This window comes from Dendrobium catenatum, unplaced genomic scaffold (assembly GCF_001605985.2).
Source record: "Dendrobium catenatum unplaced genomic scaffold, ASM160598v2 fragScaff_scaffold_1684, whole genome shotgun sequence".
Lineage (NCBI taxonomy): Eukaryota > Viridiplantae > Streptophyta > Magnoliopsida > Asparagales > Orchidaceae > Dendrobium > Dendrobium catenatum.
The window spans coordinates 615,200-686,909 of NW_021320146.1; the positions used below are offsets into that span (position 1 = coordinate 615,200).

The 71,710-nt window shown below is 36.1% G+C and overlaps 6 protein-coding genes across 18 annotated transcripts in view; 3 read left to right on the plus strand and 3 right to left on the minus strand.

The window, feature by feature from the left end:
• LOC110103133 (elongator complex protein 2) overlaps positions 1-1,115 on the plus strand; it is a 20,288-nt gene extending 19,173 nt beyond the window's left edge. The window contains exon 10 of the mRNA XM_020831714.2: positions 327-1,115. Coding sequence (XP_020687373.1) covers positions 327-808 — 482 coding nt within the window. The 3' untranslated portion in view covers positions 809-1,115. The remainder of the gene's footprint in view (positions 1-326) is intronic.
• Positions 1,116-3,383: 2,268 nt separating this feature from the next.
• On the plus strand, positions 3,384-19,786 carry LOC110103123 (putative pentatricopeptide repeat-containing protein At4g17915). Of its 10 annotated transcripts, none has more exons than XR_003703305.1 (5): positions 3,384-3,601; positions 11,976-13,386; positions 13,492-13,869; positions 19,436-19,520; positions 19,649-19,786. XR_003703305.1 is itself a non-coding variant. In XM_020831701.2 (3 exons), the coding sequence occupies exons 2-3, from the start codon at positions 12,011-12,013 to the stop codon at positions 13,517-13,519; spliced, it is 1,404 nt and encodes a 467-aa protein (XP_020687360.1). In that variant the 5' UTR covers positions 3,384-3,601; positions 11,976-12,010; the 3' UTR covers positions 13,520-13,882. The 10 variants fall into 10 exon arrangements, 1 of the variants encoding a protein (XP_020687360.1); XR_003703306.1 differs by having other exon boundaries at positions 13,492-13,677; positions 13,807-13,869; positions 19,436-19,786; XR_003703307.1 differs by having other exon boundaries at positions 13,492-13,677; positions 13,807-13,869; positions 19,472-19,786.
• A 2,764-nt stretch (positions 19,787-22,550) lies between these two features.
• LOC110103136 (uncharacterized protein At4g18490) lies at positions 22,551-34,715 on the minus strand. Of its 4 annotated transcripts, none has more exons than XM_020831723.2 (15): positions 34,550-34,715; positions 31,125-31,201; positions 30,711-30,834; positions 30,348-30,533; positions 30,109-30,212; positions 29,370-29,973; positions 28,904-29,089; positions 27,418-27,563; positions 27,215-27,335; positions 26,953-27,130; positions 23,733-23,800; positions 23,596-23,635; positions 23,334-23,504; positions 23,091-23,201; positions 22,551-23,006 (listed from the first exon to the last, which is right to left on the minus strand). In XM_020831723.2, exons 2-15 carry the CDS (start codon positions 31,171-31,173, stop codon positions 22,956-22,958), a joined length of 2,139 nt encoding a protein of 712 aa, XP_020687382.1. In that variant the 5' UTR covers positions 31,174-31,201; positions 34,550-34,715; the 3' UTR covers positions 22,551-22,955. The 4 variants fall into 4 exon arrangements, with proteins under 4 accessions (XP_020687382.1, XP_020687381.1, XP_028557201.1 ...); XM_020831722.2 differs by lacking the exon at positions 34,550-34,715 and adding an exon at positions 34,445-34,463; XM_028701368.1 differs by lacking the exons at positions 28,904-29,089; positions 34,550-34,715 and having other exon boundaries at positions 31,125-31,315.
• A 1,252-nt stretch (positions 34,716-35,967) lies between these two features.
• On the minus strand, positions 35,968-40,012 carry LOC110103103 (nudix hydrolase 15, mitochondrial-like). Its single transcript, XM_020831672.2, has 4 exons — positions 39,496-40,012; positions 39,243-39,385; positions 36,448-36,567; positions 35,968-36,197 (listed from the first exon to the last, which is right to left on the minus strand). Exons 1-4 carry the CDS (start codon positions 39,830-39,832, stop codon positions 35,973-35,975), a joined length of 825 nt encoding a protein of 274 aa, XP_020687331.1. The 5' UTR covers positions 39,833-40,012; the 3' UTR covers positions 35,968-35,972.
• Positions 40,013-59,975: 19,963 nt separating this feature from the next.
• Positions 59,976-63,628, plus strand: LOC110103109 (basic leucine zipper 6). Its single transcript, XM_020831678.2, has 4 exons — positions 59,976-60,872; positions 61,633-61,723; positions 61,841-61,967; positions 63,343-63,628. The coding sequence occupies exons 1-4, from the start codon at positions 60,313-60,315 to the stop codon at positions 63,522-63,524; spliced, it is 960 nt and encodes a 319-aa protein (XP_020687337.1). The 5' UTR covers positions 59,976-60,312; the 3' UTR covers positions 63,525-63,628.
• A 6,176-nt stretch (positions 63,629-69,804) lies between these two features.
• The window catches only part of LOC110103131 (calcyclin-binding protein), a 17,824-nt gene continuing 15,918 nt past the window's right edge, over positions 69,805-71,710 (minus strand). The window contains exons 3-5 of the mRNA XM_020831712.2: positions 71,105-71,344; positions 70,169-70,234; positions 69,805-70,076 (exon numbers count right to left, since the gene is read on the minus strand). Of these exons, the coding sequence (XP_020687371.1) occupies positions 69,969-70,076; positions 70,169-70,234; positions 71,105-71,344 (414 nt within the window). The 3' untranslated portion in view covers positions 69,805-69,968. The remainder of the gene's footprint in view (positions 70,077-70,168; positions 70,235-71,104; positions 71,345-71,710) is intronic.

Consider the following 71,710-nt stretch of genomic DNA (forward strand, 5'->3'; position numbering starts at 1 on the left):
GGTCATTCAATCTTAAATTCTAATATGCTTATTCACGCAGATTACAATTCTTATTTTGGATAGTTGATTCGTACTATATACAATCACAAACAATCCAGTGCCTTCTTTTTGTTTGGTTGCAAATTGTTTTTGCTATAATCCGAACTTTATTAACTAGGCATCTCTGTTCTAAACAATCATAATTTTTAGTAATCGAACAAGAGCACAATCTGCACTATTCGAGGTGATCAGTCACATGGTAATACCTGATCCCCTTTTTTCAGATTATTATTACTTTTCATGAAATACTCGTTGAAATCACTTAGCTTTGAAATTTCTTGCTATAGGAGATGAAATAAGCCATCGACTGATTACAAAACAAGAAGCACACAAAAGAATAATATGGGCTTGTTCATGGAACCCTTTCTGCCACCAATTTGCAACTGGGTCAAGGGACAAAACTGTCAAGATCTGGGGAGTTAACAACTCTACCTCTTCTTCTGTCAAGCAGATTACAAGCTTGCCAAACTTCAAGGAAAGTGTTACAGTCTTATCTTGGCTTGGTCGAGATCGGTCCTCAAATACTGGAATCCTTGCTGTCGGCATGGACGATGGTCTGATCGAGCTCTGGAATGTTTCTGGTGGGGTAAATCCATGGCTACCATTCAATACTGTTGTCGCATTGCGGTTCGATCCTTACCTATGCCACGTATCGACGGTCCACCGTTTGGCTTGGAGTTCTGATGATGCTGGGGATTCAAAAACCATGCAGCTTGCTTCTTGTGGTGGAGATCACTGTGTTAGGGTGTTTGAAGTAAGATTAAACTAATAAACAAGAGATTTCTTGGCTGGAGAAAGTAAGGCTTCGTTTGGGACTGATGTCTTACTGCTTCTCAAAATTTTTTTTATTAAAAAGCTATTTTAAGAATCATTAAGAAAGCTGTTTCAAAAAAAAGCTTTAAGTTTTTCTGTAGCTTTTGTGCTATTTTCATATCTTTGTAGTAGTAGAGCATGGTGTACTGTTTTGTATAGATTATTTGAGATTTAGTTTATATTTTTGTTACTGTTGTTGTAATATATACCCATAAGTTTATTGATTTATATGAAAGAGTTATGCCTAAGATTCTTTAAGGCTCCTACTTCTTTATGCCTGCATTGTAGCATCTACATCTGATCTTTTTGCAAGGGAAAAAATTAGTTCAGAATATTTTGATTAATTTTTTATTATGATAATTTTTTTTAAGTATAGAATACAAATTTTAATTGATTATTCATGTATTATATTTATTGTAAATTATGATTTCATTTGAGATGGCTTTCTTACCGCCTCTTAAAATAAGTTTTTAATAAAAAATTAAAATTTTGATCACTATTCACAATTTGTCTATATAAATCATAATTATACGAATCAGTGATTAAGGTTCTTAATTATGACCGTTTAAAAACAAAGCAAAATCAGACCCGACTGAAGCATAGCTGATGATTAAGGAAACAATTAAGTGTTAACAAATTGATTAAATTATAGTTATCCAATGTAGCTTAGTTAAGTGTGGTTTTGATTCGCTTATCTGTTTCTAATCAAATAGAAACGGAGAAGAGCTCTTTATGAAAATAAAGTTAAACTTTTAAGTAATTGATACTTTTGGCTTTATACTCACGCTTCAATTGAAAATGACGGTCGGTCTGATCTTTTTTGAATGGAATGTCTTCATTAAACATGCAAAGTTGAATATGATATAACCATAATGCAGATCTAATTATTGATTTTTAAACAAAGAAAGTTAAGAGTTTTTAGTGTGTGCTTTTGCTTCCTGGCAGCAATGAGTGAATCTACAGGCAAATATGGATGTGGTGCAAGTCCATTCCTGGAGTGAAGATTAATGTTTCGTTTGGGACGACTTTTTTATTGCTTTCTAAAACGGAGTTTAAGTACAAATTTTTTTATTTTTGTACTAAAACTCCGTTTTAAAAAGCGTCAAAAAAGTCATCCCAAACGAAGCCTAAGGCATCATTTGAGACTACTTTATTACTCTTTGTTTTTAAATAGATTTTGTTTGTACACAATTTTTTAGTTCAGGAAGTTTTTTTTTTCTTAAAAAGTTGTTTTAGAAAGCAGTAAAAAAACTGTCCCAAACTAAACCTAACCCTTCTAAAACTGTTTTATGTTTTTAAATAACCATTTAATGAACATAAATCAAATTTGTTCATTGGTTTGCTCAGCTCACTAACCGCCCTACAAGTTTAGCTCATCGAGAGTTATGATGGTTTAAATAAGTGACATATTATACTGTCATATGACTCATTTAATTGGACTCATTATTTGATAGAAGAGTTATGATTCTTTTTTTTTTTTCCAGACATTTAGGTCAATTAAAGCAAACTTACACACACATCGGATATGCAAGGCCAAAATTCAAGACAATTTGATTATAATAACAAAATGTCATGCCTAAAACTTGGGACTAGAGGTTTGGCTAAACCTCTTAGACGTGCATATTTTGTGAAGGCCAAAGAGTCCTTCAAAACCATTTTGAGATGTCTTCACACGAAATTGGAAGGTTATGAAAGACTTTGAAAGGTTTTAGAAGATTCTAGAAAGTTATAAGAGAATCTAGAATGCTATAGAAGATTCTAGGAGATCCTAGAAGATTTTGAAAGGTTGCATATATGCAAGGAGTTTGTTTTAGAAGATTATAGAATGCTCTATTATGTTCTAGAATGGTATGAATGCTTGGATGGTATTCTGAAAAAATTCCATGACTCTCCAGAATATAATAGAATTATGTAATTGTATATGAAAGAATGTGAAGTCTTCTAAAGGACTCCACACATGTGTATAATGGATGAAATTCTAGAATGTTCTTAGGCATGAGCGGAGGGTTATAAATAGAACCCCTCCCCCTCATTTGTAACCATCTCCTCAAACCCCCTCCAATTATCCTCTTGTATAAATTTCCTTATAATAGTAAAAGCTTTCTTATTCTAGCCGAACATTGTATGGTTTTAAGGCTGCTTAGCACTATGGAGTAGTGCTAAGGCCGCACAGAAAACTTAAGCAGATCTCTCCGTAACATAAAGCTCCCAACCAACATACTAATTTGAGTTGCTAAAAAGAGTTATGATTATATGCATATTCAAATTATTCTATTGTTAACTACTTTTTTATGTAAAAATTATGTAATTAGCGTTATTAATTTTCAGTTAATCAAATCAATCATTTAATCATACTTTCAAAATCTATATCTAATGCTATTATAAAGTATAAGTTCTAATTATTTTCAAACTAAATCGTAACCATTTAAATTACACTTATATATTTTTTAATAAAATCTTAATCGTACAGCTGGCGGCCCTTCGTATTCTCGCTCCCAATACAACCCCTTTGGTATTCCCATTCGCACCAGTCCAACCCAGGAACCCAGACGCTCCCGCTCCCAACCCTCCTCCCTGTCGCGTTCCAACCAAGCTCGTCCCCGGCTTGCCCTCCTCGCTTCCCTCGCTTCGCGTGAAAAAGAGTTTTGAAAGAATCGCTGCAGCAGCATCTTCGCCTGATGCTTGCCACAACTTCGCCCAACCGTCCTCCCTGTCGCGTTCGAACCAAGCTCGGGAGCTTGCCGTGAAAGTAACGATTTTTTCTCCTTGATCTTAGGCTGTTTATTGATGTTGGCCAAGATTTATGCATAAGAATGGAAGCATCTGAATTAAGTTCTGATTAATTTGAAAGATCCTCGCTCTGCAAGTTATTGCTCTCTTTTATGCTTTGTGGTAATTGAAGAAATGCAGGCTTTGCTCTACTACAGACCTGAAATCAATATCAAAGCAGAGAAATAATAGTGACGGTAAATAGCAGATAACCTCTTCATCATTCCATAGTAAATGCATTGTTTACAACAGTGCTCATATATAGGCTATGTGATTACACGTGTAGGGCTGGTATACTATTTGGTTTGCTATAAATGGACGGTGAATAGGTGAGGTATTTGTTGTTGTCAGAGTGTGTGGGTGTGATAGTGGAGAGGTGTGCTAATAGTTCCTCGCAAAGTGATGGGTCAGGTTGAACCGTCAATTTGGAGCGCAACTATTGAAACCTTTTGGTGGAGAGAGGCTTGGTGAAGATTTCCGCAAGTTGGTCCACGATACTGATTGGACTGAGTCTGATATGCTTAGCTTGAATGTGAGCCTGGATGAAATGGTGATCAATTTCAATGTATTTTGTCCTAGCATGAAGCATCAGATTGTTTGCAATGGCTATAGTTGACATGTTATCGCAGTAGAGTGTGGTTGGTGTAGCCGTGGGAATGTTGAAGTCATTTAATAATCTGTGAAGCTAGATAATATCCGCAGTAGCAGCTACAATAGCTCGGTACTCAGCATTCGTCGATGATCGAGCTATCGTATGCTGTTTCTTGACATTCCAGGAAATAAGTGTGGATCCTAGGAACGAACAATAACTAGATATAGACCTTCTGGTGATTGGATCACTTGCCCAATCCGCATCAGACATAGACATAAGGTGGAGTGTGCTGGTGCATATGGGAAAACTAAAATGAGAGGTTCCTTGAATATAACATAACAACTATTTTAGGTGGTGGAAATGCACCTGTTGTGGAGCATGCATATGTTGGCATAGAACATTAACCGAGTAGGCTATGTCGGGTCTAGTGATGGTGAGGTATTGAAGGGATCCGGTAAGTTGTTTGTAGATGAGAGTATTGTTGAGAATGGGATTAGAGAAGGTATCAATGGTGGGTTTGGTAGAGTTGGGATTGGAAATCAGTTTGCAGGAAGTGAGTCCAACTTGTTGAAGAATTGTCTTGACATAGTTAGTTTGAGAAAGAAAGTAGGAGCTGGTGGTAGTTTGGATTTGAATACCTTGGAAGTTATGGGTTGTTCCTAGGTATTTCATAGTAAATTGTTGAATGAGTTTATGTATAAGAGTTGAGGAAGCTTTCGGGTTACTACTTGATGGTAGAATGTCATCAACGTAGATTAGAAGACAAATTTGGATGCCGGTTTTAGAGAAGGGAAAGAGAGATTGATCTGATTAACTATGGTTGAAACCTTGAGAGAGGAGATTGTGGAGAGTTTATGGAACCATTGTCGTGGAGCTTGCTTGAGGCCATAAATGACCTTTTTTAGGAGACAAACATGAGTGGGATGGAGTTTGTCCTCAAAACCTCTAGGCTGAGTCATGTAGACTGTTTCATGTAAGTCTCCGTGGAGAAATGCATTAGCGACATCCATTTGATGTATTGGACATTTTTTATGGAGAGCTATAAGAAGAAAGACTCGAATAGTCGGCATTTTGGCTACCGGACTAAAGGTGTCATGATAGTCAAGGGCATGTTCTTGACGATGACCTTGGGCCACAATACGTGCTTTGTGACGAGCAATGTTTCCATTCGAGTGATATTTGGTGTGATATGTCCAACAACATCCAAGAACATTGGCCTTGGGAGGAGAATGTACAAGTGTCCATGTCCCTTGTTGTTGTAGAGCTAGAAACTCAAGGGCCATGGCTTCACGCCAGCTTGGAGCTTTAATAGCTTCTGAATAGGTACTTGGATCGAAATGAGTGGCTTGAGGAGGGAGCTGTAACTTATGGAGAAGGTTAAGTAGCGTATGGGGTTTGAGAGAGTCTGTTTTGAGACGGGTAATCATGGGGTGAGGTATTGGGGCATTGGAAGTGGTGGGAAGGTTTGTAGTAGTAGGAGAAGAGGAAGGTTGTGTGACAACCTAGGCATCCATAGTGAAAGGATTCGTCGACAGTCTTGATCAACCATCACTTCCTGCTCCCTTGTTCTGACTTAAAATTCTTAACCACGTATAATGAGCTTCAAAAAGCCTAGCAGGTCACCTAAAACCTACAACGGAAATCAAAGCACGGTACGGAAACAGTATGCATGTCAATCAGTCAAATCATAGCAGTCAGTTACACATGATCATTGAATCAATGCAGATACGAAAATCAGTACAGAAACAGTATCGATGCAGATAACAAAAATCAATGTATGAACAGTAATCAGTACAATAACGATAGTCAATGCGTAAATAGTATCAATAAGAAACGGTAAAATCCTCAATCGACAGTAGAAGAATCAGTAAACAATTTAAAGGTCCGTAAAGCTCAATAAATCAGTACTTGCATCAAATCTCTATAGAAATTATCAAATCTATATCATTAAAGAAATCCTCATATCATTAATAAATATCAAATCAGTCAAATCAGTCAATAAATCATAATAACATTTAAAACAATTGAAATCAGTCAATGCTGTAGAATCGTCATTTGCAATTCAGTTATCCAATTTCACGTGCTCAGTGCATCACATGCAATCCAATAATCTATATCATGTGCATAATGTCAGTACAGTGAATCAGTAATATCAGTGCCAGTATTAGTAACAGTCCAGTGACATGAACAGTAAGGCTATAACAGTGAAATCATGCATTAACAGTAAATCCGTACAGTGACGATAAATCCGCACAATAACAATAAATCCGTCAATAGCAGTAACAATACTGCTAAACATGTAATTCAGTACAATAATCATACAGAGCAAGTAGAAGTACTGGCTATTAAGGTGTTTTTCAGTCTTGTATCAATATCTTGCATCTTGTATCTTATATCCGTTGGCTCAGTAAAAAAAGTCGTCACTCTTTGTCCGTCGGCACAGTATTCATCTCCTTATGACTCCCTTCAGTAATCATGTGATCAGTAGAGGATAACACCAAACCATTATTTAAAGGAAAGCCCGTTGGCCCACCATCCTGTACAGGTATCATGTCTCCAACCAACGGTTCAACCAGTTTTTACTTGTCTTTCACACACACAGTAGTATCACAGTAATATAACAGTGCTTTCAATCATATAATCACATTCATCAGCATCTCATCAATACATTGCAACAGTAAAACATGATTTAGCTCAACCTAGAAAATTCCTTAAATATCGTATAGTAGACAGAAGTCGTAAAATGCACAGTTTCAGAAAATTACCAAATTACTAGAAATTGTGTAAAATAATGTTTCAAAACTTTACTTGTACTAAAGCAATAATTTTCAACAGCCAGATTATTTTATATTCGATTCAAATCACACAGAACTCAAAATATCCGGTGAAAACTTTTCAGAAAATACTCAAAATATGCAGAATCACCATCTCAAAAACATACCAAAAGTTACGCGGTAAAAGTTTCGTCCACACAAAGTCATGCGAGTTTTTCGGTAACGGAAACATAAAACTGAGCAGAAAAATACCAAAACTCAAAATCTTCGAAATCAGAAATAGGATTCGGATTCCTTACTGCGAGACGAACAATTCTTCCAACTGCGGCGTCGGACGAAAAGCACTCCGCGGCCTCCAAAAATAAGTTTTTCCTTCCTTTTCCTTCTCTTTCTCTCTCTTCAAATGATTCAAAATATCTCAATCCGATATATATCCATTCAGATCGTCCCGGACGAAGGGCCATGGCTTCACGCCAGTGTGGAGCTTTAACAACTTCTGAATAGGTACTTGGATCGAAATGAGTGGCTTGAGAATGGAGCTGTACTTATGGAGAAGGTTAAGTAGTGTACGCGGTTTGAGAGAGTCTGTTTTGAGACGGGTAATCATGGGGTGTGGTATCGGGGCATTGGAAGTGGTGGGAAGGTTTGTAGTAGTAGGAGAAGAGGAAGGTTGTGGCTGGGAAGAGGTAGAGTTTGTAGAGCTGGATGTAGAAAACGTTTGGACATTTGGGTTTATAGTGGGAGGTTGGTGTGGTAGAGTGGATTTTGGGATGAGAAGAGATGGGTTGGCTGTGGAGAAAGGCGATGTGGACTGAGGGGGTAAGGAGTGTGATGGTGTAGAGAGAGGGAATGATTCTTCATCAAAAATAACATGCCTTGATATAATAATTTTGTTGGTGGATAAATTGAGGCATTTGTAGCCTTTGTAGGATTCATAATAGCCTAGGAAAAGGCACTGTGGAGCTCGGGGGGCAAGCTTGTGGCGCTGAGAAGGTGGTAGCCAGGGATAGCAAGCACACCCACATGATTTGAGGTGTGAGTAGGTTGGATTTTGGTTGTATAGGAGCTGAGATGGTGATTTGTTTTGTAGAGTTACTGAAGGCATTCTATTGATGAGATGGCAGCCAAGAGGGCTGCATCAGGCTAGAAATGATATGGAAGATGTGCTGTATGTAATAATGTTCTGGTTATTTCAATAATATGTCTGTTTTTACGTTATGCTGTCCCATTTTGCTCTGGGGTATAGGGACATGATATTTGTTGGTGTATGCCACTATGTTGGAGAAATGACCAGAGTTTAGAATTTAAGAATTTGGATCCTTCATCGGTTTGTATGCATTTGATTTTGTGAGAGAGTTGATTTTCAATGAACTTTTTGAATTGAATTATTATTTGAGTGACTTAGTTGTTGATACTTGTGTTTATTCTTAATCATTATTCCATCAAAAATTTTCTTCTACTTTGGTCTGTAGTCACATCATCCTTTTACAAAATGTTTTTTTGCCTAGAATTTTGTGTAGAAATTTTAATTTTGGTCGCTCTTTCTGCAATACAGCTAAGAGTTTGGAATTATGGATAAAGGCATTTTTTGGGTTTGTTGTAAAAGCCCTTTTGATACTGATGATTTATTCTGAGTCCCTGGGAGTGGCTAGAAACTTTTGTTGTTTGGTTTGGTTGTCTTGGTCGATTGCATGTACACTGTACTTCTCCTATTCAATTTCAAGGCAATAGCTGAACAGCTGTAGAATAGTGCAGCTTTTGTTTCTATTGTTGCATAAAAATGAGATTATTTTGATGCAATTGTGAAGCATTGCATGAGATAATTAAATCTTTCATCGAAAAAGAAGTCTAACCACCTTATTCCAGTGGATAACCAAAGTGAAAAAGTCATTTCACCAACCAAATTTCTTCATGTAAATAGAATGCCATGCATTTTTTTTAAATGTATGCAACCAAACAAACTCTAATCTCTCTTATGTTAGAAAATTGTTGGAAAGCCTGAACTCGACCAATCACGAGCCTTGAAGTGTTGTAGCTCTTCATCTTCTTTTTCAATAGGCATCAACCTCACCTTATCAGAGCGGGCAATTGATCTCAGATTCGGTCAGCTCATCTCGCTGGAAATTGTACATAACCTCTCTGCTACCCCTCCAGCAGTGATCCCACCTCAGTAGGAACCATCCCTCATCTATGTAATCCCTCTCTGTCATGTTACATGTGGACTTTAAGCAGTGTTCCTTCATCTTACTTGGAACCATTGCTCACTACCAACATGATTTGTAGATGGAACAGTTTATTATTATTATTATTATTATTTTAAAATCATTTTTGTTCAAAATTCCCCTTTCTTCTAGATAACCAGGGATAGAAATTTCAGAGCAATACCTCAGCTTTTTATTAAGTGGAAGAGCACTCAATCTTCTAATTCCTTTTTATTTGGTGATGTTAGAGATTCACGTGGATGAAGTTGTTAATCCGGCTTTTTGATAGCCAAAATTGATGATTTGATGGAGTTGAACCTTCACTCTAGTCAATTGAGTTTGAGCTGTTGAGTTGAACTCAGGCCGTGGAGGTCAAGCTTGAGCTTGGTCGAGCTTGTGCTAAAAGCTCCTCGACCAGTATTTGTGTTGATTTGAGCACGGTGTCTATTTTGTGAGACAAGCTAGAACACATCTGCTTTTGATAACCCTTACATAAACTTATATACCCCATCAATCTGACTAGGAATTCACTTGCTCATGTTGGAGCAATGCATTGGCATTGCTTATTTCAAAAGCTTATTATAGGGATATCAGCTCATGAAAAGTATATCAGAGATGTGGCCGATGATCTACGGTCACGATCGCGCCGATCTATTTTTGATTCATCATATATATATTTGTTTTATTTGTTTGCATTATGTATTTGTTTTATTTTCTTTTTCCATTTTACCCTTACTTAAGGGTTTGGTCATATGTAAGCCCTTTGGGCAAGGTTGTCTTTTAGTTCCCTTTCATTGTATGAGGCTATTTATAAGCCCTTTATGTTTTTTTTGAAGTCAATGAAGAATTATAATAAAAATTTCTGCAGCTTTGTGTTTCTTGAGAGCTTTGGAGAGAAATCCTTAGGAGAGGGTAAACGGATCACCCACCAATCTTGGAAGTGTCTGGGTTTGTGGCTCTTTTCTACCTTGATCTTTTCCTCTTCCTCCCTTCCCCTCCCTCCCACCGTACGACCAAGCCCTTCCTCCCAAAACAGCCAGCCACCTCCAATCCTTCCCACCGCCGGCCGACCCTAATTCCCATCCCACCTCTCGGCCAAGCTCCACACCACACACCCCTTCCTACTCGGCCACACCCCATCCTCCCCATCTCCAAGCCACCCAAATTCCCACCCCAACCCTAGCCTAGCCTCCGGCCTACTCCCTCCCCCTTTTGCCTCCAAAATTCAAAACTCCTCATCATTACTTTCCTTTCCTACATAACCTCTTTTTGGGAAAGTCTTGATTTCAATTATTCAATCTATTTTGAATTTTGAAATATTTCCTAAAATAGAATCCTATTTCACGAAAGTTCTTCATATCAAATCCCAATCAATTTTGAATTGGATTGGATTTAAATCCTCCTTAATTTGGGATTCCCACTTAAGGAAGTATTAAATCCCTTTCCTAAACCTTCCATCCCCATCACCATGCTGCCGGCCCCCCTTCTCCCAATCTCTCTCCACATTAATTCCCTTCCCTCTATTTACTTCAATCAAGCCTTTCATTAGGGATTGATTTTCCCTCCCTTATCTTTACTTGAATTCGAACTTTTAAAACCCTATTTCCCCTAGCCTCCCCCTTTAAAATCGAACCTGAACTTCCCCAAGCCTCCTACCTTGGTCGGCCACCTTCCCATCCCTTCTTTTACTTGGATTCCTTGGAGAAACTTCTTTCTCCCAAGGAGAATCCTCAAGGACAGCAAAAGAACGTCTTCCACAATACTTCAGCGCCACGTTTCTTGTGCATGGCCGATCTTGAACTCGACTCCGGCTTCGTCGACATCCTCCAATCCCCCTTCTTCGACATCAATCCGGAGGTAGATAATTCCGTCGAGGAATACTTGGAGCGCATCATATTCACTCTTTCGGAAGCCATCGAGGAACAACTTTCCACCGTTCATGGCAAATTACCACCACGCCAAGACAAGGGTGAACTCTTTTCCCCTCCTCAATTTCCTTCCTATTCTCCTTCGATTGTGGTTGGGTATCACGCATAAAGAATCTTGCAAAGCTCTTCACCAAAGCTTAGTAAACGTAGGGAATGAGTGATGGACTTCTATATTTTTAATCTCGTTGTTAATCTAGGGATGTTATTGAAAATCCTCTATATTTGCTTATATTGAATTTCTAATTGATTTGTGATTCTAACTATTATTGTGTGGCTTGGCCTTAAACTAAGACGCCCCTTTCTTGTTTTACATTTTCGTTAAGTGACTAATGTTTTAATTCTTATTGCTCTTACTTGAAAGCATGCAAATTCTTACATCAATCATATAAAGCACTCATAGTTCTTCATTTATATTAAAAAAAAAAAATACTCATAGTTCTTCATCACTTATTCATTGGAGTGCTTTTACCAACTGTTTTAGCAAAGCTTCTGGTATTGAAAGTTAGTCTATGAACTGCTTTTAAATAGTTTGAATTCAATTTTGGGGAAACCACTTTTTCGTGTACTAGTTGTGATTCTTCAATTAAATTTATAGCAATTTGACAATCATCTGAGTAATTATTTTCTTTTGTCCAATGTGCATAATTAAAAATGCTATACTTAAGCTTTTGTTCATGCACAACAGAGAAGGCAGTTCTGAAATCATTAATCACATACGGCTATCTGTCCATGTTTCACTTGTAAATAATACTCCTACAGCTTTTTCGTTCATGAACTTTTGAAAATCAGTGGCACTATTTAGTATTCTATGCATTTTGAGTTTAGACACCATACTTATACGTGTTATATTCTTCTGTAGGTAATGGAATTGTTCAGGCCATGATATTATGAGGAATGCGTGGGAGATTTTCAACTCAGTTGTTGAACATTTGCATTGCTTCACTATGTAAGGCTAGGAAATTGGATAAGGCTGAGGCTGTTGTTGTTGATGGAATAAGGCTAGGTTGCCTTCCTGATGTTGTGACATATAATACTCTTATCGCTGCATATTGTCGCTTTGTGGGCTTAGATCAAGCATATTTGATTGTTAGAAGAATGCGAGAAGCAGGGGTAAAACCTGATGTGATTACATACAATTCCCTTATGGCTGGGGCAAGTAGATATAATCTGCCCTCTTATTGCCGTCATCTGTTCGATGAAATGTCAAAAGATGGAATAACACCTGATGAATGGAGCTGCAATACTTTGATGCACTGTTTGTTTAACTGTGGGTGTCCAGAGGAAGCCTTTCAGATATTTTCTGATATGAGTTCAAAAAATATCTCCCCATCTATTGTTACATATAACACATTGATTAATGGCTATTTCAAGTACGGAAGATCAGTTAGCGCTATCAAGACATTTAGGAGGTTGCAGAAATTTGGTTTCTCTCCTGAGCTAGTTACATATAATACAATGCTTGATGGGCTCTTTAAATCTGGTAAACTAGGTCAGGTAAGAAGCATTTTTAAGGAGATTAGAGAATCAGGTATTATTCCTAATGCTATAACCTATACTACTGTTATGAAATGCTGGTTTAAGTCTCGAAAGTTTGAGCAAGGCTTAGATTTATTCTCCGAGATGATGAGCAAAGAATATACATCTGATGTGTTCGCTTATTGCACTGTTATTAGTGCCCTAGTCAAGAGGGGTAAGACTGAAGATGCTCATCTATGCATCCAGCAGATGCTTAAAAATGGTATTGGGATTGATCTGGCTTGTTATAATGTTATAATTAACGTGTATTGCAAGGAAAAAAATATGAATAATGCATTGCAGCTGGTGAATGAGATCGAAGAAGCTGGTCTGCAAAGTGATGAGTACACATACTCTACGTTGGTAGATGGGTTCTGCAAATTAGGCGATGTTAATTCTGCTAGGAATCATTTGCGTGTTATGGAAATAAGTGGCTTAAGTATGAACTTGGTAGCTTACAATTGCCTTATTGATGGGTTATGCAAAGCTGGACAGGTGGATCATGCCATTAGTGTATTCAAGATGATGAAGATACGAGATTCTTTCACATACACGGCTCTGTTGCATGGTCTATGTAAAGTGGGCAGGTTCCGTGTTGCATCTAAATTCCTATGGACTTGCTTGAGGAAGGGAGTTGAGGTGCTCAAGTCTGCTCAACTTGCAGTCCTTCGTGGTCTCCGGTGCTCAGGATTTGGAAAGGATGCAAAGATACTCAAGGCAGCTATATGGAGGGCTCGATTCTTGCATGACATAAAGTAGGGGTTCCATTTGTCATGATTGTCACTTGCTCTCTGGTTCCGTTCTGAGTTACTCATGGTTTATTACTGCTGCAAAACAATTCCGTGTTTCCATGGTTGCAGATGTCTTGGGCTAGATGCTCACTATTAGGAACAAATTCAAGATGTATGGCAACATAATGTTGAGTTTCTTTTCTTACAATTACGTGCTATTGTGAAGACAAAGGGAATTTGGGAACTAGCAGTTTGCTGTGGCCTCGCAAGCTTGATTTTGGTTCAAAGATGTCTCACTTCCAGAAAACTTGTTTGGTTAGATCTCTCTGTTTAATTCTAACTTTATTTTATACTTTCAATATCTTTGTTGCAGCCATTAAGTAAGAATAAGACAGCTGTAGAAAAAAGTTTGAAGAGAATTAATGCTTGGCCTAAAAATGGCAGATTTATCTGTCAATCTGGTTGAGAAGCCAACAGAGCACGATGCCAATGAAAAGATTACTGAAGGTGCCATTAACTTCATTTTAGATTGGTTTTTGAATTGTTTTTTATCTGTTAATCATGCGCCATTTGTTTTATGAAATGGCTTCTACTATGATGCTGTAGGTCAAGGCGTATTTAGTAACTGATTAATTCTATGACGTTGGTTCAGAAACAAAATAGTTTTACAAAATTTGTCAATTTTTGTGGGTGGTCACAACATGTATATTCAAGATGTTGGGTCGTGATTTAGGGTCGTAATAGCATAAAGCACATTGTAGCTGAATATTTCATTCAAAGCAATCTTTCTAACTTCTGTCCCCTTAGATACACAGCTATTGTATTGAAGTGAATGTAGCCTCATAATGCTATCTTGCCTTTAACATGCTCTGTAAAGTCAAACGAGTTGTGGCAAATCTTGTTAATGTAGGCCTCTACATTTCTTTTTTTTTCAAAATTATGAGAGTCAAAATTCAAGAATGATTATATATAAGTTTGCTTATTTTTTGTTTTATTCAGTACATTCTTATGTTGTGGCATTTCCCTAAGTTTTTTAAGGATCAAGTCTATGTACTGTGTAGCATATGGTGTCAAATATAAATGCTTTCTTTTCTACATAAGTTTTGCATGTGCTGCCTGCAAGCACTGACATTATCTATCATCACATGAACCAACAAGTGCTCCACAATTTTATCAACAACACCATAAGTACTCCAAAAAAAAAAAAAAACATTCTTTACTTGATCATATGCCTCAAAAGACTTAAAGAATGCAATGTCGTAAGGGTTATTGATCAGTACATTTATTAGACATATGTTCTTTATGTTTGACCATCAATTAGACATGATAATTATCCCTATCTAGCTCTAGGACCTCTTTATTTTCTTAATGTATTTTTCAATATTTGCCAACTCCTTCAAAATCCATGTCCTCAAATATGGACAGATGCTTCAACCCTTGCCCTACACTCCAATATAATGGATCATGTTTAAGTTAGCAGTGGAGGTTGCAACGTTAAAAGGAATAACACTCTCATAAAAATATTTGCTTATATTTGTGCATATTGTCTATGTGTCTCCCTAGCAATTTCCATGGACAGCTTTTGTGATGCAGAAGCCTATCTGCCTCTCTATCCTCCTTGAGGTTTGTCATGTAGTGATCCACCCCTTAGACCTCTATAGGGCATGGGTTGCAATGAGAATGATGAATTTGGACCACTATGTTCGCTCTCGTAGTATAAGCCAATTTTGTCATCGAATTGTTCCTACTTCAATGTTGTTTACTTATTCATTTATTTCTTGATTTCCTCTTTCACCATATTAGGCATTTTCACATATGGTGCCACATTCTTATGGGATTCAGATAGTTGCTCCTTCATCCTAATTACGCCACCCTTTACCACCTTCCCATAATAATTATATTTTAAGTAAACATGTCTTGTCGCTACCTTCCACATCAACTTGAATGTATGTTTCTACATTGGGTCCTTCCTATGACCTGATGTGGTCTTATCTTTATCTGTAACCCTCTTCTATGAATCCTACCATAGCAAATTGAGAATAATAAATCATTTAAACAAAAAAATTGGGGTTAAAAAAAAAAGAGTTAAAAAAAGATTTTAAACATAGAAAAATGAAATAAAAAGTAAATTAAATATAGTTATTCATACAAAACAAAATTAGGGTTTCAAAAATTTTAAGAAAAAAAATGGAAGAGGTTGAAGAATACCTGGGGAAGGAAAAAATTGTGTAATAGGAAGAGTAGATAGAGGCGGCAGGTTGGCGGCAAGGAGCTCGTTGTGGGATGAGAAGTCGAGGATGGATGCCTCAGCTTCGGGTGTGTTTAGTGCATGAATGTGCGGCTGTTTAGATTAGGTTAAAAAATTTTCAATTTAGATTTTTTAAAAATTAAAAAACATTAAGTACTTTGAGGAGTATGCCTCAAGCCAGTGAAGCAAGGCGTGCCTTATGTTGTATGCCTCAAAGGAAATGCTTGAGGCGTGTGCCCCATGTTGCACAATTTTAAGCATTGCTTCATGCCTTAAGAGTGTACCCGAACAATTGATCATTTTATGTTTTCTCGGACAAATTATTGCCTTAATTAGCTTGAAATTGAGCAGTGTTGGATTTCTCAAATGTCTTGTCAAGATGCACGTTTGATGATAAATACATAATATTTGCTTCACAATATTTGTTTCATGAAGTTTCTAACTATACTTTTGACTGCTTAGTTTAGGCCTTTTTTTGTTTGAATTTAGGCGTTTTGGTATTCTGTTCAGGTGATCTCATGATTAATTCTTGTAATTTTTGACCTAAATAGTTAGGTTTTCAAAATTCATATTTTATGAAGTAAATCTTATGACGACATATTAATGTTCAAACAAGCTCATCCAATCTTGTTTGAGCTTTATGCTCAGAACATGAATAACAATCATGCGAGAAATTTCACTGCTCTTTGGAAGCTTTAGTAGAAACCACTTGCACAGTTTGATCTTCGAACAATAGACTATCCTTTCAATAGATAGTTGATCAAAGGATAAAATAAAGAAAAATTGCAATCACTGGAATAAATTTTGCAAAAGAACAATTGTGTTGATTATGCTTACCAGCTCATGCAAGGGCACTTAACAAATGTGACGTAAATGATTTATATATTGCTCGAGTTAGGGCTATTTACATCTTGAATTATGTTTTAGAGCATCCAACCTTGTCGATACTATGGTGTAGCATTGTATGTTGATTAGACAAACGTTCTATTGAGAAACAAAATTTATAAAGTTGATCCCAATAGAGGTGGGATGAGACCATGACGATATGATGCCAATTTGGGCACTTGGATGTATCGTGGGCTTAAAAACTTAATGATTTCAAATATTCTTTTTATTCTATTCTATCTTTATTTTTTAAAATGTTATGTCAATAGTTGGGTATTAGCAAGCCAACAATTGTAACTATTAGAATTGACTCGTCATAAATAATTATCTTGATCGGACATGAATCTCGGTGTATATTTAAATAGAAAACTTTTGAAATTGAATTCACGAACATCCAAACTCCAATTTTAACAAACTTATAGTTGAACTAAACATTTCGACAAGAAGCACTCAATGACACCAAAGTGACTCAATCGGAGCCAAATGAGCCCAAATCAAGGGCCTGAAGTGTAATGGAAAACTTCATGACATTAATTCAAATGACCAGATGGTCTCCAAATTTACATACTTATAGTAAAATCGAGTGTCTCGAAGAGTTGAATCTAACGAGCACAAGATCGCTTAATTCTTACATCATTAATGCACTTAAATGTTGAATGAACGCTTTGTGATCAAGGGGATCAATATGGATCGTTCGATGGAGTTTTCTGGAATTTAATCATATTTATATGGCATGCCACTCTAAAAAATCTATAAATAAGCTCACACTATCTCCATAAGGGTAGAAAAAGCTTGGATTATGTTAGTTTGATATTCAAGAGAGCATTGATGCTCTAAAAATCCTCATGCACTACCGTCGGGCCACTGTCTGACCGTCGTCGTTTGACAATTGCTCAATCGATGCCATCAGACAATTGCCCGACACTGTCATCTAACAATCACCCATCCTACTGTCTGGCCATCACTTTAACAACTCTGTCGAACCACTGCTTGACCATTGCCGTCAATACGCGTCCAATCGTCACTATCAAACTACCGCTTGATGCCACCATTAGGCCACCGTCGAGCCATAGCTTTGTACTAATATCTCTTAACCGCCATCGTTGCATCACAGTCATTCGACTGCAATCCTCCGACCTCCGTCATCCTTCAACTGCGAACCTTGGAGCATGGTCATCCTACTACGGTCCTTACGATCACCGTCGACCAACTACGATCCACCAACCAATTTTGCTCAACTACAGTCCTCTTGACCACGCCGACTGACTATGGTCCTTCGACCATCGTCAACCAACTATGCCCCTTCGACCACCATCCGCCGATTACAGTCTTCCAACCAATATCAACCAACTACGATTCTTGGATCTCAGTCATCCTCCGATCACCATTGTCCGCTGACTACGATCCTCTGACCAGCGTCACCCAACCGTGGTCTTCTGACCCTCATTTCCTGACCACAATCTTTTGACATCCGTCAACTGTGGATTACGGTTTGCCGACCACCATCGCCCTATAACAATCCTATGACCCTCTTTGCTCAAATACAATCCTTTGTCCCTTGTCGCCCAACTAGGATCCTCTCGTCCTTTGGCACCTGTTGGTCAACTATGATCCTTCGACCCTCGTCGCTCAACTACAGCCTTCCAACCCCATTGTTCAACTTGAGTTATTTGGATCACTATCGCCCAATTACGGTCCTTCAGACTACTGTTGCCCAACTACGATCCCTTGACCTGTAATCTCCTGACTAGTGTTGTTTGGTGACTTCATCACCTATTATTACCAATAATGCCAATGCAAACCATCACTTATAAGATTTGTGCACCCCATCCACATCAACTTTGATTCCAAACTACCGCACTAGAATTTATGTTGGATTTCGGCTTCATGGATCTTCAACTTCAACCAAGCAATATGTTCTTTACATTGCATCCATGCTTTGCCTCGAGGAATGACATTATTTATAATCGATAACAAACAATAGTGGAATCATTTTAATTGGGCAAGACACGGGTTTTTCATGTAAAATTTTTTATGTCTCTTATAATTCTCGTGCTCCTCTCACATCTGTATGTATACTGGATCTTTGTAGAAAACTAGAATGCTGAACTCCCTATATGTCCACGGCCGTGAGTATTCCTAGACACAACAAGATGATAATAGATTTGACTGTTGGATACAAAATCATAAGAACAAATTCTAATTAGGTGATGCGCCTATTTATTTTTGTGTTATATATGATAAACAGCCTCTCCTACGATATCCTAATATGCTTCCTATCTTAACGACAATGTAAAAAGTCCCTGATACTATTAAATTAACGTGGTAATAACTCTTTTGATAAATCTTCTTATACAGGCATAATTTTTGTTCTTCCAAATGCCATGAATTTTGAGAGTTCATACATGCATTTGGGCTTGAGGGTGGGAGCAGTGGTTGAACTAGGAGTGACTGAGTGTGGCTCGTCCCTTTGAAGTACAAGTCCACTATAGCTATGGTCAATATAAAAATTCACCTATCTTATCCACTAATTACGTACAAATATGCATTGCCGTGCACACATGCATGTCTGTAAATGTTAATTTTCCCTCAGCTTATTCCAGGGATTGGCTCCATGACTTGTTTCCTCTAATAAGCTTGCCTATTGTGCTTGAGTTGGTGTTTATTATTTAGTTATTATTTAGATGCCCAAATTGAAATTTTGGTTTCGTTTGGGATGGCTTTCTTAAAGTGGCTTTCTAGTATTAAATGTTTAATTTTTGAACAAGAAAGCCGCTTTAAGAAGTAAAGAAGTCGTCACAGGCTTCATTTGGGACAACTTTTTTATTGCTTCTTAAAACAACTTTTTAGTTTAAAAATTAAAAATTTTATACTAGAAAGCTGCTTTAAGAAGCAATAAGAAAGCCGTCCCAAACGAAACCTTAATTTTTCATGCTTCAGGTTATCAAGGTTGATCATGATGCCCATGGTGTGCAGAAACTCCTGAAGATTTTTGGTAAGGTAGAAGCACATCTCGTGAACAAAGGTAAACATTTGTGAAATGATTTCCCAATCCAAGCGTTCTCTAATGTTGGTGAAGCCTCTATATCGAGCAATTTTGTTATTACCTGCTGTTGTTCTGAGACGAATTTGGTCATGGTTTTGACATCTTAGCACTGGTTTATGCTCATTGCTTGTCATTGAAGGCCCAATTGTTAATGAAACCTGCACTGAATTGTGCATGGCCCCTGGAAACAGAACATCCAGTTGGATTGTATACTATTCAGGTGGCCTAACATAGTAACTTCAATCTCCTCTTAGTTTAAGGCTTCGTTTGGGACGACTCTTCTATTGTTTTTAAAAGCAGAATTTTAGTAAAAAATGTTAATTTTTTACTAAAATTCTGTTTTAAGAAACAATAAAAAAAGTCTCAAATAAAGTCTAAATATTCTATTATTTATAGTTGTAACTGTAATTTTGATTATTAGGTCACTTTCCAGGGAATTTCAGTGGAATCATATGAACATTCATGAATGCAGGAGGCATTACACAGCACGCATTGTTGAATTCAAATTATTTTCATGATAAGTTTACATTCATAAATTCTGACTAACCAACCGATATTGGATGGCCTGGACTATTTTCTTCTAAAAATCGGAGTGATTTTTGGAGAAAAACAAGTAGAATCAATCTTAATTGTTTAAAATAGTTGGAATGATTGGGATTGAAACTTGATAGTTAATACAACATTGTGGTTTTCGTTTGCTACTTGCAAGTAGAATGCAGTTGAGGAATCAAATCAATTATATTTTGTCATTTATGTAATTGTTGCTCAAGCATGTAAGTTTTAAGAATTATTGAGCTTGTTAGATTGTTGGTTCCACATTTTTTTATGATTTAGGTTTCATTTGAAATAATTTTCTTATTAGTTTCAAAAGTAATTTTTTAATAAACAGAATTTTAAATTAAAAAATATCAATAAGAAAATTATTCTAAATGAAGCTCTCATTTGGGATAACTTTTATATTACTTTTTAAAATAGTTTATTTAGTATAATTATTTTTAATTTAAGATACTTTTGTACTAAAAAGTTGCTATAGAAAATGATAAAAAAGTTGTCCTAAATAAAGCCTAAGGGTTCGTTTGTCTTGAATATAGCTTTCTTTAAAGGCGGTTGTAAATTATTGTGGAGAATAATTTTTTTAAAAAAACTACCATAAAAATAGTTTTCTAGCATACATTTTTTTTAAGATAGTGGTCAAATTGGAATTGTGGTTACAATCTAAAAAATAAAGTAGTAAAAATATTGATTCAACTTCATTTGTGTTAGTTTTTTTATTTGCTTTTTAAAATAAATTTTTAGTCAAAATTTTTTTTAATTGAAAATTTTGTATTAAAAAATTATTTTAGAAAACAATAAGTTGTCTCAAACGAAGTCTTAGGTTTTGTTTAGGATAATATTCTTGTTATTTTCTTAAAAAAAAATTAATTAGAAATTTTGTATTAAAAAATTGTTTTAAATGTTATTAAGAAAGTTGACTAAAATAAAATCGTAGATTTTTTTGGGATAATTTTCTTACTATTTAGTCGAATAATATTTTGATATAAACATTTTTTGAAATATAAATTTTTTTATTAAAAAATTGCTTTAGAAAATTATATGAAAACGGTCTCAAACAGAATCTTGATATTAGCTTAGCTGTTGTAGCTTGGTCAATGGTAGATTTGTAATTTGCATATGGACTTGTTTGTTGGAGACCGAAAAAAAAGGTTTTTTTTTTTTTAATATAGTAATACACTAATAATTGGTTAGTTCCATCATTTTATTGGATGAGTAAGAATTCAATGTCAATTGTTAAGTTCTGGAAATCTGCTGGAAGCCTCGCCGAATGTAAAATTTGGTTCACATTTTTTTTTTAAATTTATTTATTTTTTTCATTTTTTTTTTGTTCACATATTAAATGAGATCGTCAATTTTTGAAATAACTTTCTATGTACAAGCAATCAAATAGGCTAATAGTAACTTGGTTATTCAGGCTTTATTTGGAGCAGTTTAAACTTTTATTCTTTTAACTTTTAAAATTTTCATTTTTTATCCTAATTTAAAATGTTTTTCTCAAAAAAACTTATCATCCTCGCGGTTATTGGATGCTGAATAAAATGGTTTTAAAATCAATTTCTTTTTCTAGGATGCTTAGGAAAATAACTTAATAATGAGCACAAATGACAAGATAACTTATCAAGGATTTAAGTAGGCTCAGACCCAACCCAAGGCCCAAATTAATTGGCCATAAAAAATAAGCCAATCAAGACAAGTCCTAGCTAAGCCGGTGGGGAAGTTCATAGCAGTAGTTAGTAACAACAGCCGACCATACGCCCATACAGTTAGGGATGTCAATTCGGGTCAAAGGGTCAGGTTCAGGTCGAACCTAGAATTGACCCGACATTATTCGGGTCAACCGAAACCCAACCCGTTTTTAAAAAACGGGTCAGGTTTCCGGACCCGAACCCGACCTGACACGAATGACCCGAAGTTGACCTAAAATTGCTAGTTTTGGGTAAAAAATCGGATCAATCTTTGATTTTTGGGTAAAAAACAGGCCAATCTCAAGTTTCTAGGTCAAATATGAGTTTTCGTGTCAATTTCAGGTCATTTTCAGGTTGCTGGGTCAACCCGAACCCGACCCGATTTTTAAAACGTGTTGATTTGTTGAACCCGAACCCGACCCGTTTCGGGTCTGGGTTGACCCTAACCCGGATTTTTTCGGGTTCGGCTCAGATCGTGTTTCAGGTCGTATCAAAATTGACACCCTACATGCAGTGTTTCGGAGCAAATAAAATGAAATAAAATATGGCCATAAGCCCAGACTTGACCCAAATAAGTTGGTCGGCTGTAAAATAGGGCAAATTATTCTGTGCGGATCCCGAACACCGTCTAGAGACCAATCAAAATACGCCACATCACCTCCTCTTGATGCTGCGCTCGGTACCGCTCGGTACTACTGAAGTGACGTTCCGGATGATGAACTGCATTCGGCATCCGCACAGAATAATTTCTCGTAAAATAGACCAATCTGAGAAAGCCTGACCTAGTCAGTGCATAGCTCAATAGTAGCGGTCAGACGCAACCGGTCAAACTCCCAAGTAATGTTTAAGAGGACTAAAAAGGAAAAGAAAATAAGATTTACACACCTGGATGTACTTATTTACGGGTCTCAATCATGGCTTAAGAGAAAGCGTCCTAAACAAATTTGAAGAGAAATCAGTAAGTTCATTTGTCCCTTACTAATGCTCCGACTGATTGCCTTATTGGCTTCGGCCAGTCACGTTTATCTCAGTGTAGGTGATGTTACTAATATCATCAGGAAAAGTAAAAAAAGGAAGTATGATGATAGCAGCAGAAGCATGACGGCTTCTGTTCTGTACACAATCATGAACTGCAGGAAGCTTTAACAAACAAAAGCAGGAATGTGTTCACTCTTCAGATTTGCTTAAGAAGCAGGCTAGAGGAAAATTTCTGAAGCGACTGAATGTTTTGAGTGTAAAGGAACACAATTTGGAGGATCAGATGAAACAAGGATAACAAAAATGGCTATTGTACTGATGAAAAGGATATCTTTTCCTCTAGCATGGGATAGTTGAGCAAGAGCAATGCATTATTGTTTATTATTGAGCGGACCTGAAGCTCCTTGGCTTCTTCGTGCTTCTTTCTCACCAAGTTGCATATCTGCAAGGTTATTCAGTAAGAATCCCAGCCTTTCTCAAAGGTAAAAGCAATATAAAGCAGAATGCAATTGCAATATCTTCTTTTCTATTTACATGATCGATGAACACTGTGCATAATACCAAAAAAACTTACATTTTCAAGCTCCTTTGTAAGAGTTTCAGCCTTTCTGAGATTGTCATCTTCCATAAAAAATGGTGAAACTCCAGCTACAAGATTTTCCATCTCAGGGACAGAAGTTAAAGAAGTTTGGTTTGTAAGAGGAATGAGATCCTTGCAAGTTTCTACGACTTTGATTTCTGGAAACTAAAAAATTAGAGGAAGAGGAAAAAAAATGAATTTCACCAATTAATATGATTAGGAGTAATAGATGTCCGTGCGATTGATTCATGCCCACCATTTTAACTTTGGCGTTTGGAGATGCTTCCAATGAAATCCTGGGAAAGAAGAATTTAATAAGTGAGAACTGAGAAGTCGTATGATAGATTCAAATATAGTCGGCATAATGTCAAATATTCAGAATGGATAAATAACCTTAGGTTAGCATTGGACCCTTCGACACATTCCAAGGGACTTGCGGTCTCCAGATTTGCAGCTGATTGCTAAAAGAGCAAATATGGAACGCTGAACAGGCTTTCCTTCAAACATATTAATTGCACCACATACAGGAATCTACCATACCATTACGGGCGGACACAAGCATGGATTCGCACCAGGTTAAATAAATACAGAATTTAAACATGCTGAAAACTTCAATAACCATAAACTGTCAAAACCTCATAGAGTTATATGAATACTTGTTCGACATAGGAAACAAAGTTAATATCAAGCACCTGGAGAAAGTTTTTTCAATCCCTTCAGCTTATAGTTAAATTTATTTATATACGGAGAAAACACATGTTTCAACCCCTGCATTAGGCAATTGCCCGCAAATGTGGTACTTTATGTCGGTTCAGCATAGTATATTGCCTCATCCTCTACATACCATATAAAATGGAGATATTTCCTTCGATATATGTTATTATTATAACTATTCAAATTTAACAATTTATAGGTAAGTTATCAAGGTAGGAACAAGGGATTTATGTAACCTATGACACCTTCTACAATGGTTAAGCAAAGCTTAAAAGTGGGTGACTCTCATGGGGCCTCTATATGGTTGAGTGTCTTTTTAATACATGATACATAATGAGCTTGCATTTGAGGGGGAGTGATAACTTATGTGAAGAATTGTCATAGGAGAGAGAAATTGATGTGAAACGTTCAAGAATTGCACATGAAATTATTTCAGAATTACAAAGTTTACCGCTTATAAGATTAGATTATCTAAAGTTGAGATTCAAGAAATTATCCGTTATCAAAATGTTATGATAAGCAATCACAAGCTAGTTGTTTGAGCCCAATTATGGATAGATCTTAAAAGTTTCACAATAATCGAATGCGGAAAATAATACAGAATCCAACGGTTAATATCAAGAACTTTCACTACGAGTACCTTGCTCACTTACACTCAATGTATACTCAAGGATGCCACGAAGATGGTTGCGATGCCAAGAGTCTTGAGCCACGGAGGGGTCGACGATGACGAGGAGGGCGTGAATGCTGGACTCTCGAGACTCCAAGTGTGCTTTGCAAATCTCCGGTCGTAGATGCTTGCAAGGATTGGCACGACTCTGTCCACGTATTCCTCCACGGTAGTTTCGTCTTCAAAACCTACGTCGAAGCAAGGTGACCGTAGGATGTCGACGCTTCCGTCGGCTTGGAAGACAATACCCCACTCAAACTCCGGATCCGCCATTCGACATCGAGATGGAGGGGAAGTGACGCCTTCTTCTGTCGTGGGCTTCTCAATTCACAAGAGAAGGGGGATGGGGGGCGGCGGGAGCAGGAAGCAGAGGGGGAGGCCGGTGGGGGCAAGGAAGGAGGGGAAGGTTTTGGGGAAGAAATTAGGTTAGAAGGAGATATGAAGGGGAATTACACAAATCTGAGATTTGCTTTCAGTTTTGTGTAATTTAGGAGGGATTTGCCTAAGATTTGAATTCCCAATCAATTAGATTTAATGCCTTGATTAGGGGAATTAATGGGGGAGGCAAGGAGAGAGGAGGCCGGCGGTTACAAGAGGGGGAAGGGAGGAGTTTTAGCAATAAATCCTGAAATCAATTTCAGGATTTGAAATTTGGGAGGGAATTTTGTTTTGGAATTAAAATATTAACTCCAAATTGAAGAGGGATTAATGGAGCAATTAATGATGGGAATAAACCCATGGGGCCGGCGGCATGGTGAGAGGGGAGGGGTGATGTGGTGAGTTATCAAGTTTCCAAATTAGAGAAATCCAATTTAGGATGAAAATAAAGTGATCCAATCTAATTTAAAATTAGATTGAATGACATTTCATACTTTCCTAATATGGCGTTTTGACAAATTTGGAAAGTTTAGGAACTCAAATAATTTTGAAATTCAAAATTTGAGCATGGGGGGAAATGTTGAAAGTGGCCGGTGGTGGTGGGTGGTCGGGTGGATGAAGGTGGTGGCGCCGGCAAGATGGCCGGCCGGAAATTTGGGGAAGGCCGGCGGTGGATTCCTCACAGGGGGCGGCGGCAATATGAGAAGGGGAATTCTTGTGGGAGAGAGGGGGAAGGAAGTGGATGGGAACACGATCAAGAAGATAAAATAAAAACTAACCACGAATCGAGGACTCTTCCGACGATTGGTGGGCCTTGCGAAATGCTCCCCTTGCGCTCTCTTCCCTCTCAAGCACTCATGCTAAGAAAGTGGAAACAAAGATAACTTTTCATTCAATAATTCATTAAGCCCAAATACAACATGACATGGCCTATATATAGGTCCCAAAAAAAAAGAAAATACAATGACTCTCTTGCCCTCAGGGCTACACTCATGACTCAACTTAGACCAAGGGTACAATAGGAAGTAAAAGAACAATGCATAAAAGAAATACATAAATAGCTAGAAATATAAACTCTGAATCTCGGCCGTCGATCTGCGCTGTCTACGGCGATACACATGTCTGAACCTCTGGTCGATGTCCACATCAGAAATTGTTTAGGCATATGATAGTATTAATCTAATGGGTAATTGAAAAATATGTTGGTGCTCCTTAACACACCAAACCACATTTAAATTAAAAAATAAAAATAAAAATTAATACTCCAATGGGAAAAAAATAGAGGATTAGGAATGAAGATATTTATATGAACATTTTTGTTTGAAGAATAAGACCTATGAGACTTTTTGATGAAAGGGAGCTTGCAGTTTCATTGAATTTAAAGGGTCCGTTTCAGGAAAGGACATGCATTTTAAGACTATTAAGATACCTTTACAACTTTTGTTAAACAATTCTAGTTCATTCTTGAGGTAAAGCAAACTCGCCCAGTTTTCAGCAAGAATGGTTTACACCCACCGCCAGCCACCATCGCCGCCACCCGTCGTCGGCCGCTACCCTTCGTCGCCGCAGCCACCCGTCTGCCGATCACCATTATCTTTAAACTTTATACTACATTTATTTTACTTCAATAAAAAAATAATTCACTTGAATTTACTTTACACTCGTCCAAACAACAAAATATTCATTTTACAATGCATTCTTTTTTTAGATACTCAAACAGCTCCTTAATATAGTTGCCTTTAGTTGCATGGCATGAGAAAAAAGATGAAAATTATTATCAAATGATTATGATAAGCATCTATTCCAAAAAATCCGAAGTGTATTAAATAATTAAAAATGGCAATGAAAAACCTCATCAATCTTCCGCTTCAAAGATGCATGCAAAGAAGCTTTCATCTCAATATTGGCCGAGTTGGTTGTTTTAGATGCGGCATTTAAAGGGCATTCCATCCTTTTCTCCAAAAACGGCACTGATTTTGCTTCTCTTGGTTTTGCAGAATTTGGTTTGTTTTGATTCACATCTATCATTCTGAATTCCAAAGAATAGTATAATTTTCAAAAAAATTGAATATGAAGTAATGACCACAACAGTAAGATCGTCATATCATCATACTTCGAAATAGCAGAGCCAATAATACCACGATGACTGTTATCACCCGAAGTGGCACCCTTATTAGTTTTAGTGATCTGAGAACCAAGTCTATTGCTGGAAATAAGTTTTGCTATGACATTCTCTGCTTAGGAAAAGAATTTAATATCACACAATGATCAGAAGAACAATTAAAACCCAACAAATAAAGATACATAATTTGTTACCTTTTACTGAACCAGTGTTATTACCAGCATATGACCCCTTGGGGTCAATAGTAGTATCAGTAATGGGTTTCTGAAGTCTAGGCGTTGCCACGTTTTTGGAACCCAATGAATTTTGGTGGGATGCACTTGAAGTTTTAATTTGTAAACTGGAACAAATTTATATAACGAATACTTGGAATAGATTCATAAGCCTCGGAATTCAAATAACATAAACAAAAGTATGTGTAAATCTGCCAAGAATTTAAGCAAAGAAACAAAAGCAAAGCCTCGTTCAAGAAGCAAGAACCAAGAAGCAAGTGGGATTTCATTAACAATAGCAACTTGTGATTCATCTAAGAAGTTAACTTAGTACTTTCTTTTCATTGTTAGTAAAATGGCAGCTTATCATGCATCTAGATTTCCCACCAATGTTTACTTTTGAAGGAAAGATTCCCAATATTAGCAAAATTATTGTTGTATTAGTCCTGCATTTTTTGCACCTTTTCCAACAGTAAATTAACTTACGAGAAAACAACCCAAAAGAATCCACTAAATATTAGCAAGTGTCCAATTTAATCCCAGATTTTTGGACTGCCCTAATTTCCTTCAACTATTATTAAACCAATTTGATTATAGGATTGAAAATGACAATTAAAGTTAACACCATAGTTAAATATGAGGATATTTTAAATATATATATAAGTGTATGCGAAATTATATTTCTTAAGTTTCTCTATTTTAAAATTTTTTCTCATTACATTAACCTTGAAGAGACGACCTTTTCCAGGTTTTTCTTCAAGACAAATGATGACATTCATAGCATATTTATAATTTGAACATTAAAATAAATAAATAAATAACTCGCGTGCATTTTGAAACAAAAACTACTAAGTGAAGATCAAATAAGGCTTGAAACATATAAGAAATAACTTCATGGCTATTCTATAGCTTTTTCTTTTAGGTACACTTTCAATTGAATCTTTTGCACTTATTTCTAAGTTTGATGATCCAAACTCCTTTCAGAAATTTGTGAAGAAATGTTATACTTAATATGGAAGCAGATAAATAAGATAAAATAATGGTCTTTAGTGTAATATAATTCCAGTTCCTTATGCATGAAATTAGAATTCAATGCATGAAAACCATAGCTTATTACTCACTAAAATATCTGCTCAAATGAATGCTGGAGGATTAAAAAGATGATTCAAAGCAAAACAGTTTTTGTTCTCTAAAGATAAAAAGCTATTCTAAGCATATACCTAGATGCCTAGATGGACCAGAAATATCGCAGGTCACAAACTTACTTATCAAGCGGTATGATATTCAATATTAGCTTTGTTTAACACCCGGAACACCTATCTTTATACACTTAGATTTGATTTTTAACATGTCATCCATAGTTTGTGTTGGCTCCTTCAATAAATAAGACGGATATGGCATGCACAATAAAATCACTCCACACTTCACATTTTACATCCCGATATATGGTAAACAAATTCAAACTCACCTGTTCTCCTTAGTGATGGATGCATGAGTGGTCTTTGCTCTGGCATCCAGCGTAGAATTGAATGGCTTTGATATAAATGCTGAAATTTTTTGGGGTATATTATCTTCCAAATTACCGATGGATTTCAACTGCAGACCAGTGCTCATTAACCCATGGAGCTTTGTAGATCCCCCAAACTTTATCTCGCTGTGTAAATGATGTTATCCATTCATTCAGTAAAACAGAAATGAATACTCCAATTTCCAATAAATTTGAATGAGCCATCCTTATTATCTGAATCTGGTTTTGTTTACTCTATAACCATCATTCTTATGTAAAATCACCGAATCAGTTCAAAATCACACATGGAACTAAAAAAGCATAGAAAAACAGATATTTTCAAAATTCACTTCAGATTTTAACTTAGCAGTTTGGATTTTCAACTGTTTACATGAAATAAACTTATAAGTGATAGAGAAACTAGTACCTCTTCAATGGTGGTAGCATAAGATTTTTGCGTGAACTATTTTTCTCTGGTGGTACTATAAGATTTTGGCAGGAATTCTGCTTCTCATCAATATTTTTCACTCCCTCAGTCGATTTATTTAGGCCACTGGAGTTGTTAGCATCTTTTCTGATTTTAATTGAACCAGTAAGACTTCCTGTTATCCTGGCTGATAGACCTTTGTTCTGATTCTGAAGCAAAGTGCCAGGATTTGGTAGTTCATTCTCACTTGCTTTTGTCCAGCATCCTGAATTATATGAATCTACAGGGCTCGAGCTCATGGAAGGTGAACTACTGATTGGATGTATAGAATCATGCTTTGACATTATCTCTCTTGGCTTGACAACATCCGAAGGAGCACTGTCCATCTGTATTTCAGGCAGAACTACTTCTGTGGAACCATCACCAGAAAAAGATTGAAGGGAGAAATATTTGCTGTTATCAGAATTTTCTTTTGTCAAATAATTTTCCTCAGAATGTTCTCTCCCTGCCATAGTGACACAAGTTTTCTTCTCATTATTTTTTGGAATATCAGCTCTTATGCCAAAAGATACTTCGGTCTTGTGAGCAAAATCAGAACGTTGGTCTGAAAAGGTAGCAAGTCATAAGAATTTCAAATGTTAAGGACCATCTCCTGAATGGATTCAAGTGGTATTTAAACATGATAAGTGTGCAAAATTTTAACTCCTTGCTATGTTGATGCTTGTTGAGTTATTATCACCTGATACTTGATTCATTTCATGCTTAGAAGGAAGTTCTGGTACATTTTTGTCAGAAAAATTGATTGGTCTTTTATCCTCCTGTGATTTTGAATCAAGATCGAAACTGTTCCAGTAGAACCACATTCAGCAAAAATGCATGAATTAGGCCATGGATTTTGTTTATAATGAAAATACCAAGCTTCAGCAGTCGACAAGCAAGAGAAAAAAGTTGGCTTATATCCGCACTAAATAAGCATACCTGTTGAAATCAAAATCAAAAGAGAATTTGTCGTCTTTTGGTTCTTTTTTTCCTTTAACAAGTTCTTTGGAAGACTTTTCAGTTGTCTTTTCTTTTTTCTTAGACGGACTAGAGAAATCAAGATCAGGCACATCCAACTTGAAGGAGGGCAGTTTGTCAAAGTTCCCACTGAGTTCAAAATTATCACTAGACAAAAGGTGTCATCGTCAGGTTCTTTCTGTATATGAAAGTCATATTTTGATTTAATTCTACGGGGAAAACACCAAGATGAATTTTTCAAAAATCAATAGCTTGTATGAGTCTGAAGTGCTTTTATTATATAACTATAATAAATTAAAAATAACTAGTAAGCAAACGACTTACAGTTCATCAAATTTAAAGGAAGCCTTTTTATTCTTTGGGACTGCTTCCACGTCAAAATCAACTGAATCATTTCCCAATTTTGTTGATTTCCACGAATTGAAAAAATCCTTCCCAAAATCATCATCTATGCATCGGAACATAGCAGATAAAACATAATGCTACCAATTCAGTAAATTAAAAATGGGAAGAAATGCTTCATTCCAAGTAGAAAAGGAAAAAAATAAGCACATGAAATGGTGTCTAATTTGCATTTAGACCCCAAAAGATCAAATAAACATGTGACAGCTACAAATTATGTATTGGCAATAGCAGAAGATTTGTCAATAATTAATAAGAGATATATCCTCCTCACCTCAAGGTCCAAGATAATTTAATTAGGAGATATTTGTTCTTTTAAGGAGAAAGAAACCTAACCTGGAGTTGCTCTCTTCTTCAAATCTGCATTTGAAGCTCCTTTCTGCATGTCTTCCACTTGATGTGTATGCCAATTACTTGAAGTTTATCAACAACAAGAATGTAATTGAACTGCGGACAACGAAAGAAAATTGGATATAAAGAGGCATTCTCAAATAATCTTTCTATAAATTGAATAATAAGGAATAATACAAAAATGTCATTCTCAGATACAAAGAATAATTTCAATTGGCCGGAAGATTTCACACCTCTTTGGGAAAAGAAATAAATTGACACTTACCAACTAAAAAATAAATTGCTTATTTTTCTATATTCATGATACAATTGCTCATATATCTTATGATTTGCAAGCATGTAATTATTAAGTTTGTAGCAGGAGCATGAATCATCACATAATATTCATAGCCATACATTGTAGCTCTATGAATAATATTGTTATGAATTGATCCAAATTTTAATTAGAGTTATTTGTAGTTTCTTTAATTTTCTTGTGTAACTACTGTGTTGCCTTTAGAAGTTTATAAATAAGAGATGGTTGTTATATGATAAGCTAAGCCAATCAATAAAGAATTAAGTTATGTTTTCAGCTCTCTCTCTCTCCCCCCCCCTCTCTCTCTCCCCTCTCCTAAGAAGCTCAAGAGAAAGAGTTTCTTCCTCAAAGAAGATCCGACAATTGGTATCAGAGCTAAGTGGAGGCGGAGAAAGTTTTATTGTCCAAAGAAAACGACTTGGAAGAGAGGAGGCAGTAGGGAGGTCTCTTGCAAAGACCCATCGGTGTTGGGAGCAAGGCGGAGACGCGAACGCGTTAGTTAGGCCGAATGTGGATCAACTGTCGGAGCTTGATTGGAACAGGGGCCGAAGGGCGTGCAGATCCGATCGAAGACAGATCACGTACAGGCAGGTACCGCATGTCGGTGACGCGGGCGGACACGTACAGGTGAGGCCGAGTGGCCTAGTGCCGCCACAAAATCGTGGTTGGACTGCGCGTGTTACGCGTGGGAAAACGTGCTCAAGCGGATTGAGCGTGATTCCACACGTGAGCAAGGCACGGTGGATCTGGTCATTGGTTACACGAACATGCTAGAGACGTAAGGGTACACAGGCGGAAGTTGCGAGGGCAGGAGGACACGAAAAGTGCAGGGAGGAGTTTTCGGGAGCTAAAGCACTGTGGGCTCTGAAAATTTGCGCCCCGGCTTCTCTGCGGACCCCTTTTCTTTCTTTTTCGTTTGTTTTCGGGTTGTCAAGGAGAGTTTTCACAAGTTAGTTCCGAGGCAAATTTTTAGAAGGCAGATTGAGTTTGAAATAAGACATTACCTAAAGATTTTTCCCTCATTTTGTGAGGACTTTAGATCTAAGTTCAAGTTTCCTATAAGCACAAGCCCCTATAGTTAATTACCCCTCTCGTTAACGAAAAAATAAATCTTCGATTAAGGCAAGTCGTCAAACAGATACGTAGAGATACATAATATCTGGTGTATAGTAGAAGCATGGGTTTAGTTTTTGAGATTTAATATTTAAAATTGAAAATTTTACCATCTTTAACCTAAAGTGGATGGCCAGGGAATGGATGATAGACCTGATCAAGATCCTATGGTTCTTTTTCATTAGTTTTCGACGAGGTAGAGGAAAGGAGAGCTTCAGGGTCTCAATTTGAGCCTGATCGGGTGTGTGAGAGCAGGAAGGAAGTTGAAATCGGGAACAGGGTCGAAAAATATGAAGGCTTTTGGCAAACATGGGCCTATATTGATCAGTGGTGATGCTCAACATATGGAGGATTTGCGGGGTTTGGCGGGGATGCACGTGAATTGAATGGGAATGGAGCATCTTGCGTGAAGTGGAAGAGCAGAGGTGTGGGTTCTAGAATTTGGCATGTGTACGTAAGGTAGCAAAAAAATAAGAGGCTCGCGTGAGCAGAAGAAAAAGAACGGGAAGCCATTTGGTTTCATTTTAACAGCGAGGCAGAGGGTTGAGGGCAGCTGTGATCTAGACGTAAGATGTGGGATTGACGGGAAGAGACGCGAATTCAGCTAGACAGGGCCAAGGTAAAATTCGAATGATTTTTATTTTTTATTTTTTAATTAATTAAATTAACAATAATAAGCTATTATTGTTATTGAATTCTAAAATGACATAATGGATCCATTGCTCACATTTTTCTTGATTTGCATGCGAATATATGCATTTTGCCTCGAAATATGCATCGAGTTCACCATGTGATATTAATTGGACAATTTGATTGTCAATTTTGTGTATTGATGATGCTTCGAACGCAACAACGAAGTCCGTTTTACGATTGGAAGTCGTTTGGGTAACGTCGCGTGCCAATTTCGGGTGTAAAACACCAAAAAAAAGATCATCAAACAGTAAATTGATGTCAACAATTTGGAAACAACTAAAAAATTAAGATGTACTGGATAAAATGAATATTAATTACATTCTAAAGGGGATATAATGGGCAACTGAAACATCAAGATGTATATAGTAGTTCAAACATAACAGAATCATCAAAGAAAAAAGTCCAACTTTCCTTATTTTTTTCTGAATTCATATCTGGAGAAGCATCCACCCACTTCATAGATTTAAGGCAATTCCCGCCTTGTTTGCATAAGCACGCTTAAGGACACCATCGCTGTTAGATTTAAATTTAACACCAAGGATCTCTATTTAAGCACTCGATGATTTTGATTTCACTCCATTTTACTCCATTATCTAAGCAAATGCTTATTTAGAGCCATGACAATATGAAACTCATTGCAGTTACCCAATCAAGAAAATTTGTTGATCAAAATTTCATAACAGTCAAATCGCGTACTTCTCCCACAACAAATGTAGAAATATTCGAGGGAGACCTTTGGACACGTTCCTCGTCTGAGCCCCGAATGGTAATCATTAGTTCGATATTAACAGACCATGAAACACAAGAATTTACCTCTTTGGAAATAACCTAGCAATCACCATGTCTTAAAAAGTTTCATGTCAAGATTCTAAAATCGTTCAATAACCATAATTCTCTTTGATTTGGTAATGAAAAATTAAATGGAATTAGACCGCCTATTATTCATACGGGCATATAAAAAGACCAGCTAGGATGTTATAATTCATCGATCCAACTGGAAATCCTTCATTAAGTAGCTTCAGGCTAGATTTCTCTAAGGAAAGATGTTTCACAATTCATGGAAATACAAACCTCCATGAAATTCCATAGTTTCAAGATTCAGAGAATCAATTGCGAGAAACAGAATAGAACAAACATCTCCACCAACATTCTCAGAAAACATCCAGAATGACGAGCTAAGAAAAAACAAAAAGAGGAAGCTAACCAGCAATAGAAAATGCTCGTATCGGAGCGTGAGAACTATCAAAGTGGAAGCAAGCGAGGGAGCGTGGGAGATGGAAAGAGAGAAAGATTGTTAGGATTTGCTCACTTGCGATCTATAAGCGGTTCGCCGATCGCAGATTTTGAACAGCGACCGATTGATGCCTGCTGGCCTCGACTGCTTTCCGGGTCGCCGCTCCGCTCACTAATTTATAGGCTCGACGCTCCACTGCACCATTCGCCAGCGAGCGGGAAACTCCCGGTGAGCATTGGTGGGCCGGGCCGGACAAACAATATCAGAACCGGACTGGTAATATTAATGTGTGGTTAGCAGGTTTTGTATTTTGTTATTAAATGTATTAATAATTAACTCATAATTTCAATTTTGTGTGTTCATCACTCTAAAAAAAATGCAGATATTATATTCAAAATTCGAAATTTGCTAAATAATTATTTAAATTTTTATAAATTTGAAATAAATAGCTCACTCAAAGTCACCAAACATATACCTAGAGAGAGAGAGAATTATTCTTCTAAAATAATAAAGCCTTTTTTCTTTCACATTTTTTAATCTTCTGTTATAAATTTTGAATAACTAAAATTTCAAGCGACACAGCTCATCTTGATTTGTTAGTTGGGAGTTTTGAATATCAAATAAGAGGTCTTAAGTTCGAGTTTTATGAATGTGATATGTGTTAATTTATCTTAATTGGCCTAATTGTCCCAAATAAAAAAAATTCATGCCACTGAAAAATTTTTAGCTATTTTTACATAATAAATAACTTCAAATGATCTAACATGTGCAAATAAGATAAGCTTTATATATTAACAAAAAATATCTTGCAATCTCTCTGTCTTTCTAAGATTTTATTTGGAATAATTTTCTTGCTTGTTAAAACAACTTTTAAGCATAAAAAACTTCCAAATTAAAAATTTTTTAATCTCGAAAACAACTTCAAAAAGAATAAAAGAACGATACCAAAGCAAGTCAAAGTGAGGAGAATGTTCATGAGAGAACTTCTCTCAACCAAAGATAAACATGATTTATTTTTTCCCTAATTTTTCCTTCACTTCTATTGCTTAAACTTCCAATTTATGAACTCTGCAGAATATATCTCATTCATTTTTTATTTAAATTAACTTATTTATCAAGCATATTAAAAATTAAAAAAAGATCTGACAACACATAGAAGCCATATTACAAATCTAACCATAGGTTTTACTTTCATGAATCAATATCTTTCAATACATTCAAAGATATCTATAACAATAACTTACATTTAATTCAAGAACACTTGAAACTCCTTTTAAATTATAATATTACATTTTAAGTTGGAACCTGCAGCTAAAAAATATGGATTAGAGTCTTCGACATACTCTTTTTTCAATGAGATCAAAAACAACACAAAATTATGATTTCGTTTGGGACAGCTTTCTAAGAGGCTTTTTTAATTCAAAAATTTCTAGTTCAATAAAATTTTGATCTAAAAAATTAATTTAGAAAATAGTAAGAAAGCTATCCCAAATAAAAGCTATGTCTTAGTAAATCCCACCTTAAAATTGGTAGGGTATTTGTAGATTGGCTTCATTTCAGGGAAGGATGGTCGCTGCTGGAATACAACTGAAGCAGCATGAATCAGGATACTTGCAGTTAAACCCCATATAAGAAACTTCTTCTTATTGATTTCATGATCAAAATAGTGTAAGAGATATTTCTCCCCCATCCATTCTCGCTCCTCAGACCTATGATTTTCATCCTGCATAAATTTGGATGTGACACAATTATTTGGAGAGAGCGAAAATCATAGAAAAAATATTTGCAGTTTCAGGCTTCGTTTGGGACGGTTTTTTTGTTACTTCTTAAAAAAGTTATACTAAAAAACTGCATTAAAAAGCAACAAGAAAACCATCTCAAACCAAGCCTTAGCATATTATTCATTCTTCTCCACCTTATATGCCTTTTGATAAACAACTAGTCGAAGAAGGTCGACAATATAGGAATAAAACCTTGAGGAACATTTCCAATGGTGCGTCAAATATAGCCTCCACTTCAGCAGTGTTAAGAATAGGTGCGAATGCTTTTTTATCAGATAGTACACCAATGACAGGGACGACTCGGAGAAGGTGCTGCAAAACAAATTTAAAATGAACTTTTAAGCTTAACCTTTAATGTAATTATTAGAAGTCACAAAGTCATTTGTGACGCAATTCTCTTTGATCTGTTGGTTGAGAATTTTAACAACCAACTAAGAGATCTTGAATACGAGTCTTGAGTTTGTGATTTGTGAATGAGTTTGCTTTAATTGATCCAAGGCTTCGTTTGGGGCGGGTTTTTTACTGCTGCTTAAATCAGAATTTTAGTATAAAAATTAAATTTTTTGTATTAGAAAGCTGCTTTAAGAAGCAGTAAGAAAGCCATCCCAAATGAAGCCTAAATGTAAAAAAAAAAACAGACATTTGCACTTTCCCGATAGTTAGGCCATTTTATTAAAAATATTGGTAATAGTATGCTTGTGAATAGGTTGACTAACAATAATTAGAGAGAGAATGAGCCGAGCAGTGGAATGATCTATGTATTGTCATAATCCAAACACCAAGTCCAACATAAAACTAAGTCTTCATTTGGGACGGTTTTTTTATTGCTTCTTAAAGCAGATTTTTAATATAAAATTTTTAGTTTTGTACTACAAAGCTGTTTTAAAAAGCAGCAAAAAAACCGTCCCAAACGAAACCTAAATTTGCTTTTTGTTTCAGCTTAGTTTTCACTTAACATAGTTCATGTTTAAACTGCCGTGACCTTTAGATAACATGTGCATAAGTTATTGAAGTGCTAGATTAAACCAAGCATTTGATTTTTTAAGAGTAAATCATTAAAATACTGACATATTTAACGAAGGGATTTGCAACCCTGTATTTAAAAATATTATAAACAAATTTAGAATGATAGATCTATACATATAGTTTGAGAGAGTATATTGAAAGGTCAACGAACAAAGAAGAATCAGTGGGATTGCCAAAAAAAAGGAAATAAGGAGACCGTGTATATATTATGTATACAAGAAAAAATCTCTCCCATAGATCCACAAGCAAGAAAGCAAAGCAAGGGGCCTCGAGTTGCTCTCTTGGCATTAATTAACGAGCTACTAGTACAAGGGGCGGACATAATCAAACAGCAGGAATACAGTGTGAGGACATCAGCTGGAGCATTTGTGAAATCTAGCATTGAACATCAACAGTGAAGGAGATGAGAAGTTGAGGCATTGATATGGTCTTCTCGCAACATTGACAACCAAATTTGGGACCTGGCTGAAATGAATAGGTATCAGAAGAACCAGGAATGCATTTTCAAGAGCAGAAATATCGAACATCCAACTCGGAGACACACATATGGTCATTTGATTCTACTTAATGGCTATTTTTAACTAACAATGAGCAGTATAAGCCACTTTAAACATTTGGAACTATCTTGGAGAACCTAGCAGTATAAGCCACTTTGAACATTTAGAACTATCTTGGAGAACCTAAGTGACATGAAAAAATGTTAGGAACCCAATTCTAGGTTTTGGTTTTATATATATATTATTGAAGTGGTGTAATTCACCTAATATATATTTATCTAAAATATATCCTTCTTCCCTAAGAAGTTAAAACAGGATAGTATAGAATTGCAGTTCCAATTAATAAATGCAGATTTTCTGTATTCCAATATGATGTGGTGATCGTCGGAAGAATCGGACCTGCTTGAAGGAATTTTCAATCTAGGGATTAACATGAAGCTTAAAAGCTTCAATAAGAGATAATATTCATCAATATGTTTTTTACTACAATACTTTGCCTATTTATAGGCTAATAAAAATATTCTTGAAACTTGTAATAAGTTAGTCCTAAGGAACATTTTTAAGAACATTCTAGAAACTAGTAACAAATTTAGATAAACTACGAAATACTGTAATAAAATGCTCCGCATCACAATCTATTACAAAACAGATTTTCGCATCATAAAGTGAACAATTCATTGACCATTCAGAAGTCACGTAACAACATATGACTAAGAGTCTAAGAGCACTATTAATCACCCCCAATAGTACGCTCCAAAGGTGAATAGGAAATAAGAATCCGATTAAAAGAAGCCTGCTTTGGACCAAAAGCAGGGCTCTTTACACGACAACATAGAGGTAGCGAATGGAGTCCCAGTCCCAGATATCCTACCTAGGCTCCTGAATGGGAAGAGAGATAAGTTTTCAAATAATAATAGTGGAATATGTTCAACAAGTGGCACAATTGGTCTCCAAAGATGATTCATAGATTGCAATGTGATACCAAAGCTATGGTTCTTGGGATCTAAGTGCAGATAATTTTAAGTTTGTTTAGGCTACTCTGATAGAGTGCAAGATCCTAATCTGAATATTAATAAATAGCAGCCAAAATGCATCCAAATTACTAGCGTATCTCTTTTAGCTGCCATCAATCCAGCTGGTAAATAGCACTGATTTACCATGACGATCTTACAGTTTTACTCTTCCATTTATAGACAATGAGCAAGTGTTATGAAATACTGCAACTATAATAATGGGGAAAAAATTTGAGTACTAGCTTATTTTACTTCCAATTTCTAAAAAGCGGATGAATCGGAACTAACGAAATCCAACACCAAAGTTCTCCATCAAGCAACAACCAAGTCAAACACTCAAACTGCAAATTTTCAATGTCTAACACTAAAATCCATGCTTCATAAAAATGAGCAGCCGTAACTGCAATTTTGGGGTAAACAATAACGGGATGCGATCGCATAGTAAACGCACCAGGGAGAGGAAGGGTTCCAGAATCGCCACGATCGTGACTAGAGAAGGATCGAGACCGATCTCCTCCTTAGCCTCTCTGGTAGCAGTTTCACGGTCGTCAGCATCCCCCGCCTCCGCCTTCCCGCCCGGCAAAGCCACCTCTCCTGCACCATCCAACAACAAAAACCCCACCAGAGTAATAAATCAATTAGGAAGCACAAAAACATCTTTCCTCTCGAAACATGACGAGGTGATCGGAAAGAGAGAAAGGAACCGGAGTGCGTGGAGAGATTGGAGGCGCGCTTGGTGAGAATAACCCTGAGTTCTCCGTTCTCGCCCTCAAATAGGCAGATAAGAACAGCGGCCCTCTTCGGATTGAAGCGTTCTGGAGAGAGGACCCTCGAAGGCGAGGCGGACTCGGAGAAACCTATTGAGGAGAAAACTTTGCCTCGATCATCAAAGTCGCGGCCGCTACCCTCCGATACCGAAACCGCAGCTTCACCATCGGTGGCCGCTTCGTCAGTTATTTGGCTGGATTCGGGCTTGTGTTGGCGGAGCTGGTTGATCAGAGCACAGAGAAGGTGGCTGGGATTGGTTGGCGCAGCCATCATTTGCTAATCAGGGGACTGGAGCAGTGTTAAACGATAAATAATATACTCCCCTAAAATTAGGGAACTATGCTATCGATCCTCGCAGATGAAGAAACCGCCAGCGAAAGAGAGAAACCGTCGCAGATGAAGAACCGCAAGCAAAAGAGAGAAACCGACAGCGAAAGAGGAACTTTTATTAAGTCCTGGGACGTAGATGCTATGTTCGATCAGAGGATTCTTACTAGGTTTTTGCTCGGTATTATTAGATATTGTTTGGTAATAACGAGGAATATTGCTCTGCGAAGATCAAATTTTTATTTGGTCCAGTGAACATACGTAGAGCTACGTTCGGCTGGCACTAAGATCGCAGGCACAAAACAAGAAATATCGAGCAATACCAACAATAATGAGAAATATCATTATGTGAAGATCAAATATCGAGTAATACCGAGCAATACCGAGGAAAAAACTCGGAATTTTTTGGGATTACTCGATATTTCTCGGTATTACTCGGTATTAGTCTTCACAGAGCGGTATTCCTCGTTATTACCAAACAATACCTAGCAATACCGACCAAATACCTAGCAAAAACCGAGTAACAATCCTCTGACCGAACGTAGAGCTGCGTCTGGTCTGATGACGTAATAAAAGTTCGTGAAGACCAATACCGAGCAATATCAAGCAATACCGAGTAATCCCAAAAAATACCGAGTTTTTTTATTTTTTGGGATTACTCGGTATTATTCGGTATTTTATCTTCACATAATGATATTTCTCGTCATTGTTGGTATTGCTCGGTATTTGCTAGATATTTCTCGTTTTGTGCCTGCGATCTTAGTGCCGGCTGAACGTAGCTCTATGTACGTTCACCGGACCAAATAAAAGTTCGCGAAAGAGAGATACGGGTATGGTCCGTATGGACATGGTTCTCCATGGAGAAATTATTTTGTGCGGTACGTCATCGGACCGTTCCGATGGGAAATTATTGGGTCCGATCACAGGAGCCAATAAAAATGCACCACATCATCTTCTATTTCATATTGAAATAGGTACTGAGCAGTATCGTGTTGAGCTCAGTATACTTGGTACTATGAAGTACCGAGCCGCATATTTCACAGTACCGAGCTCAATACTGTGAAATATCGAACGATAAGCTATGTCCAGTGACTGGACCCAATAATTTTCCGTTCCGATAATTCGCCTCCGAACGTGTTGGATGACCGCACAGAATAATTTCTTCTACCTATAGAGTATTTTCTCTGTTTCGTTATATATATATATATATATATATATATATATAATTTATGAGATAAAAATTCACTCTTTAATAAAATTACGAATAAGATGAGTCTGATACTGTCATGTATTATATAAAAAAAGTTGCAAAAATTAAATTAAAAAAAAAATTTTGTTCAATGAGAAAAGATTTTTTTTTTAAGAAATAGTAAGTATTTAATTTAAATTAGGTGTGAGAGCATAATATTAAAAAAAATTAAAAAGAACAAACTAGTCAAACATGATGGTGTATTCCATTGAATACACTAACTGTTTGGCGTATTTAGAATAAGAATGTGCCTTTTAGTATAACACATTGCTATAGTTCTGCAAAATTCAATTCGGCTAACTAGAAGACATACGGGGTGAATGAAGAATGTGTTAATTTGTTTGGTTTATCTGCTCCGTTTTAAATTTTAAAACTCACATGCTACTAGGGCTAAAAATGTATATTATCCCTGCTCCTTAAAAAAAAACTCAGAAAAATATGATTAGTATATATAAATAACTAAGCACATCGTTAAATTGTAATAGCCCAATTGCCGTCAGATCTTCACTATCTAAACATCGCCGCCAAACTTTGTTACCCGATCATCGTCTTCTGACTGCTGTCGGATGACTATCATCGATCATCATCAAGCCATCGTCGTATGACCAACAATGTATTCCATTGAAGGATTTTTGCTGTTTATGATTCTTCTCAGAACAACCATTATATTTTATTTTCTACTATTCTACTAAAATGAGAAATATACTACTATGTTTTTTAATGTTCTCTCTAATACTTTATTTCGACAAACTAATTAGTTTTATGAGCCTAATCACTAGTAAAGTTGGCAGCATGCACAGTATGCCAACAGGTTAATAATCATCAATAACTAGGATCAAGGTATCAGACTATGCTGCCATGGGTGCCGGGCGGATTCACCTTTAGGGCAGGGGAGACAATTGCACCCGCTTAAAAAATTAAAAGAAAAAAATTTTTAGGTAATTTGTTCTCCTACATCTATTTTTTAGTCTTTATTATAAAAATTTTTAGGCAATTGCCCCCCTATAAGTTTTAAAATGTTATGATCTTTAGGCAATTGTGCCAACATATATAATTAAGCACATGGTGTAGAGAAGTTATTGTTAGGGAATGATGATGATGAACCAAATACAAAGATAAATAGCAAAGAGAAATACTATGGTCAAATCCCGCAGCAGGCGCTGCCCCCTAGACCCCCGACATATCTGCGAAGCGTGCAACGATGAAGAAATAAGGGTTGAGAGGCAACACCCTCGGAACAAATTTTGATTGTAAGGATATTTATGAAAAAAAAAAATGCACTTTTACTTATCAATTTTATGTTGTAGTTATTAGTAATCGAATTCTTACTGCTTGTCCAATTCCAATATTAGCCTTTTGCACTACCAGAATTGGAGGATACTACTCAAAACTTCGCATCTTATGGTTGTCTGATATTTTGTTTTGTGCCTGAAGGACCACCCTCACGTGTGCACACATGGTAGTATCATTTGCCACATGAGCGTCCTTTTCTGCCATTATCGTTGCCATATTTATTCATAAACCAAGAAAAGAACAACAAAAAGATGGCAAGTTAATGCTGCCACTTTGATGTTTTAAGTCTGATAATAATCAATAATGAACAGCTGCTGTGATCCCAAAATTATATGCGGAGGCACCTAGGCATGAATAATAGTTGATTTGCCTCATTTGTAGGAGAAATTATTCCGTCCGAGTTCAAATGGGAAGAACGGTCTGGACATATGAGTGTGTACACACTGTGTTGTGTGTATCAATATTTTGTACACACACTCACAGTCCGGATGGTTCTTCCCGTCCTGACTCCGCATAGAATAATTTATCCATTTTAAATTTGAAAAAATGATTAGGCGGGTGTTATATTTTGAAAGAGAGGGAGAGAGAGAGGTTGAAATATAATCATGATGGAATAGACAAAATTACTAGACTAACTGATGTGGTGATCGTCGGAAGATTCGAATCTGCTTGAAGGGATTTTCCAATTCAGGGAACAAAGACACTCAACAAGCTTAAAAGCTTCAAGGATAATAATATTTCATCAATGATCCTCCTCTCTTACAATAGCTTGTATGTATAATCATAATAGAAGATTCTAGAAAGCCTACACCTAAGCTAACAAATGATAAATGATTTCTTAGGTGTGCTGTAACTAAGATGTTCCTACATCACTAAGTTATGAGATTTAAAAGAAACCAACAAAAAAGAAACCAAAAAAGAAAAGAAAACAGAAGCTCGGAATGAAGGAACCAAGTGAAAAACTATGCAACCTAATGTAAATCAATGCACCCAAGGAACTACTAAAGAAACTGTAGAAAAAAAAGAGGTGTTGAAGGACTCAGACATAGCTTGGAACTCCAAAAGAATCTTAAATGTCATCTTATATAGTCAGAATAAAGCAAACCATACCTAATCCAACGAACATAGCCAAACCAACCAATCCATTAGAAATTAGAGAGATCTCAAGTGATGAAAAAAGGATACAGGGGGAGCAATAAGGAGGAGCCATCAGGCACAATAGAATAAAACACAAGTTTTGCTGTGTCTGAAGAATGGATCAGGAAGAGTGCTAAATATGTGTGAATTCTTACTATTCAAATAAAAGAAACGAGCAATTGAGTCTCAAATCATGGAACTAGAAACGCATTTCTATCAAAGCATATGGATGTAGATTTACAAGTATTTTCCATTTTGATCAAATAATGAGCTCAACTTTAATGATATGTGATAGATGGGATTTTTTTTGAAACTCTGGAGCTCTTCATGAACAACTTCATTGGCGCTCGGCATGCTAAGCTACCTGGATCTCTCCCGCAACCACCTCTGCTATTCCATCCCTCACTCCATTAGGTCCTCCACAAGCTTGCAATTTGAGTGGACGTATGTTCGAGCTCGATCTAAATAAGCCGTTGAGTTCGAGCTCAGCTCGTGAACTAGATAAGTTTGACTCGTCGAGCCTGTTAATGAGTACAGCTAAATTGGCTCGCGAGGCGACTTGACTTGGTTACACCCCTAGTTGTAAATACAAAAACTGACATTTAGTACGTACAATTTTTTTTTTCTTTTGTGATCAAACATGATAGTGAGGAGACATAATCTATCATTTAAAAAATTGCATATTCATTATAAAATTATTTGAATTGGAATAGGGACGCTTGTAATAGCATTAGAGAAAGCGGGCAGGACAAGAGAACAACAAATGAGTGTGAGATTCAATGTTAGCATTATAAAAACAATACTAGGAATGGTAAAGAAGCCCTTTTTGCAATCAGATTATCAGTGGTTTTTCATCCCTTGAAAGCAGGCCATCCATTTCTCTTTCATTTCTCTGTATGTTCTTATTCCACATAAAAATTTGATATGGCTCCTGACTATATATAAGTCTTGTAGGAGCTCAAGCTCATCCTGGTTGGAGTTTCTTTCCAAATTCCATTGCAACACCATAACGCAGCTCTCTGCTCTAATTCCAGATTTCTATCTTAAAATATCAACTTGGGGGTTTAGTGTCAGTGATAACTCATGCTTCATTTGAGACCCCTTTCTTATTGATTCTTAAAATTTAGATGTTCTACATACCTCTAAATTTTGAAGGGGGTTTTAGTTTTCTAAGGGGTTGTTTAGTATTGGCTTGGATTTATCTTTAGTGGGATTTAGTAAATCTTGTAAATCCAAATTTAGTAAATTTTTAGGCTGTTAAATCTTGAAAACTGTTTGGTAGAACAAATGCTAAATTATATTAAATACTGAGAAACTATTTGGCAACAGATTTCAGAATTTATGGCAGCTAGAGAATTAAATATGAAGAAACGTCATTGAATTACATCAATAAGCTTGTTATAAAATCAAGATAACTCCATACAACGTAATGAACTCATATAATAGAAGCTACAACGTACATGTAGAAGAGCACATGATACTATGATAGAGTAATAATGATCTAGACATCAATAGACTACAATGTAATCTAGGATTTAAGAGTATTAGTTTATTAAAAATTTAAATTTAATTTATGTTTTAAATTTAATTAGTATTTTAAATACAAATTACTTATTAATTAAAATGTTAATGGTTGTTATTAAATTATAATTATAAAAATAATTTAATTAGAAAATAAATTAATTATGAAATAGCTAATTAGTTTTAATTTTGAATATATTTTTAATTATTTATGAATTAATTATTAATTATTAATTTTAAATATCATTACTACATCTTTATTATTGATACGTCACCAAAAATAGTCTTGATCAAGCACGAATCTCGAGGCAAAATCAAGTTGAAAACTTCAAAAATTAGATCGAAGACCATCTGAATTTTGATTTCAGCAAAACTTACAGTTCAAACTGAGCGTCTCGGAAACACCAAACTCAACGACACCAAAATCGACTCAATCTGAGCCCAAATGAGTCCAAATCAAAGACTCGAAGCATTTTTGGAAGGATCAAACCACAATTTGGGTTACCAAACAATCTTCAATCATGAACATTGCTATAGTCGAATCGAGCGGCTCGACGAGACGAATCCAACGAGCCCAAGATCATCAATTCTGATATCATTAAGACAATCAAATATTCATTGAACGGTGCATGATCTTAAGAATCAAGATCTGCCATCCATTCGAACCACTCCAATTTACCCTTGATCTTCCACTTATTTTCAAGCCACGCCACTCAAGAATTCTATAAATAGAGCCCCATTTCCTTATGAGAAGAGGGAGGAGGAAGCCAAGAGAGAAGAAGGAAGAGAAGGAAGAAAGCTCCTGCCGCCTAGCTCCTCCTCGACCACCGTCGGAGTGCTGCCGCACCACCGTCGTAGTCTTGCCGCACCACCGCCGGACCACCAAGGGACGCCAGAGTGCTGCCGCACCACCGCCGTAGTCTTGCCGCACCACCGCTGGACCACCAAGGGACGCTGGAGTGCTGCCGCACCACCGTCATAATCTTGCCGCACCACCGCCGGAGTATTGCCGCAACACCGCCGTAGTTCTACTACACCACCGACGGATCACCAAGGGACGCCGAAGTGCCATCCGAAGCTGAAGTATCCCCTGACACTAAAGTGCCACTACCGATCCACCGCCTGACACCGGAGTGCTGCTGGACCACCACCTGACAGTGGAGTGACGTTGGACTTTTGTAAAACTCTCAATTGATATAAGTAATCTGGTCGTCTTCAAGGACGAGTCAGACCATTGTACTTTCCTCAAATTTTAGTGGAATCATCTTCAACTGGGCTAGGCCCCGTGGTTTTTTTCCCTTTCCGGGTTTTCCACGTAAAAAATATTGTGTTCTTTATGTGTGAGCTGGATATCCGTGTAACGCTAAGACGTAAAATTATAACTCTATCTCCGCGTATATTCTAGCCCGCAACAATTATAAAAAAAGATAATTAGAATTTAAATTAATTATCAATTAATTTAAGTGTTTAATTATTTATTATTTATTAATTAATTATATTATATTCTTAATTAATTTTAATTAACCTAATTAAACTAAATTTATTTATGCGTATATTCTCTGGCAAGTTCGTCACTGAAGGAACGCTACAGGTTTTCTTTTCTTCTTCGCTTGCTGCTCGTTGCCATTCGACTTTGTTTGCTTCGTGTGATAGTTTTGAATAATTCGCTTAAGAACTTCTTCCTTCGACAATGTTCCTTCCTATCGGATCTGAAAGTCTGAAACCACACCTCCTCGTTGTTCTCTGTTGAATCAGAAGTAATGGCAACGACAAGAGCTTGCTCTTGCCAATTGCCAAGGTAGCCATCTTTCTTTCTTTCACGCGCTTCTTCGGCCAAATCCCATTAAACCCATCTCTCTATGAGATTTAGATTCATGCGGATTTACGCTGTAAATCCATAAATCCTGGATTTATGTAGGTGTCAAATTTAGATAACCTTTAAAACTGTTTGGCTGGATTTATCTTAAATCTCACTTAAATCCCCGTGTAAATCCGATACCAAACAGCCCCTAAAAGGTAACTAGCCTGTTTATGGTAAAAATTAGGGACGAGATATTTGTATAAAGTTCTTAGTTTAATATTTTTATGAAAATTTGTATTAGTAATAAAATGTTATAAATAAGGATAATGATTTACTTTATTTTATTAAATTAGGATAATAAGTTAGGTTTATGCCAGCATTTTTTTAAACTAAGGCAGCATTTTTAGGATTAATTTGTTACCAAACCTGTTCTTATACTTGGTACCATGGAAAATTCTAGAACTTTCATGGGTTCAAGAGAAATCCGAGAAGTTTGCGTTTTAATAATATCGACATGATGTAAGACCATGAGAGTCTGTTGTTATTATATATATTTGCAGGGTAAACTAGTAATCAGGTTGTTCATAAAGATCCAAAATAAATAGAAGAATCAGGTTGGATACTTGGATTTGATAATAATTATTATAATGAAAGAGTTATTAGTATTATCAATTAGAAATTTTTATATAAAAAAAAAAATAGGAAAGTTGGATGGATGGCATATTAACTCTAATTAGGTAATATTGTTCTCTATATCTTTAGTACCTGAATAATCTAGAATATGTAAAATAAATATTATGGGAGTTAGAGTGGGTACCATGTAATATAGTGTGAATATTACTGCTCCAATTCCATGACAACAATGGCATAATTTATCCTTCAAAGCACGAATCCGAATCCAAGCAGGGGGCCCGCACCCAGCAAACACGACAAATTGAGTTGAAGTCCATGACAATACTACAACCTGATTGATCAACACAATCAGATTCCACATAAAACTAATAATTTTCCTCTTTATAATAATATATTAGTGCATTAATGACTATGACCTTCTATTTCAGATAATAATAGATATTAGACTTACAACTTGTTGTGTAAATAATGGACTTGTCACTACCAAAAAATAGGCCTATTGCAGCACAATTTTTGGCCTATTCCGACGGTTATAACCGTCACAATTTTCTTTGCAGCGGTTCTAAAACGGCTGCACCCCCGCTGTAATTACAATGCGCTACAATGACATTCTGCAACAGTTTAAGGACCGGTAGGGTATATAGATTTGATGAAGTGCTGGATTTAGCAGCGGTTATAACCGCCACAAACGTATAGCAGCAGTATTTATCTATATCAAAGGTTTTACAACCGCTACTATAAATTGCTACGAAAACATTAACATTTTGGCAGTTTGTACTATGCCTCGCTATGCATACGAGATTGCTAGCTAGGGGAGAGTTATGTTACACATAGACAATGCCTTCGAGATGGATGCATTAATATATAAAAAAGTATAAGTTATTGATATGATAAGCTATATGTGAGATGAATGTTATGATTCTTTCAATGTGCATCACTTCAAGTGTTAAGTAAAATTTATGGTCTTGTAACTCTCTTGTTGATATCAAAGTGATAAGCACAGTTAATGATTTTCTTAAAATTTAAATTGATGACTGACATGTATGTTATGTTATTTTCTCTTGAGTTACTATGAGTTAGAATTGTAATTGATCCACTATGTTATATTAATAACTCATTATTCAATTTACTTAATAATTTAGGATAAAATCTTGAGAACTAGATGAGTGGATATGAGAATCTGTGTACCATCAATTAATGTAGAGTTCCAAGTAGCTTGCAAGTTTTTTTTTATAGCTGTTATTAATTTGTTGGCAGCTTTACACAACATTGCTGAATAATTTTAAATTTACAGATTTACACATTTATTATCAGTTTTTGTGATTATGCACTGCTTTCGTTTTTGGTAACAGGAGTTCCTAACAAGAGAGGAATTGCAAGAAATTCAAAAGAAGGTTAATAAACGAAGTAGAACTCAAGTCATGTAACTTGGGGCAAATTGTAGAATTCTTGCAAGAGAGGATTTGCAAGAATTTTAATAGTAAAAGAATTTAATGCAATTTACCATTATATCCTTCGAAACATGTAGGGGCAAGTTAATAGTTCCCCATTGCTATATGCTGGATAGAACTCTAGTCATGCAATTAAGGGGGCAAAGAGGGGAAAACAAAAGTTGTTGAGTGAAGTGAAAAGAAGAACAATGGTGTTTGGGCGTTGGCTGAAATTAATTTCACCATTTACTATCAAATCAAAGATTCTTGTAGACATAAAGAGAGGGTAGAGAAAGGGAGAATATCATTTGATAAGAATCCTTTAAATTTGAATATTAATGTTGAATGATCAAAAGTGGTAGTATTAAGATGTTAAACTCACTCAAATATAATATAATAACCAAAGAGAGGGTGGACAATGGTGTTATTTTAATTAATTTCAAATATAAGCTAATTTTTATAAAAAGCAGGATATTTTGATGATCTAGCTAACTCCCCTAATGCCAATCCCCAATAAACTTATCCTAATCACTTGAAAATGAAAAAAAAAACAAGCTTTTTTTAAAATAAATTTTAAATATTTATGTCAATTTATTGTGACCCCTCTCACCAAACAGAGAAATTATTACATGTGGATAGGCCATATCAATCTATACATATACTGTGTACAAATTGTACACAGTGTACAGATGACATGGCCTATTTGATTGGAGTCCGACACCGTCCAGACTCTGTACATAATAATTTCGACATCAAATGATAAATTATACGTACTATATTTCACAACAATTCTAGACAATAGGATTTAAGCTTAAGAGAAATTGGAGAATATTGCTTATCTGAATAAATGACCATTAGGAGAAAAGAAAACTTTCGCTTTATATCTTCCAATAAGAGAAAAGGTAAATAACGGAAACCTTTTAGAATGCTGATAACTCTCCCAACAAGTTGGTCTGTGACTGCACATGCAGATCCAATCTAGCCAAGGAAATAAATGGTTATATCTATTATTAGGTGAAAAGCCGAACTAAAGCCAAGCAAAGCAAGAAGAAAATAAAAAGAGAACAAAAGCAAAAAAAAAACTAAGAGAACAAAAGCAAATAAGAGAAGAATAGGGGAAAGAAAAAGAAGGGAGACATGAAGAGTCCATGTGATAGAGAGAATAGTTTGCGACAAAGGAGGGAGCGTGCAAATGCTGCACATGGCTGGCCATAATTCATCTCTCTCTCTCTCTCCCTCTCCTCTCTTTTGTCACAGATCATGTTTTTCCCTCTCCAGTTGCTCTCTCTCTCTCTCTCTCTCTCTCTCTCTCTCTCTCTCGTGCTTTCTCTCTCTAGCGCTCTCTCTCTCTCTTTCTCTCTTCTCTTTGGTCACAGCTCATGTGTTTCCCTCTCTAATTGCTAAATAGTTGTATTAATTGCATTATAACTATTGCAATTGCCAGTTGCCACCTTCCATCTGCATTATATTCAATTATATCACCAACATTGCAACATAATAAATTGCTTCATTATGTACCAAACTATTCGACAAACACATGCAGGAATGAAGCTTTATGCTTTATGCAATTTTCGGGCATTAATGCATGAATAATACCTTTTTTTTAGCTAACGGCAGCTGGCATTATCGTGACCGTTCATGTTGGATCATTAGTTCAATAATGATATAACAACAACAACATCAAGCCTTTGCCCCACTGTGTGGGGTCGGCTACATAAATTCTTTTTCTCCATTGTGTTCTGTTAAAAGTCAAATTCTCGTTTAAATCTAATAAAGAAAGATCATTTCTAATATTTTCTAACAAGATCTTTTTATGTCTATTTCTGCCTTTCTTAATATAAGCTAAATCTAATACCTCTATTTTTCTAACCGGGTCATCGGAAGGCCGTCATTTTATGTGACCAAACCATCTAAGGAAAGTATCTCTAATCTTATCTTCCATTGGAGCTACTCCAATCTTTTCACGTATATGCTCATTTTTGTATCATGTCTCTAAGGCTAAATCCACCCATCCACCTGAGCATCCTCATCTCTGCAACACTTAATTTAGTATTATGAAATTAGTTCATTAATGATCAACAACAAAATTTCATTGATCGAGCAAATTGGTTGGCCATGGCGATTGTAACAAAGCTCTCTATCAACTAGTGTGTCGTACTGTTGTGATTAATATTTTTAACTGTGCTTAGTTGATTGGTTTGATCATGAAATTGAAGTTACTGTGAAAGTGGGGCTAGCCAAATTGCTTTAACTTTTCAATTTTTATAATATAAATATAATGTTTTGGTCCTTTTATTTTAATATTTCTGCCATGATAAAAGAGGGATGCTTTGAAAATGACCAAATATGTCACTGCATGCACTCGACAATTGTTTACTTGTTATAGAACTACTGCAAATAGTTTGTGTCATATATATGTAGAAGGAGAGCTTGAAGGGTGAAGGTTGGAAGCTTAAATTCATTAATTGTGGATCATTTAAGATTTTGAGGAAAATCGAAGGTAGTTCATAACAGTTTACTCTAATCGCACATAAGAATATCTAGCATATGATGACTGGAAATTCTAGAGTCATTCTACTACTAAAAAAAATTCTTTCACAACACTTTAAATAAGCTTTTGCGGCAGTTATAACCAACAAAAAAATATTTGCAGCTGTTTCAAAATCAGTAGAGGTCCGTTGTAGTTGGTTTCTGATGCAAAAGGCATTTCATCACGATTCTAGGACCGATAGGGAAGGGATTAGATTTTGTGGCAGGTATAACTGCCACAAATGTGAATCAATAACAGTAGTTATAACCGCCACATATATGAGGCAATAGCAATATTTATAACCACAACTATAGCCTCAGATGTGTGCCGGTTATAATTGCCACTATATCTCTAGTTTTGTGCCCACAATAAGAACACGTTTTTTATAATAAAATGTTCTTATCAATGACATTATTTGACATGGTTTATACAAATAAATAATGATAGAGAAATTATCCATATTAGATCTTATGAGTTGGAAAAAGCTTGCCTTATCTGTTGATGACAGACTATTCGACCAAGAGGATCAAGGATCAGTTGAAGGAAGATCAAATTTTGGAGAAGAGAATGAGAAGAACTTGTCATGACACCAAAGTGCTTTTCAAATTGGTAAGAAAGGGAGGGGGCCTCTAAAACAAAATGATATACTTGAGATGGAATTGCCAAGTTGTTTTCTCTCTTATAACTTGATTCACAAGAGTGAATTATCTCTAAAAGAGGAATCGTATCATTAAACAACTCAATGATATAAAAAGGCCAGTGTGTGGAGGATAAACCGAAAGAATCGACTTGAAAGATGAGAATGATACTCCAGAGATAACTTCTATGTTGCTGAGAGGAACCTTGAAGAAGGCTTGCTAGTATGCTGCCAAGAAAAGCCAGAGCTAGGAGGAATTTAGAAAAGATCTTAGGAAGGCCATAACAGTCGAGATGATTATTATCAATTTTTTATAATGCCAGTATATCATTAGCAATCCATGAAGTCATCCTCAAATTCAATGTCATAGCATTGAGAAATCATTATGTACGGTCATCGCATGGTCCGAATGCAAATCAGGATGAGCCAAGTCACCCGGTACATAGCATCGGTACACATGAAAAAAAAGATGTGGCGCATTCTGATTCGTCTTTGGACGCCGCCCGATGACCGCGCATAATAATTTTTCTATAGCATTAAAACTCCTACATTTTGACTAATATCTTCTTGCAATAAATGTTTTTTTTTTTTTAATTCCTCTTTCCATTTAAAACCCACATTTCCTGTCCATGTACGTTGAAGGATATGTTAAGAGATCAAAGATAGGAGATTTTCTTGCCTTCAGAGTTCAATCATAGAGAAGATTGTTCGTATTCTAGATAAAAATTGATTGAGGCATTGAGCTATGGAATGTAAGAAAATTCTCACTATTCACAATAATATGGAATATAAAAAAAAATTGTCTCATTTACAATAAAACTCATATAAAAAATAGGGATTACTTTTATTTTAGGATATAACATTTCAAATTATATTATGAATTTTAGAATTTTTATTTATTCATTCAAAATAATAGTATGTTATCAAAGATAAAAGATAACGATTTATATTTGCTCAAAATCACCTTCTCCTAATTAATATTTATTATATTGTAACAAATTAATGTAAAGTTATATTCACATTAGCCTAATGATTGGGAGCTTTGGCTTTCAATAAAGAGGTCATGCATTCAAAACTTTACATGCATGTACATGAATTTATGATTAAAGCTTCGTTTGGGATAGCTTTCGTACTGTTTCTTAAAGCAGCCTTCTAGTACGGTTGCGTCCTAGAAAATTCGTGATAGTAGAGAAAGATATTTTAGCATCTTAGCTTTGCACGAAATCCAACACACAAACATATAAAAGAGTAGAGTTGTAGCATTTATAAGAGACATTAAAACTCTAAAAAGTGGACAAATCATGGGGCCTAACCTAGTTTTAATGAATTTACTAATATTAATGTTTGAATAAAAATGAGGCATTCCCCTTGAGGAGGGGAGGCTTTATGTAGCAAATACACATTGTAAAAAGCTTGTTATATGTTAGATGTTCTTAAATGACAAGTCCATTTGGTCAATAAGATTATAATTCTATGATCGAGGTCGGAAAGACCGTAGTTGGCGGGAGACTGTGGTTGGAGTGGATTGTAGTCGGTGGGCGCGCGACGGTGGTAGGAGGGATTGTAGTTAGGGCTGTCAATATTTGACACGACACGAAAACCCGACCCGGATCCGACTCGAAAATTTCGGGTTCAGGTCAACCTGAACCCGAACCGGGTCGGGTTCGGGTTCGGGTTCGAGTTTTCGACCCGTTTGAAAAACCGAGTCGGGTTCGGGTTGACCCGGAAACCCGGAAATGACCCGAAATGACCCGCTGCCCGCCTTGACTGGGGCTGACCGAAGCTGCCCGCGCGGAGTCCGAGTCTGCCCCGCGTCGCTTCGCGTCAGCCGCTGTCGCGCGTCGCATCGGCCGCTGTCCGCGAGTCCGAGTTTCTGCACCCGCGTCTTCGCCGCGCCCTGGCTGCCGCGCCGCTAACCGTTGGCCGCTATATCGCGTGCCTACGGCCGTTCTGCGCTGCCCGTGCAGCGCGGAACTGCCGCCTGACCACTATCGCGCCGCTGCTTGCCGCTGCTCGCCGGCTGCCGCCCGCTGCTCCGGCCGACTGCCCCGCTGCCCTGCCGTCTCGCTGTGTGCCCGCAGCCGGCTCGCGCTTGCTCGCCGGACCGCAGTCCCATTACGCTGCGAAACCGCCGTCCCCGAAATGCCGAACCCAGCTGCGCGTGCAAAATCGCAAACCGCACCGCTGCCGGGTCGTGTCGGTTTGACCCGAACCCGAAGCGGTCGGTTCGGGTCAAGATTTGACCATGTTGCCTACCGGTCGGGTTAGGGCTCGACCGATTGAACCGCGGTCAATTCCGGGTTTGACCCGAACCCGACCGGACCTGAAATTGACACCCCTGAATTGTAGTCGGCAAGTGAAGGGGATCAGATAGACCGTAGTCGAACGGTCGATGCGTAGCATGAATGGACCAATAGCGACAGACAACGGGGGTTGGAGTTGAGTGTAGTTTGGCAGCGACTGTGATTGGAAGGCAATAATGGAGGCGATGGGTCCAGAATGGGATAGCAGTCTGCTAGTGACGTTTTCAGAGCAACCGTAGTCACGTGCGACAGGTGGTCGGAAGACCTAGTCGAGGACGAAAGAGTCTGAAAACCTTGATTGATGATACGATGGTCCTGAAGGACCGTTCATATCAGTCGGCGAAGTGGAAGACAGAAAACTATAGTTTCGGTGCACGATCGATGGATGGGGAGAATTCGACAATATCGGTGGGCGGGCAGAAGTACAAATGAAAGTTATCGACATGGTCGGTAGTAGCCTTGGTTGAGGAGGAGCTTGGTGGTAAGATAGATCTTAGTATCCTTCTTTCTTCCTCTTCTCCTCTCGCCTCCCCTTCTTGGTCTCCCCTCTTTAGTGAAGAATAAGGGGTTATATATATATATATAGTGGCATGGCGAGTAAATAAGGAAAAGATCAAGGACATATTGGGAGTGTTTCGAATGGAAGACCGATATCAACTCCTTTGATCGTGGACCATTTATCGAGTATTTAAGTATCTTAATGATGTTAGAATTTGGTTCTCTTGGGCTCGTTGGATTCCTCTTGTCAAGCCGTCCAATTCGACTATAATTATGTCACATTTGAAAATTATTTGGTCGTCCAATTATGGTTTGAACTATTCAAATGTTCTTCGAGTCCTTGATTTATATCACTACATGAAATTCAGTTAAAACCGGCGATTTTTTCCGGCGGCTTTACTGGTAAAACCGGCGGCTTCGCGGCGGTTCTCACGCCGCTGGTAAAAATGCAGTAGGAAATCATTGCCGGCGGTTTTATTCGCCGACGGCCTTCCGGCGGCTTATACCGTCGGTTATTACCGGTTTTAGTACCGGCGGTGTTCCGGCCGTTAAGCCGCCGGTGACAGCTGGTCGTCCAATTTAATCCGGCGGTGTTCCTGCCAAACTGCCGGTAAAACCGTCGTTATTACTAGCGGCCATATAACCGCCGGTCAAGGCCGCCGGTAACAGCTGAATTTCCTGTAGTGCTAGACCCATTTGGGCTCGGATTTGGTCGAATTAGGTGTCATTGGGTCCGTCTTTTCGAGACATTCATCTCAACTATAAGTTTGTTGAAATCGGAGTTCGGATGGCCCCGGATTAAATTGCAGAAGTTTCCAATGCTATTTTGCCTTGAGATTCTTGCTCTTTCAATATAATTTTTTGATGATATATAAAAATACAGAAAATTAAAACCTTTGTAATAGAAAGCTGCTTTAAAAAGCTGTTAGAAAGCGTCCCAAACGAAATATAAATTTTCTCTAAGTTAAAAAAAAATTATATTTACATCTCATTTATATTAATTATTTATTTCTAGAAAAATAAATAAAAAACTAAAGCATTAGTTCATTCTTCTCTCATGCCGGAAATTAATAGATTTGGATTCTCTGACATTGATATGGTAATTGGGCAAGTGCAATTATTCAATTTCAATCATGCTTTCTATTATGGATGATAAGGGTTGAATCTAACATAAAAGAGTAAAATAAAAAAAGAATATTAGATTTAATTTCAACCTTCAAAAATAAGGTAATTACACGATTAAAATTAAATAGCTACACCTGCAATCTCTCTCTCTCTTCATTTTTCATATTGGACAATGAAACTATTATCATGACTAAATATAAATAAACAAAAATGGGAACCATTATCACCAATAACAACAACAAACCTTTATCCCATTAAGAGGTGTCGGCTACATGAATCTTTTTCTCCATTGATTCTTATTAAGAGTCAAATTCTTATTTAAATCTAATAAAAAAATCTTTTCAAATACTTTATAACAATTTCTTTTTATGTCTCTCTCTTTCTTAAAAAAAATAAAAAATAGAAATAAAATAGATTCAATAGGTCCTCAAAAACATCTAATTCCATCGACCCACAATAGAAATTTACTTGTAATCAATTTATCATTCATCATTATGCAACTCTTATTGATCTTTTGATTGAGAGATATAGATATCAATAAAAAAATTTTGATTTCGAAGCTTACGTGTGCGATGTGTGTTATAAAGTAATGCAAAATTAATTTATTATTTGTGTTATTAAACTCAAACGATGTTAGTGAAAAGGTGCAAGTGACGGTTTGCTTTATTTTGGTTTTTGTTTAAAACTGCTATGTTATCATGTACGTTATTATGAGTGTGAAAAAAAAAACTCTGTTATGTTTTTCAGTATTTCACCGAGCTTTTTTTTTTTCTTTAGTTTTTATTTTCTCCATTCTCTCCAATTTTCTCCAACATTGTGGTATCAGAGCCCATTTTCGATTGAAGTGGGCATCAAATTTCTGGATTGAAGCAAAATTTTAGAAGATTTTGTGTATTCTTCTAAAAACAATGTGTGTGTGATTCTCATTCAAGTATTTTAAGAAATTTTTCATGGCAACGAGCACTACTTCTCAACCTTTGATTCCCATCTTCAATAATGAGAAGTATGAGATTTGGAGTATCAAAATGAAGACCTTGTTTAAGTTACAAGATTTATGGGATCTTGTGGTGAATGGTGTGCAAATTGGAGAAGATGAAGGGAGAAATAATGATAACAAGAAGAAGGATTCAAAAGCTTTGTTTTCATTCAACAAGCTATGGATGATAGTGTATTTTCAAGAATTTATATAGCTGAGACACCAAAGGAAGCTTGGGATATTTTGGAGAAAGAATTTCAAGGTTCAATAAGAGTAAAGAAAGTAAAGTTGCAATATATGCGACGTGATTTTGAAACTATGAATATGAATGAAGGATAAGGTGTTCAAACTTATCTCTCTCGAGTGTCAACAATTATGAACAAAATGCGATAATTTGGAGAGCAAATATCTGATGAGAAGGTAGTCTCCAAAGTTCTAAGTAGTCTTCCAACAAATTTTGAACATGTAGTGGATGCTATTGAAGAATCCAATGATCTTGTTGTGTATTCTTTTGATGACATTATGAGTTTGTTGATGTCTCATGAGAAGAGAATAAACAGAAGAAAATTGAAGACAATTGAAAAGGCATTTCAAGTGAAGGAAACTTCAACTAGTGACAACAAAGAAGGAGGTTGTGGTAGAGGAGCATGAAGTGCTTATAGAGGAAGAGGTGGTTGTGGTGCTTTTCATGGAAGAAGATCTTATGGAAATAAAAGATCAAGGAAATAAAAGATCAAGAGGAGGTCAAAAGCAATGCTATTATTGTAAGAAATTTGATCATATTGAGAAAAATTGTTAGAATAAACAAAGGAATCAAGAAGGCAAAGATAAAATGCAGCGTAATTTTTGTAAGAAGTTTGTACATTCAGAAGATAGATATTAGTCCAAACAAAAACAAGCAAATGTTATAGAAAAGACAATATCAAAATAATTTGTTTATGACACATTTCTAAGGTGATTGTGATAATTAAGAAATTTGGTTCCTTGATAGTGTTTGTTCTAATCACATGACTGGAATGAAGTCACTTTTCAAAGAGATTGATATGTCAAAGAAATTAGAAGTCAAATTTTGTGATAATAATATTGTTTAAGTTGAAGGCAAGGGAAGCATTGCTTAATCCACTTGTGCTCTTTCTATATTCTATGAAACCTGCCTAATCACTATCAGTAAAACCAACTAAAATTAAAGTTTGAAATTGTAATGCAAAATTAATTTATTATTGGTATTATTAAACCAAACGATGTTAGTGAAAAGGTGCAAGTGATGGTTTTTCTGACCAATGTCGCACATGGTCCTTCAACCTCCGTCACCAAATAATGGTCTTTCTGACCAATGTCGCCCACCGACTACTGTCCTTCTAACCTCTATCTCTTATTGACTATGGTCCTTCAGATTTTTGGCTGTAGATAATGGTCTTTCTAACCACCGTCGCCCACCGACTACGATCATTCTTACCTCCGTCACCAGAAAATGATCTTTCTGACCATTGTCACACGCCGACTATGGTCCTTCTAAGCTCTGTTGCCTGCCGACTACGATCCTTCCAATCTCTGTCGCATGGCTACAGTCTTTCTTATCACCATCTCTCACTGGATACGGTCCTTCCGACCTTCGTTGCCAGACAACGGTCTTTCTGACCACTATTGTGAGACCTCGTTCCCTTACTGTTCTTCTCTGACTTGGATTTTCCTCCCAAGATCGTCCGGGACGATAGTGAGATCGTCCTTTCGTCACTATCGTCCCGGACGATCCTGGGAGGAAAATCCAAGTCAGAGAAGAACAGTAAGGGAACGAGGTCTCACAACTATCGCCCATAAATTACAGTTCTTCTGACCTCCATCACCAAACAATGGTATTTTTTACCACTATCACCCACCGACTACGATCATTTTGACCTCTGTCTCCTGCCGACGATGGTCCTTTCGATCTCCATCACATGACTACGATCTTTCCGACCTTTGTCTCCTGTCGACTACAGTCCTTCTGACCTCCATCACCAAACAATGATCATTCCGACCACCTTTGCCCAACTACGATCTTTTTGACCCCCGTCGCCCGACTACGATTTTTCTGACCTCATTCACCTACTGATTATGGTCATTCTGATCTATGTCACTAGACAACGATCTTTCTGCCCATTGTCTCCCACCAAATTATGTCCTTTTGACATCTGCCACCAAACAATGGTCCTTCCAACCCTAGCTTGTCTCCAAACTATGGTCTTTCCGACCTCCATCGCCCCTCTTCCGACATCAGTCGCCAGATAATGGTCCTTCCGACCTCTGTCACCCATCGTCTATGGTCCTTCCGACCACCGCCACCCGATTACTATCTTTTTGACCTCAGTCGCTTGCCGACTAAATGAACATGTTAATATTGATTCTTCTAATTCCCACCATGTAATGCACTTATATATTGTATATTTGTTACATCAAACCAAGGCATTCCCTTAAGGAATGGCCTCATTTATAATTGATTGCAAACGCTAGTGAATTCATTCAAATTGGGACATACCCTATATTTTTTCCCCCATTTCAAGAATTCTAACGTAAAAACTATCGTGTCTCTTATGAACTCTACACCCTCTCTTTTATTTAATTGTATGTCAGATTTTCATACATAACTAAGATGTTAAACTTTATATTTCTCTATCACTGCGAATATTTCAAGACCCAACAAGCCTCAAATCAAAATAAGAAAAAAAAAATTCCATTAAATTTCTCGTCAACAAAATAAGTAACTAATTTCAAAAGAGAATCCGAGTTCCAAAGGATCCCCATCACGTAAAAAAAAAAATAAAAGAAAACCAGAACTAAAGAGAGTACGTAGGCCCAACAAAAGACGTTCACCTGGCCCGTGATCTATTCTCTCCCCGGCTTAAATTAATCAACTCCGCCCTTTTCTTCCCTTAACCGTTGCCCTGCGGCCCTGCCTCTCTCTCTCCACATCTCTCTCTCTCCACATCTCTCTCTCTCTCTATCTCTCTCTCTCTCTAGATTTCTTCCTCATCCTCCATGTTGGCATGTTCCATATAGCTGGTGCTAGCTGTCCTTCGTCTTCCCCCCCTTGTCATGTGATCACTCCCCTCCTCCACTCTCCCTCCACCCATAGGACAAGAAAGATTTTTCCTAAACACAGCTAGAGAGAAATTAAATTAGCTATAGAGATAGAGATAGGCATAGATAGATAGATAGATAGATAAAGAGAGTGAGAGAGAAATTTCCGCCAGGTCTGCAACAGCAATTTTGCAGCTCAATCCAGTTTTCCTCAAAAAAGACCAAACTGTACGTCAATGGCGCAACTTCCCCCCAAATTTCCATCTAACATACCCCCCAACACATGGCCTTCCTTCCCGCACCACCCACACCTCCCATCCATGGCTTCCTTCAACCTTTGCCCTCTTCCCACTGCACTCCCCGCCTCCACCACATGGGCCGACGAATTCTTCGACTTCTCCTTATCCAAACGCGCCTCCCAACGCCGCGCTATAAGCGATTCCATAGCCTTCTTCGAATCCGCCTCTGTCCCGTCAGATGATTCCCAAGCCGTTGCCGCGGTGGCTTATTTTGATGGGCTTGACGAAGAGCAGCTAATATCTATGTTCTCCGATGACCCGCGGCCACCCTCGTCAGCTCCGCCTTCTACGCCGCCTTCGACGCCGTCAGATCATAATAGCGTCAGCAACCAGGATCCGCAAACCCGGCCTAATTCTTCAGGCAATGATCCATCTGAAGTGCAGAGTAGTGCGAGTAATGCTGAACCGGCGCTGGCCGCAGCGGCGGCGAGCGCCACAATTACGACGCCGGAGCAAAAAACATCCCAACCATTTGCCGATCCCAAGAGGGTCAGGAGGTATTTCTTTTTTAATTGAAAAAATTCTGCTATAAATTTGAAAGCTCTTATTTTTTTTAATATTCATGATATGTATTACATTCTGAATTATACTAACTATATTACAAATCAATGCATTTTGAAGTCCATCCTGCATCATTTTGCGTCAATATATTAATGGTGCTTATCACAGTGCAAAGAGCTCTATTTTAGTTTGATTTATATCAAAATATTCTAATATAATTTCTTTTCATAAAATTTAATCAGATAATTGATTAAATTTTAAATTAAATAATTACTAAATTATTAATTTTTTTAAAAAATTAAATTATTAATTAACTTTTATATTTTATTTATATGTATTAAAATAAATTTAATGAAATGAAAGTCTATTCAAATATAAAAAATTCTGAAAATAAGAAATTTATAAAAATATACAAAATTTTCACATTTGTCAGATTTTTATGTTTAATATAAAAATGAAAGCAAAAATTATTCCGTGCGGAGGCTGAACGACGTCTGGAGACCAATCAGAATGCTCCATGTCATTTTTTTGCTCGATACTGCTATTTACCGAGTGATGTGATGCGTTCTGATTGATCTCAAAACTTTACTAAATAATTTCTCAAATAAAAGAGGAATCATTTTGACTCATTCTTTATTCACAACACCTTAATTTTTTGCACTTGAATATAATCTGACTAATAATTTCCTCAGCATTTCACACAGATTGATCAAGCTTATAGTTTGACTAGTACTGATAATTTGACTAAATCATCAGAATTTTAGCAAACCGGCAGTCGGCGCAGAGATCGAGAGTAAGAAAATTGCAGTACATATCGGAGCTTCAGAAGAGTGTGGACACGTTGCAGGTAGGAACATGAACGACAGGGTCCTATAAAACCCCATCAGATCGAGCATTCTGATTCGAGCTTACAAATAAAAATATGATTTTTTTTTGTTGATTATTATGTCGTCAATGGTTGTAGACGGAAGTGTCGGCATTGTCGCCGCGAGTAGCTTTCCTCGACCGCCAGCGCTCGGTTCTAAGCGTCGGTAATTGCCAGCTTAAGCAGAGAATTGCAGCTCTTGCACAAGATAAGATTTTTAAGGATGGTGAGCTTTCTCTCGCTCTACTCTCTCTCTCTCTCTCTCTCTCTCTCTCTCCCATCTCCGCCATCTCTGTGTCCGCAAGGCTTGGTTAACAGCATATCATAAGTAAAATATGGTATTATTGCAGGTGGGCCATGATTATTTATAGCTCATTTAGTTATATTAATTGTGTAGTTAATATAATAGGTGGTTCGTATGGAATTCAAATGGCATAAAATTTATGAATTATATGATGAAATTATGATTTCTTTATCTCGTACTGCATAATATATATCATTTATTGAGTTATCAGATGAGTAACATGGAAATAATTTCTTTTGTAAATCAAGACTTTCTTGATTAATTTTGCTAGTCTATAGCAATATTTAAATTCTTCTTTTTTTTCAGTAAAATTTCTTCGAAACAAATCAGATAAGGAAGGATCTCTGACTAAATTTTGATTAAGATTAGCCTCTAACTCGATGAAACATTAGAAATCAAGAAAAAAATCACTAAGTCATGTCGCATAAATAAATTTACTATAAAAATAGGAGAAATTTTCCGGATTTCTTTTTCTCATTATCTTTTTTTATGAGAATCGGGGTATCTATCCGTTGCCACTCTAAAGGGAGTCCTTAGCGGCACAACAAATCTCTTGACGGAACCTAGCGAGACCACTCACCAACATCGGCCTCACACTTGCTTTGCTCTACTGAAGAGGCAAGACCGTAGTAGAGGGGATTCGGACCCCGGATGGGGGGTTCCCAACCGTGCTTGCCCACCATCCACCCTAAACCTCGGTGGGTCTCACTCCCTTATTATCTCTCTTCACTTCTCCCTAAGTTCTATTCTCAAAAGAGATTGAGATCCACATATATCACATCAAAGACTCAATTCTTCAAATTAAACATGAAAAAGAAAAAATAAAATTACCTAACTCGACTCATCGCACCACAGCCTCGGATTTGAAGCGTTGTTATGCTTCACTATCTAGTTCGGCTTGCAACATTAGATATGGAGCTCCGCAACGCTCTAATCACCGCACTACATCCTACGACCAATTAATATATCTTCTAACAAATCAGAAAAGATATTTGGAAAAATAATGTTGATTTTAAAATTCATATATCTTCTAAGAAAATCCCTTATAAATAATAATTTTATTTTTCATATATATATGAAAAGTACGACCGACAAATTATTATTTTTATTTTGTTTAATTCATTTTCTAAATAATTGCAATCAAATGAGCCGTCACCTCAAATAATTATAGGAATGTATTCTGGTACAGTGCTAGCTGCTTCTACAATTATCTTAGCTTGTATTTTACGCTTCGCAATGATTTAATTAAGTATTTTAAATAAATAACGTGAAAATTTAAAATAAATAAAAAATGCAGCGCATCAAGAAGCGCTCCAGAATGAGCTGGAGAGACTGAGGCAGGTATATCATCGGCAGAGTCTGAAGAAGATGGCGGCGCCGGCGGTCGCCGGTGGCAAGTCAGATGGCCCAGATATTGCTGCTGATGAAGAGCTCAATATTCAAGCTGGCACTGATCCTGCTCCGAATATTGAACGATGAGAATCTATTGGTCTTGTTTGTTGTTTCGTATTCAGTGTATAGGATGGGATAGATTCGACTTCTGCACCTTTTTTTCACATATATAATTATTTTCTATTCTTTTTCTTGTATGCAAAATTAAATTATGGAATTTTGTTTTTTTTTTTTAATTATGGAAATTTTTTTTATTTGCAAGAATTTAAATCAAGCTATTAAAAGATTATTTATTTAATTTTTAATTTCCTCCATATTTTTGCATATACATTTAAATCAATGTATTTAAAATATGAGACAATCATTAGGCTAAACTCTTACGTAGGGGTGCAAGTGAGTCAGGTAGACAGCTTGTGAGCTGATTTAATAAATGACTCGTGAGCTGAGCTTAATAAGCTAATGATCAAAGTTAGAGTCAGCATCAACTAGACTCATTAGCTTGCGACCTAACTCTTTTAAAAAATATATTAGATGTCAAGAATTTAAGTATAAAGTTGTTTACAATACTTAAAAGTTATATATAGTTTTCTTATATTAAGTGTTTTTTAATTATTTTTCTTCAATTTTTTTAATAATAAAAATAATTTGAATCTTAAATGATCATTTTCTCTCTTTCATAATAAATGAATCAGCTCGTGATCTAACTCAAACTTTTAGAGTTAAGATCGACCTTATAAGGTATAAATGTTGTTTAATTTTCATAAATTGTGAGCAAATTGAGAGTGTCATTTGAGGTAGTTTAGATGTGGCTTGATGTTTGAATTTGTTCTTAACATGTATTTTGCTTAAAACTTCTTTTTTCGATTAATTTTACATAGCACAATCGGTGCCGCAAAGCGACAAACTTTGGAACCATGTAGTTGATCTATAGAGTGCAAATCATAGTATTGCAGATCACAAATCCATTAAAACTAGCTCACAAGGCCTGTGGCTCCAGTGCTGGTGCTCTAGCAATTGATGTCTTCCATATCCTTGTTGCAACTACAATCATTTTAACTTTGGAACCCAATATTGATGGTTTTAGTCTGCCCTAGTTGTAGATAGTTTAATTCTCTTGTTGCTCAACAAATGTTATCTTCTTGCTTGGATGTGTAAGTTGGGTTGATTCTCCAAGCTTTATGGTATTTATGACATCTGTTTACAAATGTTATGATTATTTGGCTATTTATGACTTTTGTTTACAAGTTGTTGCTCTATTTATGGTTTAAAAGATTACTAAGAAGATACAATCATAGACAAATATCCATATAATTGACATATATATCTAATATTGTGCTGATCTTTAGCAGCAATTTTAATCGTTGCTAAAGCCTTCCTACAACTGCACTCATAAAATTATTGTAAAAGCCTTTTCAGGGAACACAAATACAATTGATATGCAGATGTTACTAAACCACTATAAAGAATTTAGTAAATATTTAAACTGTTGCAGTAGGCCCAAAAAATGTTGTGAACGCTTGATTTATTAATATTGTTAAGCTCGAACTAAATTAAAAAAAGTAAGCTCAAGTTTAAATTAGCTTTCACTTGAGCTCGAATTGACTCGTTTATACTGCTACTTTTACGTATCATTTGATTGTATGAAGTTAAGAAAATACATTTTAAAAAATAATTACTTTCTTGATGTAAAATTTTTATTGATATTATTATAAAGCAATATGAATTATCAACTTTATAAGATGTTTTGTGACCAGATCAACTTAATTTTTGTGCATTGCATATTGAACATCATAATATATCTATTTGCATTTGTATATATCAAATTGTGTAACTGAGTCAAGTCCACTCGTGAGGTGGCTCGAGCTCAATTTGTTAAATGGTCATGAGCAAAGACTTTGATAAGCTAACTAGCTAAGTTTGGATTGACCTTGACTTGACTCAATAAATGATTCATAAGCTAAACTTGATGAACTAACTAACAAAGCTTGAGACAATCCCAAATTGACTCGCTAGCTCGTAACACAATTGTTTAAATAATATTTAGAAAAAATACACTTTAAATATAAAGCAAAAATAATGCATTTAGTTTAAAGTTGTTAATGTATTTAAAAATTATGTCTATTTTTCTTAATTCAAATTATTCATATTATTTCTCATTTTATTTTTTAATCATTTTATTTTAATATCTATTTGAATAAGAATGAGCCAGCTATCTAACTCGAATTCGTTAAATTAATCTTAACCTTAAGCTCAAACTCGATTAATTTATCAAGCTTAAGCTCATGCCAAGAGTGTCTTGAGCTTAACTCGACTCATTTACACCTCTATAGGCGCATCATTATTATTTTAAAAATTTTAAAAAAAATTATTATATGCTTAATGACTCTTTAGCACATCTTACAAACTCTTGGATCTAGTGATTAGTAAACCCGGGATTTGAGACAAAACATATAAAAAAAGAGATTCATTTAAGACTATGTGCGATTTAAATTTATTGGGTTTTTTTGTTTCGCTTGACTTAGATGAAGGCATTGTTCGGGATGACTTTTTTATTGCTTCTTAAAATTTAATTTTTTGTACTAAAAAACTGCTTTAAGAAACAGTAAGGAAGCTGTCCCAAATAAAGTCTTATGTTTTGTTTGGGACGGCTTTCTTTCTGCTTATTAAAGCAGCTTTCTAATACAAAATTAATTTTTTCTATAATAAAAAACTGTTTTAAAAAGCAAAAAGAAAGCCGTCCCAAACGAAGCCTTAGTTGTCCCAAACGAAGCGGAAATCATGTTACCAAATAGCCAGTCATAATTATTTAGTTGGAAATTGAAACTGAAATATATATAATTTTGTTCCTTTCAACTGGGAAGGAAATAAAGTAGTGAAAGCGCTTCTGTGGATAGACTACTTGTCCAGGCATCAACCAAAAGATCCAAATAAGAGAAAGATGTGGGTCCTTCCTGCACATGCTCAACAAGTTCTCACAGTTCATATTGCAGAGGATGGCATATTGGCATAGCTAAGGGTTGTTTGTGTAAAAACTCATATTTTGATGAAGTTAAATAATATTTAAGGAGTTATTATAAATCTAATTTCTAAATCATATTTACTACATTATAGATATTATTATATTTTAATTATGATAAAGTAATAAGCAAATCTTTTTTCCCTTAATTTTTTTTTTTGGAACCTAAATTTATTAAAAGTAGAATTTAATTCATTATTTTCAAAAAATTTATCAACTAATGGTTTATATGAGACAACTTTATTTCTATTTTATTTTTTAGACCGTAAGCATGATTTTTATTTAAGCGCTATTAAATAATTTCAAAATCCATTGTGATTTATTTACATCACGATATTTTATTATAATTTTTATAATAGAAAAATATACTAAACTACTAAAATATATAATAAAATAAATAATAATAATAATAATATCAACAGTCATTAATGGGCTAGCTGAATTGGGATGTAATCATTGGGCTTGATTTTATGAAGCCCATCAAAGCATTTTCCACAAAAAAATTAAGACTATATGATATTTGTAGTGAGTAAAATTTCTATTTAGGTTGTGAACAATCCAATTTATTTATGTCGAAGTCATTTGATTCAATCTCGAATGATATTAGATTTGGTATAACTCAGTTTAAGATATGTTTTGGCTCATTTATACGAGAAATTATTTTATGCAGTCAACAGATGATCTAGAGACTGAATCAGGACGCGCCACGTCACCCAGTACACAGCAGTATACAATACCGATATACAACAAAAAAATGATGTGGCGCTTCTTGATTCACCTCTAGACGCCGTCCAATGACCACAAAGAATAATTTCTTCATTTATACAGCTTGTCTTGATTTGTTGCTTGAGAGTTTTGATTTTCAAACAAGAAGTTTTGAATTTATAATTTGAATGTATGACCGTATATATGAATTTATCTTAATTAAAAAAAGCTACCCGTTCAACGGCTAGCAAAGCTATCTCCCAAGTCCCAATCATGTCAAAACATGCAGCCATATTCCTCTTTGGCCACGCAGTCCCTTTAACGGCTACTTCACGTGAAACAGCTGGAATTCAAACCCTTCAATTTTTTCGTGGGCCTTCTCTTTGCTGCCAACGGCTATCTTCTTCCTCTTTCTTCTGAACTGGGACTCTTCCATTAATAAACACTATAAATTCTACCAGAAACCATACGGATCTTCACATCTGCCCAATTCTCATTTCTCATTTGGAAGCCATGATGATGAAGTCTTCTCTTCTGCTTTATGTTATTTTCCTGCTTCTTAGCTTTGCATTGGTTCAAGCACAAGATGGAGAGATTGCTCCGTCGCCGGCAATGGAGAACGGAGTTGCTGGGTTTTTGCCGGAGCTCCTCTGCTCATTCTTGTTCGCTTCTCTTATATCCTTTGCCCTGTTTGCTAAGTGAATAGCTCTGTTTATTTGCTCTGCTTGGGGATCTGTGAGATCTTTTGCGTTTGTTGAAAGGATTTGCTTGAGAAGAGAGAATTCCTTCCGTTGATGTTTGCATGAAGACCTGTTGAAGGGGTTTTGTCATTGTTTATTTGATTTAAATTCTATAGTTGATTTTGTCTTCGTACTAATCAATTAGATTTCAACATTCTGAATCTATTCTAACCTCCGTATAATTTGAATCGTCTGGAAGTAACTCTGTTCGGCCGATAAAGAATGCCATGTTCGGATTAGGCAATTAGCAGCTATAAAGTGCTAATGGATGTCGAAAACAAAGACTACCTTGCATTGGATTACAAAATTCTCAGATGCAGTGAGAGAGAGATCAAATTGATAATGACAGGCATGTAACTATACGCAGATTTATATATATATATTTTTTAATGAGATATCCACCCGCTACCACTCTTTAAAAGGCGCTTGGAAGCATAACTAATTCTTCGCTGACCTAAAAGAGGCACGCATCCCAGAAACCTCCTGGCCCGTACTTGATTGGGCCCCACTTAAGAGGAATTGCCGCTTGAGAGGAATCGAGCACGAGTTGGGGGATCCCAAATACTCACCCACCAATCAAGCTAAACAACGATGGGTAATATGACCATAATGTTAGCTCATTGCTAGTACATCATGGGCCTACTTGATAGCTCCAAACAATCTTCCAGTATATAGCAAATAATTTAATTTGAAATAGATGGACAAAGAGAGTGAACATCTATATCTTATTATACAACAACAACATATTTACCATTTTAGCATTTAGCATAACAGCTTCATCTTGACCCAAAACATTTCATTACCAAACTGAACATTGCACATAGAAATATAAAATATTCTATTTACATACATACCACTTTATAACATCCTATTTATATATCTAAAACCTAAAACTTTAATATTACATGCATATCACTCTATATTATTTTAATATCAAATATACCACTTATATTTCTTTCCTATCACTCATATATTTCATTTCTACCACTCATATTTGGTATGAAAATGAACTATGGGTGGTATGTATGTAAAATTAAAGTTTTAAATGTTAAATATGTAAATAGAATAGTATTAGATGGTATGTATGTAAATCTCCCTATAAAATAATGCCAAACAATATAATCACAATACATCATACAACAGCAACAATAACATCAAACTTTTATCCCATTATGTAGGATCTACTACATACATTTTTTTCTTTATTGTATCATATTTAGAGTCAAATTCTTAAAGAATAGATGTGTGAAATAAAAAGCCTATTAATACTTATTAACCATAATGTGATTAACAATAACTAAATTTAAAATTTTAATTATTAATCAAATGTATAGAGTAATATAAATTTATTAATTTTAAAAATAATATTTTGAATTCATCAAAATACTGTTAGATTGGTGACCTAATTTGGTTGACATTTTTTCTATCAAAATTAAAGAGATCAACATTCTACAATATTCTTGAGTTTATCTTTGTAGGTGAAATTCTAGAAAAATATTATTAAAATCAAGATAAATCTAAGCTTTATTTGGAAACTTTAATCCATTATTTTTTCACAATTGTTAAAAACAATTTTGTGCTAAAACAGTAAGAAAATTATCTTAAATAAAGCTTACTTATTCAATTAATAAATATAATTAATAAATACAATAATAAAAATCCAATTAAAACTTAACATTACTTCACATTTGGAATAGCCATTTAAATGTTATGTTTGTCCTCAAGTATAAAATTAAATATTAAATAAAAAAAGACATAGGCTTCTTTTGGGACGGTTTTCTTCCTGCTTTCTAAAAAGCGGCTTTCTAATACAAAAATTAAAATTAAAATTTTTGTAGTATAAAGCCGCTTTAAGAAGCAGGAAGAAAATCATCCCAAACGAAGCCATAAGCCCCCATGTTTAAGATTCACATATAAACTTGATTCACTCGCCACTCAAGAATATAAAGGTAGCAAATTGTTTCTGTTCTAGCTCTCGGCAGCCATTAAGTAATTCCAAGTACATAATGAGGCAGGCAACATATATTAAACAAAGCAAAATCACCATCAGACCTTAGTTTTTGTTTGCATTCAGCGCCCAAAGCCTTTGAGGGGATCTGCGTTCTTTCCAGATCTAGCATCACTCCATGCCTTGGCAATCGTTCGCTTCATATCGTCGTCACCATCATCATACATATTCTACGAACCAAAAACATCAAACACATCAGGACAGGAAAGAAAACATTTCAGCTTTGCTTCCCAGAAATCACTAAGGGAAGTTGAAATCTAACCTTCATCAAATCCATGATTCCAGCCATGGGATCCTTCTCCTTGCCCTTGTCCACGCTTGGCTTGAACTACAAAGCAGGTTTGAACTCAGCTTACAAAATTATTCGAGACAGGGAAATCAAGGGGGAAAAAAAGTATGGGAGACAATCCTGTAATACTTTTGTTTATCAAAATGTTGTTGTTACTAATTTTATTACACGTATTTTAGTTTTAACAGTCATATAAATAATAAGCTATGATATATTCACAATTTTTCCTATTATCAATGAAACAAACAAAGTATTCTTGATAAGAACACTATACGTTTAGTAGAGTGGCTTCAACGTTAACATCTGTAAAAGCCAAAACGGCAAACGAAAAGGAATTATAGAAACAGTAATTCTTTGGTGGTGGGAACCGTGGTAGGCGGAAAAACAAAAAGAAAGCTGCAAAGCAATAATTCTTTGGTTGCGGTTGGTTGTTTATGATGCTACTGATCGGGTTGCTGATTGCCTGGCATTGGTTTGCAATAGTAGATAGTAGACTGCATGGATGCTGGTGGCTTTTTCTGGGACATCTGCTAGTAGCTGGTTTTTAATTTTGTTTTTGGTATGATCTTTGTAATTAGGTTGATTATAAGGCTCATAGGTTTTGTTTTAAATGTTGTATTTTAGCAAATTTTGGAGTCACTAAGGATTTATAATCTTGCTTTAAATTAAAACGTACATATGTACTGTGAGTTATAAAAAAAAGTAATTAGAGAAACATTAAGTCATTAGCAAGTCGGGCTTTTGACATGAAATTCAGAAACGATACCCTGAAAATCCAGCAACAACTTTTCAACTTGAATAATAAATAAATAAATAAAATGCAGAACACAGGCTAAAAGTCTTCTTAAAATGCTTTTCATATAACATGCATCAATCCAAAAAGAAGTAAATGATCATAAAGAAGCTTACCTTATCTTCTTTGAAATTGAGGTCCAACCAGTTTCCTTTTGAAGCTTTGAAAAGCGAAATGATAATTTTTGTTGGTTTGACCAACACCTTGCATTTCTCAGGCATAATCTCCTTATTCAGCTTTGGAATAGCAATGCGATAATTCTTCCCTTGAACATCATGAAATTTTACATCCACGGACATTTCTCCAAAGTTACTTTCAACCTTTTCTTCATTGACACCCTCGAGGAGCACATATATCTTAAAAGCCAACGTGTGAAACATCGCATCAAGTGAGAGAAAATAAAGTAAATCTATGATATGAGAGCCAGTCTAAAATTTTCCAGTAAAATGTTTTTTGTCTCTCTTCATCTATTAAATGTTTATTTAATCCTTTCAATAATTATGAGAGATACTTATTTTCAAATTAATTCTTAATATTAATTTAAAAGAAAAATGTAATTCCTAGAGGATTAAATGATATTCATTAGAAGAATAAACTTACGTACATGAATCCAAGTGAAGAGACTTGGGTGCATTCTATGAATGTTACACGGCAAAAGAATTTGAATTCAAATACACATAACTTGAATAAGAACTTGAAATTTTTTTTTAAGGATTTGATCA

Coding starts and splice junctions, on each gene's coding strand:
- LOC110103109 (XM_020831678.2), top strand. CDS start 60,313: ATGGCGCAACTTCCCCCCAAATTTCCATCTAACATACCCCCCAACACA. Junction 61,724..61,840: donor AGAGTGTGGACACGTTGCAG/GTAGGAACATGA, acceptor CAATGGTTGTAG/ACGGAAGTGTCGGCATTGTC. Junction 61,968..63,342: donor AGATAAGATTTTTAAGGATG/GTGAGCTTTCTC, acceptor TAAAAAATGCAG/CGCATCAAGAAGCGCTCCAG.
- LOC110103123 (XM_020831701.2), top strand. CDS start 12,011: ATGCGTGGGAGATTTTCAACTCAGTTGTTGAACATTTGCATTGCTTCA. Junction 13,387..13,491: donor CGATTCTTGCATGACATAAA/GTAGGGGTTCCA, acceptor CCATGGTTGCAG/ATGTCTTGGGCTAGATGCTC.
- LOC110103103 (XM_020831672.2), bottom strand. CDS start 39,832: ATGATGGCTGCGCCAACCAATCCCAGCCACCTTCTCTGTGCTCTGATC. Junction 39,386..39,495: donor CAATCTCTCCACGCACTCCG/GTTCCTTTCTCT, acceptor TGGATGGTGCAG/GAGAGGTGGCTTTGCCGGGC. Junction 36,198..36,447: donor CATTGGAAATGTTCCTCAAG/GTTTTATTCCTA, acceptor AAATTTATGCAG/GATGAAAATCATAGGTCTGA.
- LOC110103136 (XM_020831723.2), bottom strand. CDS start 31,173: ATGCAGAAAGGAGCTTCAAATGCAGATTTGAAGAAGAGAGCAACTCCA. Junction 30,534..30,710: donor TCCTTTAAATTTGATGAACT/GTAAGTCGTTTG, acceptor CCTTTTGTCTAG/TGATAATTTTGAACTCAGTG. Junction 27,336..27,417: donor TAACACTGGTTCAGTAAAAG/GTAACAAATTAT, acceptor TTTCCTAAGCAG/AGAATGTCATAGCAAAACTT.